Below are 72,089 nucleotides of genomic sequence, written 5' to 3'. Positions count from 1 at the left end.
TTAAGAATCTCACTGCCTAAATATAATCGTAATCAGGGCTCTTTTATTTATTTATTTATTTATTTATTTATTTATTTATTTATTTATTTATTTATTTAATGACTTCTATCCCGCCCTTCCCAACAAGTGGTTCAGGGCGGCTTACAACACAAGAATATAACATAAATAGAAGTTAAAGATAAAACATTTAGATTTAAGTATTAAACCACTGAAGACATTAAAACATTTAAAACATTGGGGCAGCGGACATCCAGTATAGCTACACTCAGTTTCTTGTACCAGCTAGTCATAGGCCAGCCGGAAGAGGGTTGTCTTACAGGCCCTGCGGAACTGGGCTAAGTCCCGCAGGGCCCTCACCTCTTCTGGCAGCTGGTTCCACCAGGAGGGGGACATAATAGAAAAGGCCCGGTCCCTTGTCGATTTTAAGCAGGCTTCCTTTGGCCCGGGGATAACTAGGAGATTTTGTGTTCCTGATCTCAGTACTCTCTGGGGAACATGCGGGGAGAGACGGTCCTTCAGGTAGGCAGGTCCTAGGCCATATAGGGCTTTAAAGGTAATAACCAGCACCTTGTACCGGACTCGGTAAGCTATCGGCAGCCAGTGCAGGTCCCGGAGCCCCGGCCGGATGTGCTCCCTTCTTGGGAGCCCTAACAGCAGCCGGGCCGCGGCATTCTGCACTAGCTGCAGCTTTCGGGTTCGGCACAAGGGCAGCCCCATGTAGAGAGCATTGCAGTAGTCCAACCTCGAGGTGACCGTGGCATGGATGACTGTTGCTAGATCGTCACGTTCCAGGAAGGGGGCCAACTGCCTTGCCCGCCTAAGATGAAAAAATGCGGACTTGGCAGTGGCTGCTATCTGAGCCTCCATCGATAAGGAGGACTCCAATAGTACCCCCAGGCTTTTGACCTTGTCCGCCGCTATCAGCGGCGCACCCTCAAAAGCTGGTAGGGGGATTTCCCTCCCCAGGCCCTGACGACCCAAGCAAAGGACCTCTGTCTTCGCTGGATTTAGCCTCAGCCCGCTCAGTCTGAGCCACCCAGCCACTTCCTGTAATGCCCGGTCTAGATTTTCTGGGGCGGAGGCTGGTCGGCCGTCCATAAGTAGATAGAGCTGGGTGTCATCAGCATACTGGTGACAACCCAGCCCATACCTTCGAGCAATCTGGGCAAGGGGTCGCATATAGATGTTGAATAACATCGGGGAGAGAACCGCCCCCTGAGGCACTCTGCAATCAAGCGTTCGCCTCTGGGATAGCTCACCCCCAATCGCGACCCTTTGTCCCCGACCTTCGAGGAAAGAGGAAAGCCACTGTAAAGCCAACCCCTAAATCACCGAGGCGGTGAGGCGGCAGGTCAGTAACCGATGGTCGACCGTGTCGAACGCAGCCGACAGGTCCAACAACATCAGCACCGCCGAGCCACCCCGATCCAGATGCCGTTGGAGGTCATCCACCAGGGCGACCAACACCGTCTCCATCCCGTGACCCGGGCGGAAGCCGGACTGGAGTGGGTCAAGGATGGAAGCATCCTCCAGGAAAGTCTGTAACTGCACCGCCACTGCCCTCTCAATAAGCTTGCCCAAAAAGGGCAAGTTTGAGACCGGCCGATAATGCGCCAATTGGGCCGGGTCTAAAGTTGGTTTTTTTAAGAGGGGGCGGACCACTGCCTCTTTGAGCGGCGCTGGAAAATGCCCTTCCATCAGGGATCTATTTATGATATCCTGTATAGGATATCTAAGCTCCCTCTGGCAAGATTTAATAAGCCAGGAGGGGCAAGGGTCCAGATTACAAGTTGTTGGGCATGCAGATAAGAGGATCCTGTCAACTTCCTCCAGGCTGAGAGGGCCGAAGCCATCCAGAACACAATCCGAAGACAGGCCCGGAGCCTCGGTTTCGCTAACTGTCTCAAATATGGCTGGGGGGTCGGGGCGGAGTGACACGATCTTGTCCGCAAAGAATTTCGCAAAAGCCTCACAGCCAATCTCCAATTCAATAGAATTTGGTCTGCCTTGTGGCAGTGTCGTAAGGTTCCGAATTATATCAAACAATTGTGCCGGGCGCGAAGTTGCGGACGCAATCTTAGTCGCAAAGTAAGTTTTCTTTGCGGCTTTGATTGCCATCTCATAGGATTTCAAATTCTCTCTATAGGATGTTCGAGTCGCTTCGTCTCGAGTACGCTGCCATTGTCTCTCTAGTCGTCTGAGCCCCCGTTTTTGTTGCCGCAACCCCTGGTTAAACCAGGGTGACGGCTTCAAACGGGGGTGCAGAGGGCACCTAGGTGCGACCTCCTCAATAGCCCTAGAGAGTTCATCATTCCAGGACTCTACTAGGCCATCCAGGGAGTCGCCAGTGGGCCAGACATCCCGTAGAGCCGTTAGGAACCGTTCCGGGTCCATCAGGCTCCGTGGGCGAGCTAAAATGCGCTCTCCGCCTAAATAGGGTTGGGGTGATACATCCACACGAGCCTTAAGGGCATAGTGATCCGACCATGGCACTGCTATAGTAGCAATATCGTCCACTAAAACTCCCGCCACAAAGACCAGGTCTAACATGTGTCCCGCCTGATGAGTGGGCGTTGTAACAACCTGGGAGAGTCCCAGTGTTGCCATGGATGACACTAGGTCCAACGCCTGGCTGGAAGCCGCGTCGTCGGCGTGGACGTTGAAGTCACCCAAGACCAATGGCCTAGGGTACTCCAATGCCCAGCCCGCCGCCGCCTCCACCAGGGATGGTAAGGCGCTGGCCGGTTCGTTAGGTGGTTGGTACACCAGCCAGATCGCCAACCCCTCCCCAATGTCCCACATCAGGCCGGCACATTCAACTCCTGGAATCTCCGGGGCCGGGAGTGCCCTAAAGGAGTAAGCCTCTCGTATGAACAATGCCACTCCTCCCCCCCGCCCGCTAGTCCGGGACTGGTGAAAGACCGAGTATCCCGGGGGGGGTCATCTGGGAGAGAGTCACAGTCTCCCCATCCCCCACCCAGGTCTTGGTCACGCAAGCCAGGTCCACATCCTGCTCAAGCAGGAAATCCCGAAGGATCATGGTCTTATTATTGATGGACCTGGCATTACATAACACCAGTGACGGAGGCGAGTACATTCGTCTGGCTACGCTACCTGTCACCATCGGGATGGGACACAGGCTGGAAGGTGGCCGAGCACCGTTATGTCTCAGCCCCCTTCGCCTATAGATCTGCCTGTTCCCACCATCATACCTTCCCCTCCCCAGGAGTACTGATACCCCATTCATTTTTTGTAGAAACGCACAGGAATGCAGTTCCAGCTGGCTTGGCATAAGGGTGTGGCCTAATATGCAAATATGTTCCTGCTGGAATTTCCCACAAAAAAGCCCTGATCATAATAATAGCATTGGATTGCCCTCTTACTGACAATCTTTGTCTACGTATACAAGTGATACCCCATTCATATGCAGAGCATGAAAGAAGAAACAAGTAAAACAAACAGTAAATTAAAATGCCAAGAAAATATGTCAGGGATGGAGGAAATACTAGCTGATCACAGATTATCCCACTTCCAGGGCTCAATTCATAAATTATATGGGAGGTTCACTTTCCCGCCCACACATCAACAAGAGCTTCTGCGTGTGAGTTCTGATTATTCCCCAAGCCACTGCAGCTCCTTGTGCTGCATACCATACTTCTTGTGCAGGTCCCCTGCTCCTTTTGGGGTGTGCAAGGAAGTGCCAGTGCAATCATAAGTAGGTCTACTGAGAAGAAATTCCCATTTTATTCAGTAAGACTATCTTGCAGGAAAATGGATAGCAGTCTGTACCAGTGAGACATATACAAAACTCAGTTCAACAGACTTCACTCCATCAGCAGTTCTTTGGGTTATGTTTGTATTATGAAATTTTGCAGAATTTCTACTTTGATAGAAAGCTATTTAATTATTTCATTCAAATTAAGCCACTGTTTGTATATGAGAAACACACTTGCACCAATTCCTCACTAGCACTTGCTCCACTCCTGAGCTTCTGCTTTCTCCACCTCAAGTGATCAATTTCCCACCAGTTGCTGCGTGGGTGCATTTTGATTCACAGTTCCCTTCAATTTCCCTTGTGGCTTCCTGCTCTTGTTTTTTTAGAGATCTGGAAGCCACAAGGGAAACTAGAGGAAGCCATGGATCAAAATGGCTTCCTCTAGTACAGAAACTGGTGGAGATCCGATTGAGCTGAGGAAAGCAGAAGCTCAGGGGCGGAGTGACTGCTAGCAAGGAATCAGAAGTAGTAAAACAAGAGAAGACAAACTACACATTTAGGTTTTTAATAAGTTAGGCCTGGGTTACCTGGACCCAACTTGGATTCCCGCAACTTGGATTCCCACACAGCAGCTGCAGGGAATGGCTTTTTAAAAAATACAACACAGCCCATTTGGGCTTGGAGAGCTGCCTGGGGTGGGGAGGAAGAGCTACTTCAAGAGCTACTACAAGTTATTTTCCTACACCGAAACACAACTGGAGTTATTTCCCCAATTTTGTTGCTCTAACCACTCCCTCCCAGTGCTGTTTTGGTAAGGGAAAACAACTTGGGGCGGGGAAGGCAGGAGCTTTTCCTCCCCCCCTTCCCCCAGCATTCAGAGCCTGCTTAAGCTCTTTATTTTTAAAAGCCATTTCTTCAGCTGAGTCCAAGGAACCTTCACTTACATATTCTATGGCTAGAATAATTTTCCTATGGATTTTCCCATGCAGTCTAAAATAAACAAGCAATTAAATATTGGTCTCCAGGCAAAAGACCTGCTTGCAATATCATGTTACCATAATTTAATGAAATTGGCATGAATCCAAACATGCAGTTCCTCTGACAAAACAGGATTTTTATTTGTGAAAGAGGAGGCAGCAATTTCCACCAATTCCCCTTTCCAGTGCAGATCCTTCCTTTGCCCCATGCTGTCCTTGAAGGCCCTCAGGAACAAAATTTCAGGGAGCAAAGTGGGTGCAGCAGAAAGGGGAAGTCTCATTCTGCAAAGATGGTTGGAGACATGCCATAATATTCTTGACTATATTCAAGCATTTTACAACACTTCAACATTTCTATTCAAATATTGCCCACCAATTCAGCATTTCTACACTATCAATGCAAATACAGCATAAGAAGAGGAGTGATTGGGTGGCTGATTCTTGATGAAATCTTTTCAGAATTGCACCTTATGTTCTGATAAGCATCATCCATACCTTAATATTCATCTAGATAATAATGCCCCCCCCCCCAAAAAAGGATGTAAGAGGACTAAGGGCAACATGAAAAATGACCAGGTTCAGAAAAACAAAATAGAGTACACTCACACCGCCCCCCCCCAAAAAAAGATACATTCTGCAAACAGCTGGTGCATCTCTAATGCTCCAGCCTGTAGTGAGTACTTCTTTAATAATGTCTTCCATTCTCCTATGGGGACATCTCAAGGTATATTCTGTATCAGAAGTAGGAAGGCTGTATCCGTAGCAAGGAATAGCTTTTATTTCCATAAATAAATCCACTGGTAGAGAATTGTTTCAGTGACCATTTTTCAATGTGGAACCATACATACTTTACAGAGACAGAACTCACCACAAACCATCCATAATGGTAGACATGTTACAAACCAACTTCCTTCAAAATAAAGGCAGTACCACTTCTAGTTGCATAAAATGTTGTATGTGTCCATACAGGAAGCCTTTGAAATACTAAAATATTAATATATAACATACCTGAATATGAACAATTTTGAGTTTAGTGGTACCTTTAAGATCAACAAAGTTTTATTTATGCACACTTCCACAGACACATTGGAATTTAGGTTAACAGTTCATATATATAGACAGATGTCTCTACATAGGTGAACAGCAGATTACATACAACTTAATAATGATGTTTTGACATAAGCAAAGGTCGAACAGCAATAACAAGCTATGTTCATGGAGCAGGGGGGGGGAGCAGCAAAGCAATAAATTGTCTAAATAGGAGATGGATGTGTAGTTCTTAGTTGGTATGTGTAGTTCTTAGTTGGTATGCTCCATTTGCCTCTGGTCAAGCATGGAATTAATTAACAGCATCCTTCTCTTAGGGGTCAAGGAATACATTCCAATATATTACATTGCATTGTAATCACTATTCCAATGTACTATTCTAAAAAAGAAACTATAATACAGAGGATGTAAAGCCCTTCTTGGTGGAAATACATATGTAAGGATTGAATGAGTAGCATATGTAAAAAGATAAGAAACCAATATCCCTGTTGAGTCCAGGGAGGTGTTTGTTCCAAGTGTCATAATAACTTGTAATTCAGCAGTTTCCCTTTCCGTTTTGTTCCTGAAGTTTTTGAACATGGTTGTGATTTACTTACACTCTTCTTTCTAATGCTTGTCTAGAATCCTGTACCATGTAAGTTCTCTATGTGTGGGTTTGCCTCTTACCCTGTATCCAGATATGTTATTGCAACCACTGGAAATCTTCCTCCTTACCACTCTGGAATGGTTCAGAATTCTCACAATCCAGTGTTTTGTCCCATCTGTGCTTTGGTTTGCTCTAAACTAGGATGCTGGCTGCTGTTGTGAGGTACACTTTGTGTCCCAACCTTTGGCAGAGAGATATTAAAAAGTCCCATTTCTGGACTGGACTGCTGCAGTAATCAGAATATGGTAGACTAAATATGTGTCCAGTTTCAGCTTACTCTGTGTGGGGAGAAATGCCGTAACAGCTCTGATATCTCTATTAGTGAAAGAGTGTTGAGACACACGTTTTTAATTCTAGGATTTTTTTTTAAAAAAACCTTTAGTTTAAGAGAAGAATTAAGGCAATTACAAGTCAATCATATATCCCCCCAACCCCCCCCCCCCCATACTTCATAGGGAGTAAGTCCCAACTCAGTGGGATTTACTGCTGGGTATGAGATACTTAGGATTACACTACAAAGGTGGCACCTTTAAGATCAACAAAGTTGTGGTATAACTTTTCATGTGCAAGCCGACTTCTTCAGCTACTAACACTATTAGGCTGTATCCACACACTAAATAACACACTTTGCAACTGGAATTTTTACTGTGTAAGAATAGCAAAATCCACCTGCATAGAGTTGCTGTGCAAAAACACCTTTAGTGTCTCACTTTAAATTCTGCACGATGTAAGCAGCGCAGTCTCATACACTCCACATATTGTGCTCACTTACAATTTAGGCTCCATACAGTGCCCTCATACTAGCTGGGGAAATCCAATCTCAAGCATCTGCTTATTATTTATATTGCATTGTGTGTGGCACTTTACAAGAAGAAAGGTCTTTGTTCCAAGAAGCCTACAAGCTAAAATCTGACATAAAAGGAACAATAAAGGGAAGTAGGAGAGGTAGCGATCAATAACACAGAATATGCATCCATTCTAGTTGCGCATGCTATGACCACCACCACCACCCCTCCCTTGTTGGGCTTTCACTCTTATCCTTTCACTTCCCTTTACCTTGCAGACCAGATATGAAGCAAAACAAAAAGAAATCCAGTAGCACCTTATAGACATTTATTCCAGCATGAGTTTTCATGAGTCAGAACTCACATCTTCAGGTGCAATGAATACATTTTTTTAAATCCTCATCTTTATCCAGAAAATGACAGCAGGGAAGGAGCTGAGCAAACAGATGCCTGGTGTCATAAATCCGGTGTGATTCTCTGTGTTAGGGACTTGAATGGCTTAGGTTGTTATACATAATGGACAGTGGGGTAAAGAAACTAATTAAAGAAAAAGCAATCTGAAGCATGAAATAATTAACTGTCATTAATAAAGGTTTATGGTAAAATACAACATGTTAAGGGAAGGGCAGGATACAAATCAAACAAACTAAACTAATAAACTATAGTTTGCCAAAGTTTCTTAAAGCTGAGTCCTCTTAGGTTTTTAGAAATTATAATAAGGAATGGAATTCCAGTCTTGATTTAAACTGGGATGACACAAAGTATTTCATTTCTTGATGAGTTCTAATGCAGCGCTTTCACTTTTGTATATTTCCCCTGCAGTTGTTTGGCAAAACAACTTTCAGATCTGAGACAGAACATCCAGAAAGATTAAAATTTTGGGGTACAAAATTGACATGTAGGTCTGTTGCGAGGTATGGTTCCTGGGTTTATGTATTTGTATTTTTGGTATGAAGCTGTTTTAAGTTAGAAGAGCTATGCTAGGGATGCTAGCCTTCAAGTGAGACCTGGAGATTCCTGGAATTACATGTCATTTGCAGACTACAGAGAGCAGTGCCCCTGGAGAAAATTGAGAGTGGACTGTATGGCACTGTACCCCAGTGAGGTTGTTACCATCTCATGACCTATGAAACATAAATTGACTATACATTATTCACCATTAATTAAAATACCAACTATGTAATTATTTATCTTTAAAACACAATGTAATTCCAGCAATGAAAGGACTAAAGGCTCCACCACAGGCAATTTTAAATGATGTGCTATGGCCTTTTTCCAACTGAATGTTTAGAAACATGGGCAACTCACAAAAGAGATTCTTCATACCAAGTTTCATACTGATAGGACACATTATATATAAACATAGAACTTGCGAGGTTTTATTATGCTAAAAATCTACTGTAGAGGCACAGCTGTGATTCTTGTAGTCTACAAATAGTCTAGGGACAAAGCACATGACTCAATATAAGCAGATGGGTTGAGGTTTGCTTGGGTAATGCAGTTGTTGAGACATGATTTAGCAAAATGCTAACCCTTGTTCCTGACAGATTTGCACAGTGGCTGAAAGGATGGGGTGAGGCCAAAACAGATAAGAAGGCTAAATGAATAAATAATACAAAAGTCTGCAAAAAGAACTACAAAAATGACTGTATCCTACTGAGGAGATGGCAGTCCTTCCTATAGCCTGAAACATGTCTGTCATATGATGGTGTCTACACATTCGTGAAAGAAGCAGACTGTGTGGAATAAACTGTGCCAAAAATATCTGGATACTTTCTAACTTCAGTATGAAAGTGTGATATCTTATCTATAGAGTTCAAGTGAGACCCAACACAAGGCTGAGGTGTAAGGCTCCCAGCCACATTCTGTTTTCTATTGCCTGCAGCACTAAACCTCTCTTATGTAAGGAAGAAGATACCTGTATAGTTCAAATCTCAAGTCTTTCATATGTCTCCTGTTAGCTGTCACAGAAATTTCATATTTTGCTACAAGGGCCTTTTCACACTCTTTTAAAACCTCCAAATGAAATCTGTTTCATTCAGGAGACATACAATTGTGAGGGAGAACAGAATGGGGATGAACACGAAATGTCTATCCAACATTAATAGTCACTGTCAAACCAAGTGCTCCTTCACAGGCCCTCTACAACTTACGGACGGTGAGAGTCTTATTTTGATTGACTATATGCCAGAATAACAAAAATAGCAGTGAGCACAATGTTTTTGTTACTGTCAAGAAGACAGGATTAAGGAAATGAGAAAGCCAACGAATAAGGCAGAGTCCAAAAAAACAGATATTTGTCCTGAATCTCAATCAAAAGACTAAAAGGAACAAATAACATAAATAATTACCAAGCTAATACAACATTGCCTAGGCAACATGAGTTGCTTTCTTTCCCAGTTTCACTAACACATCCCAAGGAAACACCAGATTGCCTCAGTCATATGCTGAAAAGGACAATTAAGCCTCCCATCTCATACTAAATTTCTGATATAGATATTTTCAGATCAAAATCACTCCGTTCCAGGATGCCAGTCCCTACATGTGGACCAGAAATGGTTGGGTGTCATTGGTCTTTCTCTTGCCTACTCTCAAAGCCAACCTGGGCTGAGGATCCTCTAGTGTCAGAATAGCAGACATGCAGGCCCAAGGGAAAGGCTGACTTTTCTCTTTGCACCCCACTTGCCTCTGTGTCACTGTGCTGGGAAGTAGTACAGCTGGCCTATCTTTTCTCTATAATGATAAGAGGTGGAAGATGAACCCCGACTCAACCTGTCAACTGGCTATCCTGAAACAGTGGCAGATATGAGGAAAATGTTGCAACATACCTACTGTGTTCCTCTTCAGCTTTCTGGCTGGTACTGGAAGCTAGGGGAGGAATGAAAATACAATCTGGGTACAGTCAGTGGTGTTTTTTTAAAAGTGCCAGTGCTCATATATAAGGTTGAGCTGATTTCTACCAATTCCCCCCTCACTCAGCAGATCCCCAACAGGCTGTTCCTGATGGTTCACTCTCTCTTTCTCTGTTTAAATGGGGTGGGCCAATGCACAAGGATCAGGATTTGGGAGAGCTCTCCACCCCAAAAAAGGCTGGTATTCAGTGCATGTGAGGACCATCACAAATACAGTCTTGTCTAGATATATTCCAGAAGTTGTATTTTGGAGTGCATCCTCATCAGCTCAGAAAGCTAGCTGGTTTATTTTTGCAATTCATAATATTCCTCTAATCTTCTCCACAAGGATTTATACATGGTGTGTTGATCAGTCTAAAGGATAAAGAAAGCTTGGCTGGCTCCCAGAGCGAACTGAAAGCAAAGGCAGCAGCTGGTGGAGAAAGGGAAACTCTGCCTCCCTGAATTCCATTGCCTTCCCTGTTCTGGAGCTTCTTTTGCCAGGTTTTTAAAAACAATTATTTATAAAAGATTCTGGCCACAGTTCCAAGGTCTCTATGTAATTTCTTCATACTCTTCCTGACCAGCAGTTCCCAACAATATTTAATCTGGCAGCTTGCTCAAATGAGCCCTGAAGAGTTTTCATGAAAAATGATTGTAGAAGTCCTGATAGTACATATAAAGACTTCCATCTTTGGATCATGACCTCTGCTTTTATGCTGGTAACTGATATTCAGCTCATTCTTTTATTCTACTCAGAAAACCACTAGGCTGACATGCCAAAATGGTTGCTTACATGCATCACTTTGTATCTAAATACATCCCATAGGGATGCATATCCATTCAACTTTATGTTTTATGCTTTCTTTTTATGTGGCTTATGGTTCCCAAGCTGCAAACATTAAAACAAACTTTCAAACTACATATTATAGAAACAATTAAACCACATATGCAGTTTTAAAAAACATACATGGAAGGAGAATCAGGCAGGGAGGGAATTCAAGATGAAACAGATAAATCCCCATCCACCGGTGTAAAAGAATGATTGAGGGGGACAGAATGATCTCCCTGGAGAGGGAATCTCATCATTTTGGTGCCATGACTGAGAAGGCTTTTTCTCAGGTTGCCATTCATCTAGCCTCAGATGGTCAGAGCACCCAAAAGAAGGGCCTTTGAGGGTGACTGAATTGGTTCAGTAACTTCTCATGGGAGTAGATAATCCTTAAATTATGTTGGTTTCAAACTGAATAAGCCTTTGAAGGCCAATACCAGTACTTTGAACTGGGCCTGGATTCAGCTTACTGGAAGTCAGTGTAAGGGAGAACAAGTCAGTGTAAGGGAGAACATGTGGTGATTAACATGTGGAATTCACTGCCACAGGAGGTGGTGGCGGCCACAAGTATAGCCACCTTCAAGAGGGGTTTAGATAAAAATATGGAGCACAGGTCCATCAGTGGCTATTAGCCACAGTGTATGTGTGTATATAACATTTTTTGCCACTGTGTGACACAGAGTGTTGGACTTGATGGGCCGTTGGCCTGATCCAACATGGCTTCTCTTATGTTCTTATGTTCTTATGACTGGAGATTACCATATTATGATCCACTTAAGTCAGCATTCTAAACCAACTGTAGCTTCCAGACTGTCTTCAAGGGCAACCCCACATACAGTACATTGCAGTAGTCAAATCTAGCTATTACCAGGGCATGTACAACAGTGGAAAGATCTTCTTTAACAAAGAAAAGCTGCTTGCTGCTGTTGAGGCACCTGTGGTCACCACTGCCACCTGCTTATCTAACAGAAGGCCCAGGTCCAGCAGCACCCCCAAATTATGAACAAGAGACACATAAAACCCTGGAGAAATCCTTCAGCCCACAAGTAGTTCCTCCATATCTGTCAGTATTTCATTTCAGTTTATGAGTCCTCATCTGTCTCAAAACTGCCTCCAGACATCAGTTCTTGGTCTCCACAGGCCTTCTGGGATCTGCTAGAAGTATGAGATAGAGATGTGTATCATCTGCAAGCAGTTTTATGTAGGGGGACAAAATGGAACCTTGCAGGACCTTGTAGGCCAGGGGCTGAACAACAGACTCTCAGCACCATCATCTGAAATGTACCTTTCAGGACAGAAAACACTGCAGGATGGTGCTTCCCATTCATAACTGAGAGGCGATCCAGAAGGATACTATGAATGATGGTATTAAAAGCCCAGGGGCAGATTTACTATGAAACTAATGAAGCTTAAGCTTCAGGGCCCCTAATCCTGGACAGGGCCTGAAGCAACTTTTTTTTTAAATGAGTGAATTTTTCAACAAAATTGATAGTTTTTAAAAGTTTTTGTTTTAAAAATAAGAATTTTTAAAAGTGAAAGAATCATAAGCCAGTAAGTTGAAGTACCTTTAGACTATGCTCCAATACCCGTTTCATATGGCCTCAAAATGTCCTTGTTGGATGTTGCCCTACTGTTGCTGGTTGAGAAGGGCCCCCCATAACAGTTCAAGCTTCAGGGTCACAAAAATGTACGTGGAAAGGTAGAAAAGGTATCTTCACTTTCCAGCTTTAGTCTCTGTGACTAAGCTGTGAGTGACTGTGATTCTTATATGGATATACCCTGAGGAATCATATAGACATATATAAGGGATTCTCCTTAGAGCCATTTGCAAAGTTGACTGTATTACACTATACAATGGGAACACAGTGCTAGCAGGAATTGGTACCCAACCATTTTTGGACAGAGTTGGGTCACCACTTTTTACTGGTAGGGTTGCCAATCCCTAGGTGGTGACAGGGATCCCCCGGTTTGGAGGCTCTCCCCCTGCTTCAGGGTCATCAGAAAGCGGGGGAGGGGGAAGGAGGGACATGTGTGCTGGGCACTCCATTTTCCCTATGGAGACTGATTCCCATAGGGTATAATGGAGAATTGATCTGAGAGTATCTGGGCCTCAAAGGGGGATGTTTTTTTGAGGTAGAGTCACCAAATTTAGAGCATAGCATCCAGTATCTCTCCTCAAAGTATTCTCCAAGTTTCAAAAAGATTAGACCAGGGGGTCCAATTTTATGAGCCCCCAAAGAAGGTGTCCCTAGCCTTCATTATTTCCAGGGGAGGGAAGGCATTTAAAAGGTGTGCAGTCCCTTTAAATGCGATAGCCAGAATTCCTTTTGGAGTTCAATTATGCTTGTAGCAACCTTTCTCCTGGCTCCACCTCAATGTATCCTGCCCCCCCCCCACAAAGTCCCCAGATATTTCTTGAATTGGACCTGGCAACCTTATTTACTGGACAGATGTTCTGGGCCTTTAGCAGCTGCATAGCAGGCAGTTATCAAGCTTTTGCCAGCAAAAAATTGCAGTTACAGAAAAAAACCTCACTGCTTGATTTGTGCCTGTAAAGGAGACCCTAGAGCCTCTGTTCATTAAAGATAGCAACTCAGTGACAAAACTATGAAGCCAGACTCTCTCCCAGCCTATGTATATATCTATGGGCAGCCCAGCACAAGCATTTAAGGGCACACCACCTGCCCATCCCAAGAGGTCCTTCTTTATTTAACCAGACTGACTAAGAAGATTTAATGAGTCTACTGGGGTATATCATAAGCCCTATGGATGGGTTTGGAGAGTTAGTCATTCTCTGTGGACTGTCTCAGCATGAACAACACAACCTGGAACAGATTCACTGTAGTCAGTTTTAACGGTGATGTTAAAAGTAGAAATAATTTCTGGCCACTCAGAATCAAATACTTCCCAGAAGTGTGATCATCTCCTGAGTGACAGCATTATTTGTTGGCAGCAATTTGCTTTTTAAATACATATGTCATAAAAATTCAGGCTTTTTTTAGTACAGGCAGGGTCATGAGCCAGCAAAGGGGGGAAGCAGAGGCATCTTTATATTCTCAGCCCCAGACTGTCATCTTTGCAGTTTACAAATGGTATAGAAAGAAAGCTGGATTTGACAACAGTTTGAACTTCAGCCCGCAGCTGGAGAGTGAGTCAAACTTTGTAGCTGGGAACAAAGGCTTACAGATCAGGCGGACGCTCATATTCATAACTGGAACTTATTAATATGGATGCTGGGTCATAAAAATATTATCAAGATTATGCAAACTATTCCAGAAAAAATAAGGCCTCTCAACCTATGCCTGATTTTAGAATTAATCAAAAGGGTTGTAAAATGGCTAGGAAGTTTTTCAATGTCAGGTCATGATTGGTAATCTCAGAAATTTTCAAGAAAATATTTGCAGAGTCAAATAAATATTCAGTTGTGTATCAAAGTTTTCTCCCATCTGTAGAGGAGAAATCTAGATTAGTCACACATACCAAAAATATATGAAAGTACTCTGGAGAAGCATCAAACGCCTGCCAATGAACTGAAGTGACAGATTGGGTTCCAGCATTCTATTACTGCACTTACTGTATAGTGCAATCCTATGCAGAGTTACTCCAGTCTAAACTGAAACAACAGACTTAGAGTGGAGTAACTCTGTAAATCATTTTACTGTTCATGTCTTTAAAAATCAAGTAAGAGAATCAGGTATAGGAAAATAAAATACATTAATCTTTTGGCCTAATTTCCATTGGCCACTGGCCACTTATGAGCAAATTGGGGAATCATGTGATTGAATGTTGCTCCATAGAAAAGTTTATTTCATGGCAGAATACTGATACATAATGGTGAGGCTAGAGTAAAATCTTGCTCCCTGAAAGCTAGTTACATGTGAAAGCCTTTCGCCTAGCATCTATGTCTCTGTGGAACATTAGAACAGGAGAATTTAGAACTGTGGTACCTTCTGTCCCTTTTACTTGGAGCCCAAATCTAAGACTCTTTTGGACATTTTAACAAGCCTGAACATGTGTTCAGTTGACATAGATTTGTGTGTCCCTTACTGGGTATCATTGGATGCATTCATACTACATTAAATAATGTGTTTTGCAACTGGATTTTTGCTATTCTTACACAATAAATATCCAGTTACAAAATGCATTATTTAGTGTAGTGTGCATACACCCATTGTATGCCCTGGCTGCGAAGAAGATCTGGGCTAGAGTCATGTTTAAAGCTTAACCCACTATAGCACTTTTAAAAAGCCATTTTAATCACTTTGACTGTAATCTCTGTTAATTCCTATATTTTATGTTCCATCTATATCTATATCTTTTGATTGTAACAGCCTGTAGCTAAGTATATGACCAATTTCACACTAGGCTTGTTCCAAGTGGAGAGCCCTTTTGCTTCCAGCGCTTCTCTCCATTTTCGCACAAGCTGACCCGGAGCTGCGAGTTGACGTGCTGCTTTTCCACAGCAAGTGAGATCCTCTTAGAAGTGGTTTCTGCTTGCCACAGAAAAGCAGCGTGCTAACTCGCAGCTCCGAGGCAGCTTGTTCAAAAACTGAGAAAAGCGCTGGGGGCAAAAGGGCTCTCCACCCGAAACAACCCCTAGTGTGAAATCGGTCTCTGTCTCAATCAGATTCACAGTGTAATCCAAAATAGGGGTACATCCTTCTCACCCAATGAAATGAGGGTATAACTCCATTTAGGATTGTCACTTCCAAGTAACTGCACAGAGGATTAGCCTGCATAAGGAAAATTGGAATTGAAAACATGGGGACATGTTTTTTTTAGAGTTACAATCTGGAAACTCACCTGGAAAATAAAATAACTTTATCCTGATACGTCATTACAAGATTTGTGTGCAGTTTAAAGTTTTGATTTTGCTCATTTTACATATATGTGTGCCTAGACTGAACAAAACACTTTTTTAAAATTCCATATGCAATTCAGTCAAGAAAGATGGAATGTTTGGGTTTTGAAAATTTCAGAATAGAGATATTGCACTATTTACATCTGAAGCCATAAGAATCCTTCAAACTTTCTAAAAACTGCCAAATGCTTTGCCAGAATTTGTAGCCAGGATCCAGTTAATTTCCATTAACCCGTTTCATTGGTTTCACATGGGGACCAATCAATGCACTGGGAAAACTATAATGATGCCAACTTAACCAGTCCACATACAGAACCCTACACATAAAGCACAATCATGCTTCTGGGAATGAACCACATCATATCGTCCACTGTAGGCTACATCTGGCACAGTTCTCAAGAGGCATTTAGAGTGCAGTGGCATCCTGGCAAAAAGCTTGAGTCCCACTGGAGTCCATTGACTCAAGATAGACAATGCTAATAACTCTGCATAGACAATCCATTTATATTGGTGGCCGTGTGAGGAAACAACATTTTTGCAAATAAAAGAAAAGGAATCATCTGGAAAGAATATAACCTACAATAGTGTGAGGGTCTATATTATCATCTGTTAAATGCTGGAGAACATCAGATTCCATCCTGACTTGCTTTATTGTATTCACAAACATGATTTCTGTGAGCTTAAATTTTTGCTGTATAGGAACTGAAGTTCTTCATTACATTAAGAAGAATTATGGCCTCATTGTATTTAACACCTCAATCCTATTTTCTTAGAAGTAAGTTCCGTAAAGACTCCCTCCAATTATATGACTTTCTGTAAAGTAGAAGCCTGAAGACAGATACGCTTTAAGATCTTTGTGTTAATCTTAAAAACAAATCATGTAACTGCTAACATTGCAAATGCAACTGCCTTGCAATCTGGCTGGTCCTGTGGGACAGTCTGGTTTTTGCAAAACCACAAGTTCCAGCTGGAAATGAGCAACTTGTAAAATTCCATAGTATCTCAAGAGGCAACCTTGGCTGTCGTTCTTTCCCATAAGATCCTGGGAAACTTAATTCAACACTGCTCACAGTACAGACAGGTAAAAAAAAAAAAGGACACAAAACACGCACCAGTTGTTATGAAGTTTAAAATGTAAATGGTTACTAGTTCTAGAGAGGAATGTGTGCAGCACATCCTGCTAAAGTAAATACACAATTATAGAAAAATATTATTTGGATCTGATATTATAAGATAATTGCTGGAAACTGATGACCCCTGTAGTTAGGTCCTGCCTGATCACAAGCTGGTCCACTGAGCTACATAACCCAGCACATGTGACATGGCAAAGTCACATCCTCTTTACTGAAGTCTTACATGTTATATGTTTGCCAGTTAGTGTACACCAAGGTAGATTAGATACTTAAAACATTGAGGTTTCAATCGTATATAAACCAAATATACCTTTGATATAGGCTTCCCAATCCCCAGGTCCCAGCGGGGGATCCCCCGTTTTTACAGGCTTCTCCCTGCCCCCAGCCAGCTGGCCGGCGGGGGAAGCCCCACCCCCCACAATCACGTAGTTTTAGAGCTCCTGCAAGTCCATTTTTAAAATATGGGCCTTTAAGGCTGAGCAGGAAGCAGGAAACAGGAAGGGCTTCGGAGAACAGCCCCTCCCTTTGTTTTGCTTTCGTTTTCAGATCAAGTAAAGTTCTGCAGGAACAAGACCCAGTAAGTATTTGTGTGTGTGAGAGAGAGGAGGCAGGGAATTCCCTGGTTTGGGGGCCCTCCCCCTGCTTTAGAAAGCGTGGGGGGAGCGAAATGTCTACTGGGCACTCTATTATTCCCTATGGAGAACAATTCCCATAAGGAATAATGGGGAATTGATCCGTGGGTATTGGGGGCTCTGGGGGGGCTAAGTTTTGAGGTAGAGGCATCAAATTATTAGTATAGCATCTAGTGCCTCTCCCCAAAATAACCCCAAGTTTCAAAACGATTGGACCAGGGGGTCCAATTCTATGAGCCCCAAAAGATGGTGCCCCTATCCTTCATTATTTCCTATGGAAGAATGGCATTTAAAAAGGTGTGCTGTCCCTTTAAACGTGATGGCCAGAACTCTCTTGGAGTTCAATTATGCTTGTCACACCCTTGTTCCTGGCTCCACCCCCAAAGTCTCCTGGCTCCGCCCCCAAAGTCCCCAGATATTTCTTGAATTGGACTTGGCAGCCCTTCTTTGATATTCTAGTGCACTTAAATAGTTCATTAAAACTAAATAGGCCTTTAGGTCATACAGGTCATACACATAATATACAATGCAGAATACTCTTAGTAGCACACTTTGCAGTACACATTACATACAATGTAGTATACTCTTAGCAGCGCTGACTGGAACCAATAAAATGGGACCAGATGCATTTTGGCCATGAAGGCCTTCTTCAGTGGTCCCAGTTTAATACCACATATACACTATATGAAAGATTCTGTATGTATCATAGGAAGCCATATTGTGGAGGCATTCCAAAATATATACTGTGGCTCAGAAATACTCTGTATTTCTCTGTATCATATCTGGCTCCAGATTTTTATAGTCACACTAAAGGCAATGAATACAGCAATTCCTTTACCCACAAGGTGGATATGTGTCCTGCAACTGTTTTGAGAGCAGTGACTCACAAGAGTTCACATCTTTCCACAAATTGTGTTAGTTGTTAAGGTGCTACTGAACTCCTGCTCTTTTCTACTGCTACAGACAGTCTAACGTGGCTACCCAGCTTGATCTATCTCTGCTCTCATTTAAGTACAGTACTGAAAACAGATCAGAAAATGCTTTTGATTGAGATGCAAGTGGTATCAGTAAGTGAGAATCCAACGGCATTGTTTAGAGACGGAGTGTGGTCAGCTGTTATATTGACTCAGGCTACAAGAGGAAAGGACACCAGTAGAACAAAGGAGTAGAAGCTGCATGAACTGGAAGCGCTAGGAGCTGGAAGACTATGGCCAAAGAGGGGGGGGGGGCATGGAACATGTTTTCATAACATTGGCAAAACACCATGATGTTTCTATTTCCCAACAATTTTGGCTGAGAAAGTTGCTTTTTCCGTATCTCATGGTAGGTTCAGCCAATTCACACCTCCCTGCATTAAAACATAGCAATAAAAGAATAATAATAGGACTGTCCAAATCACACCTCCTTTCCGAAGTACTCCTGTGGTTGTAGCTATACCTGCAGCTCTTTGCATAGGAACTCTGCTGTGCCTGCCATGAGTATTCAAGGCCTATGGCACATTCTTCTTCAGTTTATGAGATGGCCGTTTGTACAAATGAGGGCTGTTATATCTGACATTTGATACTTGTTTTCAGAATTTGTGGGATCTTTAGCTATTATTGGACTCCCACTTGTGTGTGTTTTGTGGAATATCATAAAAACCACCAATGGAAGATTTAATACAAGACAAAACACAAGTAACTAGATATACTGCCAAAAAACAACAAGGATTGTACTGTAAATATTCACTGGGAAAAAATCTAAATTTATGTAACTAACCATTTCTATTTTCCTTGTATTATTTGTCTTGTCCTGCCAGCCAAGGACACTGTGTACCTGTTCCATTCCACAGTTTTTCTCAGAGATTTAGTTCCATGAGGGTGCTTGATATGCCTGCTGTTTTTCTTTTAAAAAAATCTATTTCTAAAAAGAAGACTTACTGCTGCAGGTTTTATTTCAATAGTCTAACGTTTTGTCCTGCATTTCTTTTTAATCTGAAAGATTATGAGAATGAAACCAGCACATCATCAAAAAACAGTATACACAAATCATTTTAAAAATACCGTAACCTACCGTAATTGTAATAAGAATCATAAAGATTTGTCTACTGGGTTGGATCTAAAGTTTATATTCCCCTAATGGTGGAGTCTTCCTCAACCCAAGGATTCTTCAACCAGCTCAAGAAGAACTTTCACTGACATGAAATACCTCTTCAGCTGGAACTAATTTGCATATTATGCCACACCCCTGATGTCAAAACAGCCAGAGGTGTGTTCCTGTGTGTTTCTGCAGATCCCCTGATTTGGAGGCCCTCCCCCCACTTCAAGATTATCAGAAAATGGGAGGGAGGGAAATGTCTGCTGGGCACTCCATTATTCTCCCCTATGGAGAATCAATTGGTAGGTATCTAGAGTTCGGGGGGGGGGAGCTAGTTTTTTGGGGTAGAGGCACCAAATTTTCAGCACAGCATCTGGTGTCTCTCCTCAACCTCCCCCCCTCCAGATTTCAAAAAGATTGGACTAGAGGGTCTAATTATATGAGCCCCCAAAGAAGGTGCCCTTTCTCCTGACTCCACCCCTAATGTCCCCAGATATTTCCTTAGTTGGACCTGGCAACCCTACTCATAGCAGCTATGAGAAATAAATGTTTCCTGGCACATTTGAGATGACTTCCTTTCTGTTTCTTCTTGTATATAACTCACCAATAGCTGGCAACTCATCAGTAGCAAGCACATGGACAAATTAGTGGTTAGAGAAATTGTGTTTCCTGCATAGGAAAGGCTAATGGAAAAACATGCATGAAGGTATTGCATCAGAATGCAAAATCCATTTTATATGATTCAGAAAGCACAATCAACATGTTAATATTGGCCCTTTGAACTGGATTCATATTTCTGTTGGGCCATGTATTGCCACTATAGAGACCTGATTATACATCATTAGAATCACCAAGAGTCAAACACAGCTTAAAAGTTAGCAACAACAGAGGCTCACACCAGTCTATGAACACTGATCCAAGCTTCTGAGCAATGAATAAACAGATAAGAATAGCCTAACCATTGATCAAGAAGTAAGGAGAGTTATAGTTCTGTGGTACATGTTAGGCTTCTAATAGCAGTCCAATAATAACATGTTTTCTACATGTCTCTTTATATGTATAGCGATCATCCTCCAGCTCTCTTCTCTCTTTTGTTGTCACTCAAAAGTGCTCTGCACAGCCATTACTGGTTGTTTTGAACAAAGTACTATCTCAGCTAGTTACTCATATGTGAACGTGAACAACAGTAATATTCTGCTCTGGGCTGCTGTTAGAATGAAATGGGAAATATCTGCTAAACAGTTGACAAATTGCACATGTTGTAGGAATGAGTCATAAAAGGAATCATTAAGTAAAACCAATCAGTTTTTATATTCTCTTCCTGCATGAGAACCAAGGAAAAATGCCTGATTCCCATGTGTGTTATTGAAACTAATATTAAAAAATTAACATTTTAAACAAAACTTATGCCCAATTAATTGGCTATACTTTTAAAAATTGAATAAAAGGTCTAAATGTTATGACCTTGATTTATACATAATTAGGCTTATATTATTTGACTGATGATTGTAATAAGATCTCACCTGGGACTAAAATACTATTTTGACTTCTTCAGTCAGATCTTTATTACTATCCTAAACAAGTAGAAAGATGTGCCCTCAAGAATCAGTTGGAAGATCTTGGATTTGACTGCTGTATAATCAGCCATGAAATAGATACCACTTTTTCCATAAAAGGTATTGTGACAATCTATTCATATATGTTCTTTTCTTATACTTGGATGATTTCATATCACCAAATAAACAGTCACAAAAATGTTATTTTGGAAAAGCAGGAAGAGTAAAGATTGAAAATTCTTTTTTCTGACTGAGAAATTCTGTATCTTTCAACAAATTACACAGAACTGCTCAAAGAAACTGGGAGTACGGGTAAAAAGTAATCTTTGCAGTTGTGTGATTTTAAGCAGTGAAAGTTGATTTCTTCAAGTTTATGCATTACTTTGGGGTGAGAAACTGTCAGGCCCTATGCAGACATGTGCACTGCTCTGTTTCCAATACCATAGCTCAGTATTTCAAAGCCAGCTCACTAACTAAGCAAGATGGCCATTGGTCTTTCAACCTGGCATCAACATCTAGTGCTCAATCTGCTGCAAGACAACTGCTTCAGTCCAGTAATGCCAACATCATAGCCTCATAGGGAACAGCAGTGCTTTAAAGAAACAGATATTCTGCCTAAAAGAATATAAGAAACTAAAGGTGATGAAGAAGAAATAAGCTACTATGGTATACTAAAAAAGGGAGAAGCAGCTTTCTCCAAAATGTTCTTCATGGCACATCATGAGAGAGGCACATAAATAAAGAAAAATAAAGCCATCATTGACACCATATGTGCTTTCATGAAACAATCCAAAGAAAGCAAACATATAAGTGCCTTTTCTACAACTGCCTCATATGTGGTATAAATAAACCCTAAACTTCTATCTTTTCACAGACCATTTTTATCCTCTTCCCATTCCGAGTGTGCATATAACAAACCTTTTGTTTGTTTGTTCTTCTGAAGTTTTGCAAAACATTGTTACAAGCAAATCAACTTCAGTTTCATTAAAGAAGTTTTTCTTTACCTATTTTTTAAAAAATGAGGAGAAAAACAAGAAGTTTACCTTTTTAAATCCTTTCAAAGCTGAAAGAAACCCTCAGATAATGATTCCTAATGTTGTATTTTGTTTTAAATAGTGAATTAAGCCTCACTTCCCATATCTCTTTTTATTGCTATGGTTTTCTTTTCTCATCATAAGAAATTAAAAGTTTATGATAAAGGTTTGTATACTGCACAGGTTCACATACTGCACAACATACTGTCACCCAAACAAGAGATATCTGATTAATGTCAAATATTTATAATTTGGGGAAAATAGCCTTGTGAATTTCTCAGAAATGCATAAGGAGGATTATGAAAAAAGTTACAGCTTGACAATGACTATTATTAGGACATGTTCTATAACAGTCTGCTGGCATGAACAGATGGAAAAAGTCAAAAGCTCTAAATCGATATGGGCTGGTTTTCTTCAAATAAACAAACATTTGAAAAAGAGGAAATATCTTGTTCCTAACCAGTCATTCAAATTAGATTTTTTAAAACTGATCTTTCAAAGGGTTTTTTTTTGCAGAAGGTAATTCTTTATTCAGAATTCCAAAATTACAATGAATATAACACTAAAAGTTAAATACATAATATTCACTTGAGATTCATGCTTATAATACAAGTAATCTTTTAACAGATGAAAGTTTAATGCAAGCTATCATAGGAACATAAGAAGAGCCCTACTGGATCAGACTAACAGTCCATCTAGTTCAGCATCCTGTCTCACACTGTAGCCAACCTGTTCCTCTGGAAATCCAACAACAGGACATAGAGGCTGAGGCCTCCTGGCACTGGGATTCAACATCTGAATGTGGAGGTTCCCCTCAGTCACCATGCCTAGTAGCCATTGATACTTATCTTCCATGAATCTATCTACTTCCCCTTAAAACCTATTTATTCCTGTAGCCGCGAGAACTACATCCTTTGGCAGCAAATTCCACATTTTAATCACTCTCTGTGTAAAGCAGCATTTCATTTCATCCATCCTGAACCTACAGCCTATCAGTTTAATTGAATTCCCTTGAATTTTAATATTTTGGGAGGGGGAGAAACATTTCTCTTTGTCAGTTCTCTCCATCCCATTAACAATTTTATAAACCTCTATTGTGTCCCCCCTTAAGTAATTTCTTTTGTAAACTGAAAAGTCCAGCCCTTCCTCATAGGAAAGGTGCTCCAACCCCCTAATCATCTTGGTGGCACTCTTCTATACTCTTTCCAGCTCTACAATGTCCTTCTGGAGATATGGTGACCAGACTGTACACAGTGTTCCAAATGAGGCTGCACCATAGATATATACAGAGGCAATACAATGTTGGTTGTTTTAGTCACAGTCCCTTTCCTAATAATCTTTAACATGTAGTTTGCCTTTTTCACTGCTGCAGCACACTGAGTTGACACTTTCATTGAGCTGTCCACCACAACTCAAAGATCTTTTCCCCTCTCAGTTTCAGCAAGTTCAGATCCCATTAGCCTATACTTGAAGTTGGAGATTTTTTTTTTGTCCCAATGTGCGTCACCTTACGCTTACCAAAACTGAACTTCATTTGCCATGTTGCCACCCACTCAGTTTGTGGAGGTCCTCTTGGAACTCTTCACAGTCAGCCTTGATTTTCACTATCCATTACACTACTCATCCCTAGTTCCAGATCATGTGTAAATGAATTAAATAGTACCAGTCCCAATACTGATCTTTGTGGGACCCCAATTCTTCCCTCCATCGTGAGAATTGTCCATTGATTTCTACTCTTGCTTCCTGTCATTTAACCAGATTTTAATTCATAAGAGAACCAGTCCTCTTATCCTATTACTACTAAGTCTTTGGTGAGGTAGCTTGTCAAAAGCCTTTTGAAAATAATTTTTACCAGCTCACAGTTGTCTACATGCTTGTTCACTTTCTCAAAGGACTCCAAAAGCTTGATGAGGAAGGACTTCCCTTTCCAGAAGCCATGCTAATTTTTTCCTCAGAAAACTTTGTCTCTCTGTGTGCCTAACAATTCTATCTTTGATTATAGTTTCTACCAATTTGTCTGGGACAGACATTAAGCTGACTGGCCTGTAATTTCCTGGTTCCCCTCTGGGCATGGGAGGCCCTGGCTAGTTCTGACCTCAGGCAACCCAAGGACCTTGTTTGGTCCTTTTGGGACTTATGGCAACTTGGCAGGTGGGGTGTTCACCCAATTTTAAAGCATGTTTATTCCATGCCACTGCCTTGGTTGCATTCTTTGGAGCATTCTGTATTAGTGAATTGGTGGTGCAATCACAAAGTGACACATCTGGCCAGACACTGTTTCCCCAGGATGTTCACCTGGCTGGTGGCATGGCATATCTGACTTTGCAGCACTCTAAGACTGACCAAGGTGGCAACAGTTGTCTCCTTGGGTGCCTGTTCGGAGATGGAATTGTGTCCAGTTTCTGCTCTGACTATTTGGCCGTTGAGGTTCAGGGGGGAGGTTGCTATTTTGCAATCAGGATCCAAGCCCCTTAACCAAGCATCAATTTCGGGTGGTTATGTCCAATGACCTTGGTCAACTGGGTTTGTCAAGGGTATGGTTTTGTGCCCATTTTTTTTGTATTGGGGCTGCTTCCATAGCAGCAGCTATAGGCTACCCAGTTTGTGTTATTCAATGGCTGAATAGATGGCGTTCTTCAGTTCACAAATCTTATGTTTGCTGTGCCCTGAAGTGATTATTCACTTATGGGTTCTCTGGGTTAAGTTGTTTTGTGTTTCTGTTCCATGGTTCACTATTTTCTCTTTTCAGCTCCAGTAGTCCACCACAAGAGACAGAGAGTTCTTATCTGCGGACATAGCTTTGTCTTATGGGCTGCTCACCATGCAAAGTGGGCGCCGATCGGCTTGCAACTGGGTCACAGTCAGCAGACAGTTGTCTAGTGGCAAGGCTGACCTGGTTTACAATGGCCAGGCCTTTTGCCACTATTGTTTGAGGGCTGGAAGGGTCCTCCACCCAACATTTTGGTTATCCACCTAGGTGGTAATGATCTGGGCATGATCGAAGGGAAAGCCTTGATCTTGCAGGCCCTGGCTTATTTTGGGGTTATTAAGAGTCGGTGGCCTGAGACTTTAATTGTGTGGTCAGCTATAGTGCCACAGTTGGTTTGACATGGTGTTAGCAACCCAAGGGGTATAGATAGGACTTGCAGCAAAGCAAACTGGGAGTGGAAGAAGGCTCTGGAAGGGGGTTTGGATTGTTTTATTTAACACACTCTGGAATATAGGCTGACTGCATTGACTTCTACAGAATTGATGATATACACCTTTCAGAAGTAGGTGTTGACATTTTTCTTGAGGAGTTATGGCAAGGATTTAGGCCTCCTGGTGGGTGCAAGGGCCTAAGCAGAGGCTTGTCCCTGGTGGTGGCAGGATTTTAGTGGGCATGCAATACAATTTGGGGAATAGGAGTCTATTGAGTACAGCCCTTGGCTTGTACACCTCTGGACAAGGAAAGCAGACTGCTTTTTGGGATTGCCTTGGTTGGATCTTCTACTTCAGTTGTGCAGCCTTGGGAATGGAATTGCAGGGCAATTCCCTCTGCTGTGCTGGCTGGGTTTGAGCATACTTGGATGGCTCCTGCCTGGGGTGGAGGTGGGGCTTGCCAATAAAATGGCAAGGGAGGGGTTGGCTGACCTTGCTCATATCACAGCTTAGTTTGCCTTGCTGTTTTTGAACTATTGTTAAGAGTTAAATAAAGAGTTAAGAGTTGTTAAGAGTTAAATAATATTTAAGAGTAAATAAAGAGTAAATGTTTAAGAATAAATAATATTTAAGAGTAAAATAATATTGTTAAGTTAAATAAAGTGGCCCATTAATAAACCCAACACTTGTGTCCTTCTCTTTCTTCTGACTGGGGTGGGGGGCAATGCTTCTTTAGCTGTTTTTACCTAAAGTTTCTGCTTACATTGCAGCAGCTGAAGTGAGAGGGAGATTTCATCGCTTATGGGCTGTAGGCCACAGGCCACATGTGCTTCAGCTGTTTGATTAAAGAACTGATTAAATTCATAAAGCAGTTCCAAAATGACTTTCACAAGGCTTGTGGTTAGCCTGTCCTCTGAGACAGCACAACATAACAATATGAATCCAAAAAGTATGAAAATCTTTTCCTTTGAACTCACACTGGATGTATTAACTGGCTGAAGGATAAAATGTAAAGCAGGGATGACTCAAATAACCAGTTCTGCACACTACCATACTATTTTCATGTCACTTGCACTACAGACTATAGCTAATAGCTGTGAACTTCTGCATGTTCACACAGGCTGTCTGGATAATATGAACCTTTGCATTGTCCCAGGGTATTAAAAATGGTATGCAGATTAAATGAATGGACTGTCTGCTTTTTTATTTTTCTGGCTTGAACACAAACTAGGGATTATGCCTTCTTCCCAGAATTACTAAAATGTTCTTTATGTTTTTTTTATTTAAAATATTTCTATTTCCATCTTTTCACCTAAATAGGGTCCCCAAGGCAGTGAATATCAAAATATTAAGACACCTCAACTTTAAAATTGCATTTAAAGTAAACACACATAACATCATACTAGGGAGGAGAGACAATAACAACTATCAGAGGTTTGCTGAACAAAACAAAACTTGCTGGTGTAAGATAATGGTAGAGAGGCAGACTATTACTGCAAAAGTGCAAACCTCCACATTAACATTCTTAAATAATCAAAGTTTGTAAAACTTTCTGCACAACTTTTGGCTTCCCCAGGAGTAGATCCGAATTTAGTTCTGTTACCCCACATTTTCTGAATCCACTTTTTCCATGATTTCCCACCCCCACTTTGGATCTGAACCTACAGTTTTCCAGTGAGGAATTCCCAGATTCAAATTTTCTTTCCACCACGCTTCTGTATCATCAGTGTCACAGGTTCACCCCATCTCCTGTCTTCCCGCCCCTTCAGGTTGTCCCCTGAGCAATCCACTAATTTTTTTAAATGTAATTTTAATTGTTATCATATTATTTTTTTTTGTAATAATATAGCAATGTTATAACATTGGGAGAAAATCAGCAGTGAGGTTTCATGTAACCATCTCTGTGCAATTGCCCGTCCACAAAATTCTTTTGCTTTCCTGATTTAATGTATGCTTTTTGTGGGTAGGTTATATCACCTTGCACGTGTGATGTTTCTTCATTTCCTCCTTTCTCTTCCCCCATAGCTCTTCCCCCATATTCTATGGATTTGATAATTGTGGAAATGTGCAGATTTTCCATTTAGAATAGAGAATCACAACATCGCAGAGCCTTTCCAATGCTGGCTAGAATTCAAACTTCCACCAGTAGTGAACACTACTGTGTGTGGGCTGGGAATGGAAGGAGCAAAGAGCCCTGGTTAATGGACATGAGCAGCCATTTTAACTTGGCATCTTGTTGTTACTCCGCTTTTTTGCAAGCAATCTATGATGGCTTCTGATTCCAGGGCTAGTGGTGGAAGGGGGGTGTCCTGGCGTGAAAGATAAATGCGAGATCTTCTTTCACTCTGGGGTGAAGAAAAGGTGCAGGAGGGACTTGGCTCCTGCCACAGGAACATAGAGGTCCGAGAAGATTTCAAAACAGATGCAATATCTGGGGCACAGATGATTGGCGACAAGAGTGCAGGATGAAGACAAAGGCTATGAGACTGGAGTACAAGTGGGTAGCTCCTCATAACAGCTGTTTGGGGAATGCTCTAGCAATTTGCCCATATTTTAAGCACCTGGATCACATATTGTGTGAAGATGAAAGCATCTTCCCAAGCATGTGACCACAAACCTGAAGGTAAGGTCTGTATCCAGTGACCAGTGGAACCAACAGCTGGGTTGGAGGAGCTATTCTCACATGACCTGCTGACCATAAATCCAGAGCACATTTGATGCTCCACACCTGTGGATTTGGCAAATAACGGGGGGGGGGGGGGAATGCCTGATTTGTTGGGAACAGTAGGTTCCAATTGTATTGCATGGGTTGTGTGTGTGGTTGGCTGTTGAGGCGAGGTGACAGAGGCAAGTAGTGCCTCCAAGGATCTTTCCTCTGGATCTGGGGGAGGAATCTCAGGAAGCTGAAATGTATCAAAGTAGGAGGGGTTTTTTTCTTTTTCTTTGAGTTTTAGCTTGAAGGTAGACCTACTGCTTCTACAAACTGTTATTAACACTGCAATTCATTCTGCAAGACCTGAGGCAGGTAATGGAGGAGCTGGAGGAATCATCTTCTCTTCTTCCTCTAGCTGTTCCACATCAGCCTCCTCAGGAAGTTCTTCCTGGGCCTCTGGTGCTGCTGCTGCCTGTTGTTGTGAACAGCTGGCAGTTATATTTGTACAAGGAGAAAAAGAGAAGAATTTTTAAAAGTTGTTGACATGGCATGTTACACAGATCATAATTTACTAGGATCAATATTGGGTACAGCGGCTATGACAGATCTTTGGGGTTGGAGTTTACAGCACATTCACCACTGCAGATCCTAATGCTTGACTGAAGGCCAAGTTTGAGGAGAACATCTGGTTGTGGGTCATGTATATTGTGGTTCTTGTGTGGTTCATTGACATCTGGGTTGCAAACTGCTCTTTTGGGGTAGATGGGGGGAGCCAGTTTGGTGTAGTGGTTAAGTGTGCAGACTTATCTGGGAGAACTAGGTTTGATTCCTCACTCCTCCATTTGCACCTGCTGGAATGGCCTTGGGTCAGTCATAGCTCTCATTGAGGTTGTCCTTGAAAGGGCAGCTGCTGTAAGAGTTCTCTCAGCCCCATCCACCTCACAGGGTGTCTGTTGTGGGGGAAGAAGATAAAGGAGATTCTAAGCCACTCTGAGACTCTGATTCAGAGAGAAGGACAGGGTATAAATCTGCATTCTTCTTCTTCCTCCTCTTCTTCTTCTAAATAACCATAAAAAAACTATATATAACTACTCCCTATAGTAGTTATTGATGGCAACTCCATTAATTTTTTTTTTTGGGGGGGGGGGCTTGTATACAAACATTGTGTGAGATTTTATGACATTACACGACTTCTGTATATTAATAGATTGCATTTTAATATATCCCTTTGTTTTTTAAACTGTTATACATTGCCTTGGGCCTGCTCTATGGGAAGGGTGGTATAGAAGTGATGATGATGATGATGTCCATTGATGTAGGAAGATAAACACCAAAGAACTAGAGTACCATAGGAAAAAATAAGGATTAAAATGAAGGTTCCTCATGGCAAGGAGGGTTTTTAAAGCTTAAATGGACCCAAACATTCTCCTGTGTTTCTATTATTAAGCCTCAATGATCTCTACCATTGTTTGGATATTGCACACAGCTCGCCTTATGGACTGGATGCAGATGGAACAAACATTTGTCTCTCATTCTGGCTGCAAAAGATTTTTGGTTACCCTCTTTGCAAAAGCCCAAACAACTTCAAAATAATTGTTTTTAGTTGCCACTCTCAAAATTTGGGATAGTAAAAAGAAGCAACTTGCTCTTGAAATTTCACCACTAATGACTTTCACCAATCAGCCCTGGTTTATTGTAACCTGGCTTGTAACCCGGAGCTTTTGATGATTAGCTTTCAGTTGGACTCTTTCACATGGATCCTTTTGGACCATGTGAAGAAGGGCAAGATCTGGGATAAAGCTTATTTTGATAGATTACTTGGAAAGTCTGTCCCCTGGTTTCAATATCTGCAACTGAAGAGTTTGATAGAATTCCTAACCTCTTGTTTGAGAGGCTACAATCTGAATTCAAGAAACTTCTTGTGAGCTATGCTGACTCAATGAAAGGTTTGCTATCAAAAATATATAAGATCATACTGACAACGGATTGTACTCATATTTTAAAATATAAAAAAGAGTAGAAAGACAATCAATTTGCATCATTCTCGTTGACACCATTTGGGATTCCCCTATAAATACCTTCAAGGTTTTTAATAAAAAGGTAAAGGTAGTCCCCTGTGCAAGCACCACTCGTTTCTGACTCTGGGGTGACATTGCTTTCACAACGTTTCCACGGCAGACTTTTTATGGGATGGTTTGCCATTGCCTTCCCCAGTCATCTACACTTTCCCCCCAGCAAGCTCATTTTACCGACCTCAGAAAGATGGAAGGCTGAGTCAACCTCGAGCCGGCTACCTGAACCCAGCTTCTGCCAGGATCGAACTCAGATCGTGAGCAGGGAGCTCAGACTGCAGTACTGCAGCTTTACCACTCTGTGCCACAGGGCTGTTAGGTTTTTAATATCCATATGTAATTTTTAAAAATTACTTCTATGTGGTACTACACCCCAAAAAATTACATCAGATGAATCGTCAACTAAGTTCCCTTTGCTGAAAAAACTGGTTTCACAGGCACTTTCCCTTCCTGCTGGAGGGAATGTCCAGTTATTCAACAATTCTGGCAGGATGCTATGGCTCAGATCTGTACAATTACATCACAATCACTCCCAGTTAGTCAGGACTGCCTCCTCTTAAACCTTTGGGATGCCGCTGCTTAAGAAGACACAAGGATTTGGTCTCAATTCTCCTTGCTGCAGCCAGATTAACAATTGCAGTTTGGAAATCTCCCACGCCTCCAACTCGAGTTATCTAGTATGACAAGTTTTGGGGGAAATTTGTGGATCAAGCACATTCTAGTATAGATAAGGCCTATAACAAGTTTGTTCCAGTGCTAAATTTTATGTCAGAACAAGACCTCTTTCCTTCTAATTTGACTTATCACACTTGGCTACACTTTTAAAACACCCTTTAATTGAACTTTCTGTTGAGACTTCTCTTGTAGATCAGGGCTACTTCCACTCTTATTGTTGACAAAACCTGTTATTTATTTAGTTATTATTCTACACATTTGTATTATTTTCAGTCTCCAACTGATGGTACTGTTAGGAAAGTACTTTTATACTTTAATGTCTGCTGATTTTATCTCCCTTGATGGCTATGGATCTTATGCTTATTGTGTTACGTTGCATTACATTGTTACTTCTCTCATATTTTTATGACATTTAACTTTAATAAAATTGATTTGAAAATAAAAAGGGTAATTAATACACAGAATTCACTGCTGCAAGAAGTAGTGGTGGCTACAAGCATAGGCAGCTTCAAGAGGGGACTGGATAAACATATGGAGCAGAGGTCTAACAGTGACTATTAGCCACAAGGTATAGATGGAATGCTATGTCTGGAGCACTGATGCTTTGCATTCTTGGTGTTTTGGGGGAAACTGTGGCTGATTCCGCATTTGGTGTTTGCCTCTCTTTCACTCCGAGGTTGTTCCATGCGGGTGTGATTTCCCAATTCCGCACTAGAGGATTTCTCCCGGATTCAATTCCCAATCTGTTCCGCGTGTTCTGATTCCACATTACTGCTGCTCCTGGAGTTTCCCCCACAATCGTAGCAATTTTCCCCTCCCTCATACGTTTCCCTTTTTTTTAACACGCATGCGTGTTCACGTTACAACGTAATCATCTTTGTTTGCATTACAGCATAATGACAGATGCATAATACTGGCAAAGTCATGTGTTTTCCTTTCGCCCTGCCATTGGCAGGTTATTTAAGCCCTGGGAAATCTGTCAGCGATCCACCATTTTTATCCACACACACTGAATGCTAAGCACACAGTTTTCCATTAAAAGCTATAACAAATTATAAACAGATGCATGAAGGTGGCGGGGGGAGATTTATGCAGAGGGGTTAAGGGAGAAAGTTTCCCCAACCTATCAAAAATATAAACCTATAAGCATAATCAAATTTCCATTCCCGTTTGAGGCCATATGGGGGGGATTGATAAAGGTGGCAATCACACATCTTTAAAGTAGTTTGTGTAACATCGCTATTTATTTAGTTGCGTTGTAACGATCTTAATTGAAAAAAAAAAATTAAAATAGTCAAGAGTGATTTTTATCAGAGGGGGGAAGAAAGTAATCACAATGTAATGACACATTATCAAAATCACGTGGAATACCATAAAGAATGGGGGGCGGGTGGAAGCAAGGAATATATTCAGTAAAAGAAAATCACGTTACATCATTATATATTTTTTGCGTTATAAAGTGAAACGTGAGTTGTTTAAAAAAAATTACTCTATTTCAGGAAAATATTGGATAATTTTCAAAGGGAGTAAAATTAAGGAAGTATGATGAAATAACTGGGCGGAATCATGGGTGTGGAGTTATGTGGGTGTGTTCTACTGATGCGAGACATTTGACAGCGCATTGGCGTGAGTTCCGCACATAAATTTCAAGCCCCAGAGCCGCATCAAAAATAAACTTCTCGCATTTTGCCGATCTCCTAAATTCGGGGTGACACCGCTTCAGAGGCAGATCAAACTGCCGCCCCGGGTCAAGATGTGCAGAAACCAACATCTGCCCCGGGGGAAACACAGCGCCGGAGCCAGAGCAAAGGCTAATGCGGAATCAGCCTGTGAGAGGGCTTCTGGAGTTCCTCCTGATGGCATCTGGGTTTTAGCCACTGTGTGGCACAGAGTGTTGGACTGGATGGGCAACTTCTGTTACATTCTTATGAGACTGGGAGGAAATAGCTGACAATAACACATATATTAAATATTTAAAGTGTGAAACAAAAAATTAAGTTATATATTTTAAGTGAAAAAATCGGACTTGTATGAAATTCTTAAGAATTAGTTGATAATAATGAGAGCCAGTTTGGTGTAGTGGTTAAGTGTGTGGACTCTTATCTGGGAGAACTGGATTTGATTCCCCACTCCTCTACTGCAGCTGCTGGAATGGCCTTGAGTCAGCAATAGCTTTCACAGAGCTGTCCTTGAAAGGGCAGCTTCTGGGAAAGCTCTCTCAGCCCCACCTATCTCACAGGGTGTCTGTTGGGGGGGGGGGGAGATAAAGGAAATTGTAAGCTACCCTGACACTCTGAGATTCAGAGCAAAGGGCGGGATATAAATCCAATCTCATCATCATCCTCCATTCTTCATAAATGTATATCAACAGAGAATACATAACACGTATTTCATAAAGCAGATTCTAAACAGGCCAATATAAGCTAAATTCCTCCACTCTTTTATGTCCCTCGCATGGACCACATGGTGGTGGTATTTGGTCTCTTCATCTTATGAGATACTGAGGGCAAAACTATTTTCAAAAAGTGAACAGTTAGAAAAAAGATCTGTTCTTTTCAAGCCTGCCTTCATTCTATTTACTCTACACATCAGGCAAGGGGCTATTCTTGATATGTGCATGTTGTATTCTGGACACACCCTGAATATGTTAACGGCTGTTTAGATGCAGCTCTTTGTATGCATGCAGGGCATGCAGCTGTTGAAAGGGGATGTTGCCAGGCCTTGTCACAATCCTGATGTTTTGGAAATAAATCTAATTTTATTTAGCTTATTTTATGAACTTTAATTGAATTAGTCCATTACTTGTTGTGCTCGTCACCTCATTAACTTAAGGTTTCAAAGTGGCAGGATAATGAATATGACCAGCATAAATATGCATGAGCTATAAAGGATTGAATTTATACATTGTGTCTTACTTTCTTAAATGGAAACATGTGGGAAAACATTTTCACGTTCTTTATAAACAACAGTCATCTTGCTTAATCCATCACTAAATAAGGATAAACTCAAATAGGTCATATATAATGTGGAAAACTGATGTCCTTGTTTTCATTGGTCAGGTACTATAACTGTAACAAATTAAATTATAAAGATTCTGAAGACTATCCTAATTTTTTTCCTGAAGGTAAAATTCAGCTATTTCTCCTGAGAGAAACAGTCCCTTCCCTCAAGCCATTAATTAAAAATCCATCTTGGAGCCTCTGCTTTGTAGCAAATAACAAATCTGGAAACAGTAAGGCAAGGAAGATATATGCCAGCCTCTGTGTGAGAGCTGTTTGTGATGACTGAAAAATATGTTGTTGATTTACAGGCCTCTTCCCAGCAGCATTTTTAAATTTATCAGCAATTTTTTTTTTGCCTGAGCTTAAAACTAAGTCCAAACAGTTTGACCAGTTTAAGGCCCATGAAAACAGTACAACAATTCTACAGTTACTGGCAGTTTTTATGCCTTACCAGATAGTTAGGAGGTGCCATGAAGAAAATTCCTCTTTAAGTATGTCCCGCTGTGTGAATTCATGCACAGGGCAATATATTTACTTACAACCAGCTTTCCTCTCTGATGGGGACCCAGAGCAGCTTACATGGATCTCTTCTCCATTTTGTTCTTACAATGATACTGTGAGGTAGGATAGGCTGAGAGATGGAGTGACTGGTCCAAAGTCACCCAGTGACTTCCCATGGCACAATATGGATTCAGACCTGGGTCTCCCAGATCCTCATTTGACACTCTAACAACTATATCATGCCAGTTCTCACTCCACACTTATTTATGTTGCCATCAGTGGGAAAGTTAACCAAATACTTAGCCCATTTTATTAATTAATTAAAGCTTATTCCATTAAATCAAATAACACAAATGTACTTAGATAATTTTAGATGGATCATGCTTATAGAGCTTATTGTGGGTTAAAATACTTTTGCTTGATTTCTTCTCTCTAAATTAACAAAAGCATTGGCCCTGTCCTTCACTGGGAGTCTCAGAGTAGCTCATAATCTTCTTCCCTTCCTCTCCCCACGACAGATACCTTATGAGGTAGGTGGAGCTGAGAGAGCACTTCAAGAACTGCTCTTGAGATAATAGCTTTGAGAGAATTGTGACTGAGCCCAGGTCACCCAGTAGCTGCATGTGGAGGTCTGGGGAATCAAATCTGGTTCTCCAGATTAGAGTCCACTGCTTTTAACCACTACACCAAACCAGCTCTCTGGATCTGAAGTAAAGTGATGACTAAGAAAGATGGAAACATTGACCGATTTTGCACTCAGCTTACCCCACGGTCACGTTCCTCTTCTCTGTGCGGCATCCGTTGGATTTCCCACTATCTGTGCTGGATTTACAGGAAGCATCGCAGCTTTCACGCAGCAAATGGAAACCACTAAAAACCAGTTTCCGTTTGCTGAAAGCTGCAACACTTCCTGTAACTCCGGTGCAGAAAGTGGGAAATCCAATGGACGCTGTGCAGAGAAGAGGAACGTGACTGCAAAGTAAGCTGAGCGTGAAATCGGTCTCAGTGAAAAAGGCAAATGTCATGCAGGAATTATTATGAAAGAGTTGAAAACAAAATGGCCAATATTCCAGTGCTTTTGTATAGATCCTTTCCTATGAGCAAAGGTTACAGAGTTGGGGCTCTTTATAAAGAAAAGACAACTAAGGTGTAACATGAGAAAGGTTTATAAAGGGTGCAATCACACTCAGAATTTGCCCCAGCAGTCCCTTGGCTTTGAAAAGGCTGCTCCAGGAAGAGATGCACTGAGGCAATCACACTGCACCCATGGAAGGCACTGGCTGCACACATGTTTAGAGGAGCATTCACACTGCTCCTGTACATGTGGGGCACATGCATGGTGCACCCTGGCCATTCAGACAGCTAGGAAATGCACCATGCATGCAATTTGCTACTGGGAAGCGGCTGGTAGCTATTTGTTCCAGTCGCAGCCTATTCTAAAAGGTAAGGTGGGACATAGGGAGCAGATGTGCACGTGAATGTGCACATTAGATCTGGGGGTTGGGGGTGGCTATGGCAGATCAAATCTGCTGTGTGGTCGCACCATGATGTAGAGTAATTAAAGGGATTTTTTTCTTCCCTTCTCATAATACAATAGCTTGAGAGCAGCCAATGAAGTTGATGGGCAATAGGTATGGGCCAGCCAGACAAATAAGTAATTAACTGTGGAATTCACTGCCAGTGGATGTAGCGAAGGCTAATATCATAGCTGTCCTTAAAAGGGGATTAGATATATTTAGGGAGCATATGACTTTAAATTAATTCTTGCAAATATTTTTCAAAGAAGGTATTTTACAGTAGAGGAAATCGGAGTCAGAGTAATAATAATAAGTTTTTATTTATACCCCGCCCTCCCCGCCGAGGCAGGCTCAGGGCGGCTGTCCATCCTGAAACTTTCAAAGTGGATCTGAATTTATGGCCCCAGTATGGAGCTGCCCTCAAACTGCTCCACACCAAGCATTTCCAGACAAAGATGTAATATTGCCTACTTGTAGCATTTCCATGCCAATGACTAACAAGGACCTTAAGAATTTATCTTTTTGTAAAATAAGACTGATTCACATAAGAAGCTCCTTATAAAATGGAACGGCCTCTACATGGAACTTCCGCCTCACAGGGATCTCTATGAAGAAGTTGTAATGGTTTAAGCAGTCCACAATGTTGCAGCTTTATTTAAACTACTTCATGGGTAAATTTGGTAGTAAGCTAATCCAACCAGTCCCTGCAGTGTTAGCAGTCCCATAGGGGCTGTTCAGCCTGGACCCAGCCAGAGACTGAAGCAATGAAACGTGCTGCTGTGTAGCCAGGTCCAAACCAAACAGCTAGTTCTGTAGTGACTTGGATTACATTGGTTCAGGCTGCCAGAGTCCATCTGAGACAGTAGCTCTCCAGGAACTTTCTCAATGCCTTGTGTAACAATTAGGCCAATAAAGCAACCCAGGATTTGTTTATATTCTGAAAAACATATCTCATTTAAATCTAAATTGGGTGGGCTTTCAAGTAAGTGTGTTTAAGGTTCACAACACTTGTTTAATCAAACTGAGAAACTTGTGTCCCCAAATATTTTCATACCTCCCAGGATTATGAGCATAGGTTAAACCACATTTCAAGAGTGCCACTGGACAGGTGTTTGTGCTATTTCTTTGCACTCTGCTTAGACCTGTGGTCATTTACTGAAAGCACTGAGGCGAAGCTGACATAAAACAGTGTCTGTCATCCAAAAGAAAACAACTTTATGTTGTGATGCATGGCAACGTTGGAAGCTAGAAAGACAGGCCAAACAGAGAGGCCAAAAAACATTCTCCCTTTTTAAAGAAAACATTTCTCAGAGTTCTTCAGGTTAACCAAAGAATGCAAAGGATTCTATCCAACGACTATTGCAAAGAATGACTCAATGAACATGGCTACTCAGGTGGGGCAGTCTGTTGCAGAAAAAAATAAGCAGGAGTCTTGGGGCACCTAAATACTGCTAGGGCTGCCAACCTCTAGGGGGCACCTGGAGATCTCTTGCTATTACAATTGATTCCCAGACAACCAAGATCAGTTCCCTTGGAGACAACGGCTGCTTTGAAAGGGGGACAATATGGCATTGTATTCTGTGTATGTCCCTCCCCTCCTCAAACCCCACCCTCCCCAGACTCCACCCTCCAAATCTCCAGGTATTCCCAACTAAGAGCTGGCAACCCTATCATAATTCCAAAATGCATGTTCATAGACTATAGCCATCATCTTCATGCATATCTGAAGAAGCAGGTCTAAGTCTACAAAAGTTCATACTAAAGTAAAATTGTGTTAGTCTTTAAGGTGCAACAACACTCCTGTTTATTTCAGCTATCCCAATCATCACAAAAGATTTGCTGTATAGATGGAAACGACCCTTCCATTTCTGAAGTAAAGAAAAGCGTGCAGGCCTGTTTGAGGAGCAACTAGTTCCCCTCAGTGACAGCACTCTCACCACTTGCTCTCCCCACATTAGTTTACTGATGGCAGCTATATTTGCTGTTTGGTGACCAGTATTTAAACATTTTATAGAACTGATGGTTTTCTGTTGCTTTTTTGGGGGGGTGGGGGATATTTTAAACTGCTTTGTGTCTGTACTGAGGGGAGAACCAATTGTGACCTAGAAGCCCTTTGCAGGCTCATTGAATTCACTGAGAGGAGTCTTTTCCTGTTTAATTTGTTAGCAAGCCATTCATTTGTTCCATGGATGATTGCTGATCACTTTCAGATTTGGAAACAATCTCATTATTAATGAAACCAAGTGTCTGGAATATAGTTACTACAAAGTATTTTTGTAGCCTGAGGGTTATTTGTTTCAACTCTGCAGGCTGCAAGCCTCCACTATCTGGTATCTCTTATTTACATATGTCATTGAAGAAGAAGGGTTTGAAGTACTTGTGAAAGGACAAGCACTAATTGAATCTAATGGGGGTATTTTTAAAAATGCTATTATGGTCTCAGAACATTTGTCATGTCTTGTCTACATTTCTGCAAGAACACCCCACTCAAGTGAAGGTGATACATCCAGAAGTTGGCTCCCTTGATATGTTCTCTGCCAATCAGAAGCGGCGTACATGGAGCTACATCACTGTGTCCAGAGCCCCTAGCCACTAAGTACCCATTGCTACATTCTGAAGGAGGCATGCAGCTGAAGTTAGAGGGTTGGTACTGTCAATTTCGACAGTACTAATTCCTTGTTCAGAGGATAAAGAATTTCAGCCCCTTATAAAAATGTGAAGGACTGGCAGAGTTAATAGCGCTAACACACTGATCAACTGGTACGTTTATACCAGACAGATGCATGCAACTTACTTGGGATTGCATTTTGGTCTAGACTAGAGAATGCATGCCAAAAAATATAAACTTGCTTAATAGTACAGTCCTAAACAGAGTTGCAGTAGTCTAAGTCCATTAGTCAGCAAATTTAGAAGTGTGAACTCTACTAAGGATTGTACTAAAGTTACAGTGACACCAGTGAGAGGGTTAAAATGCCTCACTGATCCTGCTGACTTGAAAAGGTGTTGTGTATTTGCTGAGTTCACTGTTAGTAGGCTTGAACTTGAAGCATGCTTCCATTACTTCAGGATCCTGATGCCTACATTTCTTAGATCTGGCCAATTGGGATGTGAGGCATTTCTCCCAGAAAATGCAAATGAAGCATCCTGGAGAGGCTAATAGGGAGGATTGCCACCAACCTAAGGGGGCATGTTTAACTCAGCCCAAGTGTATATATTGCTTTGTGTTGCCTGTTTGTGTTGTGACTGTTTCTTCATGAATAATCCGTTGCTGCTTACTTGACTGAACTCACTTTACAGTTTTGCTTGGCTTCACAGTTTTGCTTTGGCATAATTTCATTGGGCTTAGTGAGTTGCCCTCTTAGAACCTGAGTTCATTTTTGGTAAAATAATGGGAAAATTAATGATCTTCCATACTTTGGAAGTGACTAACATACAAATATAAATGTACTTTAAAATGCAGAGAATAATTAATAAAGAATACTTTATTCACAAAGCAGCACTGTATAAAAGAGTATACATGAGCGAAGTTACACAGCTGCCTTACACTAAATCAGACCATTGATCCATCAGGGTCAGTAGTGCCTCCTCAAACTGGTTGTGCTCCTCAGTGTCTCAGGGTGGTGATCTTTTACATCATCTCCCACATTATCCTTCTATCTGGAGACGCTAGGGACTGAAAGTGGGAGTCTGCATGTAAAGCAGATGCTCTACCACTGAGCACCCACCGCTCCCCAAATGTTGAAGCAACATTGTCATTCAGCAATTCTGACCCACAACTACAAAAAACATTGTTTGTGGCCTAAATGTACCTTTGGACAAAGAATTACAAAGGTACAAGAGAGTGTGGTGTAGTGATCAGTGTGTTAGGACCATGGAAATCTCCTCTTGGTCATGAAGTTCCCTGAGTTATCCTGAGCCTGTTGCATTGTGCTTTTTAAAGTCTTAGCTACTGCACAGGGTTGTTGTGAGAATAAAATGGAAGCAAGAGTGCTATGCTGAGTTCCTTAGAAGAAGGGTGAGTTACAAATACAAGAGATAAAAGCAGTCAGAATCTAAAAGTCGATCAGTTTACCTTTTAACACTCTAGGGCTTTTCCCCAGAGTTCCTGAATTTATGGGTCACTTCATAGTGATGGTTTTCCTAAATGTACATAAATAATCCTGGGGAAGGGGGGCGGGGGGGGGGGAGAGTTTATCCCTGTTAATCACACCTACTTGTTCCTCCTTACATCAGTTTGGGACAGACTCCTCACTTCTGAGGCCAGATTCTGGGTAGCTTGTGTAAAGTAACAGTCCCCCAGTCCTCTCCTTCCTATTCTTCTCTCTGGGGGCTCATTCCAGTGGGCTGAAAGAGTCTGCCCAGCATCATCTGTCTTCCCGACGTGAGTGGGTTACACTGCCCCCCTCCCACCCGGTTCCTTACCCAGGGAGGAAATGGTTAAGGCGCTTCGCATGCTCCTTTTTTCTGCCCGGCGGGAGCCGAGAGGCCGCCTTGGAGTGTTCACATTGGCCGGGGCTTCGCTCGGGCTGGAGGTTTCAGTCTTTGCAGTTGGGGGAGGGGAGGGGATGAGCCCGCGGAGGTGGGGAGTTTGAATTCCGCCCAGCCAGACCGAGACTGGAGGATTTGCTCAGACTTCTGGTTTTTTCCCCCTAGGAAAGCCAGCCAGCCAGCCGGCCGCTGACGAACTCCCTTCAAACTCGCGGCGCGTCTTCCCCACAGCGTCCCATGCTCCGAAGGGGAAGCGGCGCGGTGGGAGGCCTTTCACGGTACAGCCCGCACCGTTCTCTTTTGCGGGGCACGGGGGGGGGGGGCGGAGGGAGGCGCGTGCCTGGCTCGGGCACTTTGTTTGGTCTGGTGCGCCGGCGGAGGGCGGGAAGGGGAGGCGAGGCGGCGGTGGGATCTTTCCAGCGGGCAGCAGGAGCCGAGGATGCCGCCTTCTCTGGCTCGCGAGGGGCACAGAAAGCGCGCTGGACTTAGCGGGGCACCGCTCCAAGAGCCAAGGCCGCCCTCCCTTCTCGGGGCTCTTCGGTTCTGGGAAGCCGGACAGCCCCGCCCCCCCCAAGGCAAACTGAGCGCTCTTCGCTTTGTCTGCAGCGGCTGCTCCCATATACAGGAGACCCTCCCCCCCCCTTTCAGTGAAAAGCAGCCGCCGGGGTCTGTGGTGGGGAGCGGGGCAGGGAGCGGCAGAACCCCCTCCCCTTTTCCAGGATGCTTTCCCACTGCGGGGGGGGGGGGAGGAATCGAAGAGCGAGCGGGTTCAGTCTGGAGGCAGCAGACAAGAGCCGAAATTGATCTAGGAGCGGGCTTAGTAAAGCCCAGTTTAGCATGAAGGAGCCCTGACAATTTACAAAGAGAGTCGCCGCAACTTAAGACTGTTCTTTTGTAGGCCTCATAGCAAGAGAACTTCAACTTCATATACAGCAAACTAATCCTAAACGCTGAGATTTAAACCAGTTTTACATTTTTGTCGTAAAAATCCCCCTCCCCCCAATCCCACTTGACTGTATTCCAGAACTAACATAACTAGAGATTAGTCTGGCTGAGATCAATTATAAATAGTTGGTCTCAATCCGGGAAAATTTACTTTGCATTTTAAGTAATGGAACAGAACTTGGTTATAACTAATTTAAATGTTGTTGGTTTCAGGGCTGTTGATTTTGCTGCTCAATTCTTTGCATGCTTTCTTAGAAATAAATCCTGTTGTATTGAATGAGACTTGTTCCCTTGTACACAAGGTTGCAACCATGCAATCTGAGCCTATGCATATGTACTCAGAAGTACGTCCTACTTATGTGCATTTGATTGTAGTTAATTTTTGTCTGAATTGTGACCAGTTTTTTTGGGCTCAGATTGCTAGCCTCATTGAACTCAGGAATTCTGTTTATAATGCAAGAAAAGTTATAGTTAATTTAGATCCACTCAAAATTGCTTGGAAGTTACTTACCCAGATCATAGTCTGAGCATAGAAATTTGAGAAAATCTCATCTATGTGAAGTGTTGGTCTTAATAGAAACCTGACATTTTCCTACCCTGTTCAAACACACCCACTATCCCTTGACCAATGTTCCCTCTAAGCTGAGTTAGTGTGAGCTAGCTCACAGATTTTTAACCTCCAGCTCACACATTTCTGTCTTAGCTCAGGAAAGATGACCCCAGAGCACACTAATTTATGCAGTAGCTCACAACTTCATTGACAGTAGCTGACATCTTTAATGTCAGTAGGTCACAAATTAGAATTTTTGTTCATAAGACTGTACAGTTTAGAGGGAACATTGCCCTTGACCCACAGGAGCCAAGGTAGAAGAAGCCACAGTGTTGTCATTGGGCCCTATGGATATTGTTGTCTGAAGTCAAATAAGTTGGTGTGTGGTTTGCAGAAAAGGTGTGTAGCTTGCAGGGGGTTACAGAAGGGGAAAACATGACAAAAGGCAGGAAGAGAAGGAATTAAACAAAAGTATGGGCTCCATAACTTGTTTGGAAGAGAGTACTTTGGTAGCTCTGGATCATGTTAAAATGTCTACATCTTTTAGAGTCAGGTAATTTCACCTTCTTTATGCCCTACTTTCTATAATGACAAACAATCTAGATGTACTGAGACATGCTGCTTAAAGCCTTATTAGGGCAAGATTCTGAAAACTTATTACTTGTTAGATATTTTTACACACTTTTCTCTCCAATAGGGATCCTACACCGTTTACATTATTATCCCCTTCTCCATTTTATTGTCACAACAACTATAGGTTTTTTTAGTTATGTTAGGCTTAGAACTGGCCACAAGCACCCATCAAGATTCCATGGTAGAGCAAGAATTCAGACTTGGGTCTCCCACTATCAAGTCCAGCACTTTAACCAGTGCAGCACACTGCCTCAAAACAGTTTAGATTCTTGTTATCTAAAGCACTTAACTATTTTTTTTCAAAAGAAGCTAACATATACGGAAAAAAACTGCTGAATCTTTAACACTTTCCATTCCTAAAGTGTGTACATGTGTGCCCAGTGTCCTGGTATCCCCAAATGCATACTCACAGAGGGATTTTTGAGCTGATTTTTGAGTTTGTGGGGACTTGGGAATTGGATGGTTTTCCTGTTGATTCCAAGCAGCTGCCAAGCAGGAATATGGCAGTGATTTCCACTTCGAGAGGGCAAAACTTCTGTGCTGGACTATATACTTCGCAGGCACAAGGTCCAGGGTTCAATCCCAGGCATCTCCTGTTAGAGGCTCTTGGGTATGAAAGATTTAAGAGATATATCACAGGCTTTGCAGAAACTCTCACTCAGAGAGAAACTATGTATTATGCAGTCCTGTGATTGAATCTCCCAATTACTTTTTGTTTTTACTATAAGCAGCAATAGCATGGGAGTGCTGCCACTTTTGACAGATTAGTAGCACTGGAGGAAGGGGCATTTCACTATTTCCACTTACACCATTTTCTCATTTTAAACTTGCAATGGTGGAGAAAATGCAGATCTCTACTACTAACCCTGCAAGAGAAAAAGCACAAGAAGAAGATTTAGAATGGGGAAAATATCAGGAGGGTGGGTAAGACCAATACTATGTCTATCCATAACATTACTGATCCAAACAAATCAGAACCTCACATGACTTTAAAGGAGAGAATAAAATTGTCAAGCAAGGGATTTTCTCTGTAATGTGTCTCCTAAACTAATTGAAATCCATGAGGTTAATAGTGCCTGTTTTCAGTGAAGGATTGTGACCATTATATAGTTAGATTGTGGACTTCATGGTCTTGGGGGGGGGGGGTTTCTTCCTTTACATGGACAATATCATATTTAAATGTAGAGTTACAACCTGCTTTGGGGGAGTCCCTGCTAAGCTAATTAATTGGGACCTGGAATTGTTCGCCAAAATCTAGCCCTGATGGCGCCATTACCGTATTTAGGACTGAAGTGCTAGTCTTACTGACTTTAGCTGAGCTAAATTATACTTAAGTTGTTTTCACTAAGTACCAGACTACATGTTGTGTATACCTGCATGCATTTTTTCTCATTTTCTTGTTTATAAATTGAAATTAGCATCCAGGGACTTCAAGTTTCAATGGAGGAATGGTTTCCTACTCAGAATCACCCCCACCACCTTTTCTGTTTCATGGGGTGCCAGGAAAGGAGAGAGAGTTGCCAGCATATGTGAGATGTTGTTGGCTTGTTAAATCAATCGATGATTATCCATGCTGAGATGAAAACTGGAATAATTATAGTTCCTTCACACCAAATATATCCTGTGATAGATAATATCGGCTGGTGCTATCCATTGCAGTGGTTTTAATAGATTCAAACACACCTTACTGTTGTGGGTGGTGGCTGCCTCACAATGTCGCCAGAGCTAAACAAACTTCATTGAAATCAAGGACACATGACTCCCAATCCTATGCATGTTCAGTTTTGAAGTAGGTTCCACTAAATTCCATGAGACAACCCCAAGGCAGTACATATATGATTGCAGCTGGGCTGGATTGTGTCCTGAGTTTCCCATCAATTCATTGGCCAACATTATTTATTGTGTGTATTCTGCCTTTCTTCTCCAGAACTCAGTGTCACTACTGATCATGATCCATTTATTGTTGTTACCATTGATCATGCCCTGGGTAAGGCAGGGAAGTCCAGGGACTATCGCCTATAATGGACTGAAGAAAGATGATGCATAAAATAGGAACTGAGTCACTGGATGAATCTAATCTGGATTTTTTGCTTTGAGTCTTTTTGGCATGTAATAGCTGTTCTCTAAGGTGACTAACTCTTACTTCTGAAGAAAATGGTCTTCGACATTTCTAAGGTTTTTTAAAAGTTGCCATTGTTTTAAAGAACAATAGCACTGCTGATCTTCCATGCTCAGAAGGTTTTCACCTCAGTGTGTAGTCCATGTATTTTATGTGTATAATTTTTGTCTTTATATGACGCTAAGCACGCTTCATTGAAAATATTTTACTGAAATCAGTGCCATTTGCTTCCAAATAGTTTGCTTAGCTGTGGATGGATTTAGGGCTAGGGGTTGGAAATATATTTCTGTTACTGATTATAAGCAGACTTTCATGGGAGTGTTGCGTTGATTTTACTGGAACATATTTCTAAATGTTCTACCCTTGAGTTTGTAGCATTGCATTGTGATTACACATCAAGGTTCGAATCACAGTTTCTATGGAATTAATGGAGATTTTAAATGTGTGTATATGTCTATGTATGTATCTATAGATCATTTAATGAATAAAAAATAATAATGCTACAATTTAAAAACAAAGTTAGAGTCCAGTGGCACATTTAAGACCAACAAAGTTTTATTCAATATATGAGCATTCATGTGCATGCACACTCCTTGAGATATAATGAAGTAGAAGAAAATGGTTCAAACTTGCTTATACCTTGAATAAAACTTTGTTGGTCTTAAGGGTGACTCTGGAATCTAACTTTGTTCTCTTGCTTCAGACCAAAACGGCTACCCATTTGGATCTAATTACAATTGTAATTTTATGATTTCTTGAAATCAGTGTCTGAAATATACAAGTAAATCTGTCTAAAATCAAAATATAATTGGTATTCATGAATAAACATACGAAAACTACTTTTAAAAAATGAATTACTGTGCTGATGTTCCATTGTAAATATTTTCATGGTTTCCCTTTGTAGGTGAAATAAATACAACAGACACTATTTAAAGTATTGACTTCTGGTGTTGAAGATTTGAGGATGGAAGCCTTTCCTTTTGGAATTATTTTGGCACTTTTAATACCAGGATTGGTCTTCAGTGATGATCTCAACAGACAATATGCAAATCTGACTGACTCTGGAAACTATTTCACAACTTACTCTGGAATAGAACCTAGATTAGCTTTTGCTACCAGTGAACCCAGTCAGCGGATACAGCAAAACAAAACTATTCTTTGTGAACAGCGTACAAAATTTAATATTGTTTTCAAATATATCAACACAGTACTATCCTGTGCCATTTTTATCATTGGCATGGTTGGAAACGTAACTCTGTTAAGGATTATCTACCAGAACAAATGTATGAGGAACGGCCCCAATGCGCTAATAGCTAGCTTGGCATTAGGAGACCTCATCTATATAATCATCGATATCCCGATTACAACATATAAGGTAAAAAAACCCCCGCAGTGTTTCATTTTATCTTCAGTTCTTTTACAAAATGACAAATGGGTGCTGGGATATAGCTTTGTGATTTTCATCTGTATCAATAAACCGCCCTAAATGCTGAACTCAGAGCTGATTAACATAAATGTGTATGCTATTCTATGTCACATCTCTTAATACATTACAGCTTGAATGTTCCCAATTGAACAAGCAATTTTCCTGCTTTGAAAAAAACCATTCTTTTTAAAGTGACATGAATCTTGGTCCATAGCAATGGATCAGAGAGCCAGTTTAGTGTAGTGGTTAAGAGCATGGGCTCTAATCTGGGAGAATCAGGTTTGATTCCCTACTCCTTCACATGCAGCTGCTGGTGTGACCTTGAGTGCTCTCTCAAGAGCAGTTCTGAAAAGAACTCTCTCAACTGCACCTACCTCACAGCATGTCTGTTGTGGGGAGGGGAAGGGAAAGGAGATTGTAAACTGCTTTAAGACTCCAAATTAAGGGCAGGGTATAAATTCAATCTTTCCTCCTCCGACAGTTGTACACATACAGATGCCAGGTGTAAACTGATGTTCCAGTTATCAAATTATTAATTGTTATGCAAGTTTTGTAGTGTGGAAAGATGTGGATTACTAGACATGTAACAAGGGTAGAATCCATGGCAAAGTTGTTAAGATTATAAAAGATGTGTAATTTTGGGTTATTGTTCCATATTCAGACATTGGCCCAAGAAAGTGTCTGATACACCTGAATCAGATGAAAAAAATATGAGTTGGCATCAATAGCATATTTAATATGTCCATACTCTAAATTTCTGGGTGATTTTTCCTATTGTGTTATTGTGTTTCCTATTGTGTTGAAAAGCATTGGACTGAATATTGCCAGTGCAATCCTGAAAAGAGTTACTCTAAATCCACTGACTTCAAAGGGTGTAATTCTGCTTAGGTTTGCACTGTGCATCAATTACCATAGTGCAGCGGAAGCCATCCAGTTTTACCTTCTGACATTGACTGTTTCAGAAGGTGCAATCACTGTAAAGTGTCTTTAGTCACAAGCTCTGAAACTCACAAATAGACATCTTGAGCTTACTGTTCTTATCACAGATTTGATCCCCTATTTTACATAAAGGTTAAGGTAGTCCCCCTGTGCAAGCACCAGTTGTTTCTGACTCTGGGCTGATGTCACATCATGATGTTTTCATGGCAGACTTTTTACAGGGTGATTTGCCATTGTCTTCCCCAGTCATCTACACTTTACCCCCAGCAAGCTGAGTTCTCATTTTACTGACCTCAGAAGGATGGAAGGCTGAGTCAACTTTGAGCTGGCTATCTGAACCCAGCTTCCGCCAGGATTGAACTCAGGTCATGAGCAGAGAGCTCAGACTGCAGTACTGCAGCTTTACTACACTGTGCCACGGTGCTCTTATATATTTCACATACTACAGTAGATGTCAAAGCAGAAATAAATAAACTTCTGCGTCTTTGCCCTTTTTTAGTAGTTCTGGTACATGGTAGTCAAAGGCTATCAAGTTATTCCATAATTGTGGAGGGATTAGAATTCTAGTATCCTGGGAACCGCTGCTACTCTCATATTGCTGGACTTCTACTGCATTTAGAAAATTGGGGGGCAAACCCTCCAAAAGAGGTCTCCATCCTTCTTTTATTCAATCCAGTCCCACCCTTGCGCTTAATAAGCATAGCATGACACATTTAGGTCTGTGTGTTCAAACTGTCATGCTTTGTTTGCATTCTATAATCAAGGGGTGGCCAAACTTGCTAAACGTAAGAGCCACATAGAACACCAGATGTTCAAGAGCTGCAAGACATGAACATCAGATGTTTGAGAGAAGGAAGGAAGGAAAATAGATGGGGGAAGAGGAGGGAGAGGTGAGAATAAAGCAACTTTAACTTTAAGTGCATTCTCCATGCTGCCTGACAGGGCAGTGGGGGCTTTGAGAGCCATTCAATAAGTGAGAAAGAGCCACATGTAGCTCCTGAGCCACAGTTTGGCCACTCCTGCTATAATCCGCCAACACCTTTAATTTACTTATTTACATGTTAACTATATAATATGTTTGCCGCAAGTGTTGCATAATATTCTTCTTCCAGTTAATAAATATAGGCATGCCAAAGAAAAGACAGCAGAATAGTGCATTAATCCGTTGGATTTGTTTCATGGCTTCTTTTTCAGAGACTTGGCCAAAGAACTATAGTTCCACATGAGGCTAATCAAGTGGCACCATCTTTGTTTTACAAGAACACTTTTTAAAAAGTCAGAAGTGATGTGATGGAAACTCTAATTTATGATGTGTTTATGGTCTAGATTCTGAATGTATTTAATAGGGCTTGGGCCAGGCTTAGTCATTTTGGCTTAGTGAACAAGCTATTAAATTCAAGGCCCACTCTCTATTCCCTACCGCCTTATTAGATCTTGAACTGGAATTACAGCTGATCTCCAGACTACAGAGATCAGCTCCCTTGAAGAAGATAGATGCTTTGGAGGGTGGACTCTATAGCATTGTACTCTACTGAGGTCCCTGGACTCCCCAGACTCCATCCCTAAATGTCCAAGAGTTTCCCATCCCTAAATTTTCAGGAGTTTCCCAACCTCGATCTGGTAATCCTACTCTGCAAGCCCCCACCAGGGGCCAGGAAGGTCCAAGCAACCTTGATGACGCCTCTCTGTATCTGAGATTGTAAGCACATGAGCCTTGATCTTTTTATGTGTAAAAGATGGTACAACTAACTAGTGGCCTCAGGTTCAGTTCACATATGCTTGTACATTGCATAGTTTATCTGTACTTCATTATTGTATGCTTGATTACTGGTAGCTGAATGCATCAGTCAGCGCCACTGAAAAGCACTGTGTTTTTCAGGGTTAAAACTCTCTCTTGTCCCATTCACACATACAAGTTATTTCAATGTGGCTTTCATTAAGTGCGGAATGTGAATGTATAAATCAACCTTTAATAATTGCTGTTTATAGGAAACAGATTGCAGTTTGTTATGAAGTACAAACAGATGTCCAACAAAAGAAAGAATTATATGAGTCTGAATCTATGACATATATCTGGTCTTCTATTGGTCTTGTGTATTTGACTGCTTGAGTAATGTCTTTTGAAACTCAGAAAACAGCAAAATGTATAGAAGGGGAAAATCATAGGAAGGATATGTTAATTTAGATAGTTTATAGCAAATATATTTTTAAAAATGAAATACTACTTTTCAATTACGGCCAGTTCAAGCACAAAATCACAAAGTGTGACTGACTTATTTCGGCCATGTCATGTGGAAGAAATCACTAGAAAAAGCAATTATGCTTGGATGAGTTAGCCGCAAAAGGGAAGCAGTCTGCCAAAGAAACATGGTGGCTTGACACCATAAAAATCCACACCAGCCTGAGCATGGAATAACTCAAATCAGAAAACATGGAGAGAGCTGGCCCATGGAATCCCCAGGAGTCGAACACAACTGAATGGTTAACAACAACAACAATAAGCACTCCATGCATTGTCCTTGAAACTCTTGCTTATATCATTCCCCTCACACAGGAAGAAGATACACGAAATGAAAGGGGAAAGAGCAACTCAGTGGGATCCAGGCAGTGGTGGTGCTTGCTTTCTGGGATTATAACTGATCTCCAGAATATAGAGATTAGCTCCACTGGATAAAGTGCTTGCATTGGAGGGTATTATACCCTACTGAAGCCCTTTCTCTTGCCAAACCTCACCCTCCCCGGGCTCTCAAATCTCCTGGGATTTTCGAACCTGATATTGGCAACCCTGTTTACTCACAGACTCAACCAGCTCTTAGGTCAGGCACACACAGTGCTCATTCTAGAAGAAGCCAGGTTGATTGTCTGCCACATGTGCAGCCACTGCCTTCCCATCATTTCTGCCCTCTTTTTCAAATGTGAGTTGCTGGTCCACTCTTGCCTTTTCAGGAGGCAAGAGACATAAGATGTGCCTACACAACACAGAAGGAAGTTCTGCTTCGTCTTGTTCAGCTCTACTAAAAGGAGTAAAAATGACAGAGATAGGGAACTTCTTGGGGGTCTTTATCGTATCCCCAGAATCCTGGGAGAATTGCCTGGTCAGAACTAAATTACTGCTCTAACAACTCCCCAGTTTTATTAGCAACTGTCCATGTGCCTTACCAGTTAAGCATACTGGGCAAACCCATTGCACCACTAATACAGCAATGCTCTGAGAAATAATGCATTTTGCCATGGAACAAGTCCATTTTAATCTATTGGAACAGTTTGCAGAATTCTCTTGTGGTATTATCTTAAAACTGTTCTTCCTCACAATTCTTTTCTCTTACCCTAATAGATCAATTTATAGATTGCTGGTTTTTTGCTCAGCCTTTTTCAAACATGGATTCAGTTTAACAGATTGAAGTTCTTGCATTGTATAAGTTTTAGCTTTGTTTTGAATAAGATCTGTGTTACATCTCGGACAAACTTTGTGCCACGTGGATTCCTCTGCAGTCCAGAGGAGCTACTTTTATTGTATGGAACCACTTCTCAATCACTCGTCACTTTTTCTGCCTGTCCATGTGTAAGATGGAGAATGTGTGTATGTGCACGCATAAATGTTCAGGTCTTAATTTTTCAGCTCTTGGTAATATTTATAAGATGAAACTCAAAAGGAATCTTAGAGGGATTTGGAGGAATCTCCTCAGCTTCTTTTTGGAATATATCACATGGAGTAAGATCCAGTTTGGGTTGGATCCTTCTACATGTAATTTATTCTCAAAAAGAAAGTGAGATTTTCGAAGTCAGGGAAATATTAGGAGGGGCAGAGATTAAATCTTCCCCCTGTGTCCTTTCTGGATTGCAGCTGGTCTTCTGGGCCACTTTTAACACTGGGAGGAAGGGGGAAAGACAGGCACTCATATCGCATCTGGGCTAAAAGTCTCAGGAGAGGGAGAGCATGGCCACGCCTAGTGAGGAAACAGTGTGGGGCAAAGCTCTTTCCTCTTGCCAGTACTGATTTTTATTGGTTTAGTGGGCATGCACCTGCTGATGTGACTTTTGAGTCAGTCACAAGTTCTCACAGTGCTGTTCCTCTCAAGAGCAATTTCTGTTAGAACTCTCTCAGCCCCACCTACCTCACAGCATGTCTGTTGTGGGAAGAAGGGAAAGAAGATTGTAAATCATTCTGAGACTCCTTCAGGTAGAGAAGGAAAAGGAAAGGAAAGGTCCCCCTTGCAACCACCTGTTGTTTCCGACTCTGGGGTGACATACTGGCCTCAGAAGGATGGAAGGCTGAGTCAACCTTGGGCCGGCTACCTGAATCCAGCTTCCGCCAGAATCGAACTCAGGTCGTGAGCAGAGAGTTCAGACTGCAGTACTGCTGCTTTGCCACTCTGCGCCATGGGGCTGCTGTCAGGTAGAGAAGAGCAGGGTATAAATCCAATATCTTCTTCATCCACCAATGCTTTCCAGTCGCTTTGAAGCTAAATTACACATGGGGTATCTGATCATAGGTTGTGTGTGTGTGTATAAACAAAGTATTAAAAAGAAAATATTTCTTCCCAATGCCCCTTCATTACATTAAATTTTGAGGGGGATAGGGTTGCCAGCCTCCATGTGGGGCCTGGAGATCTCCTGATTGTACAACTGAACTCCAGCTGGCAGAGATCAGCTCCCCCTGGAGAAAATGTGTTTGAAGGGGTTTTGAAGGGTAGATTCCATGGCACTGTACCATGCTGAGGCCCCTCCCCTCCCTAAACCCCGCCCTCTCCAGGAATTTTCCAACACACACCTGGTAACCCTAGAGGGGGACTTTGGGAGGTGGATGATATTTATTTCTGATGGAGTACACTTATATCCATCCATTTCAAACTTCATAACTAGTCTGTTTTTAGCTGCATTTGATTTTTTAACTTCGTTCTTACAATCTGAAAAAATACTGAAAACAGTATGCAAAAACAGTTATTGGAATGTCAGTGTACTGTGCTATTTTGTTGAAGGAGAGCAGCGCAGCTTGAAAGGAAGAGAACCTGGGCAGAACTGTGTGCCCAATTTAAAAACCACACAATCATGCAGCTTATACAATAAAAAATAATACGAGAGGCATGAAATGTTAAAAAATGCTTTGCCTACTTTGTAGTAGAATAAGGCAAAACTTCAAATAACTTTGAATAACTATGAGTCTTGTGGCATCTTAAAGACAAATTAATTTATTCAGGGCTTATTTGAATAACTATGAGTCTTGTGGCATCTTAAAGACAAATTAATTTATTCAGGGCTTTTTCTACAAAAAGCAGGATCTCATTTACATATTAGGTCCCACCCCTGACATCACCATTGTTTCACATAGGGCTTTTTTGTAGGAAAAGCCCAGCAGGAGCTCATTTACATATTAGGCCACACCCCCTGACACCAAGCCAGCTCGAACTGTGTTTTTGTGCGTTCCTACTAAAAAAAAAGCCCTGAGGCATAAGACTCAAGGCTGTTGCACATTAGTGCATCTCCCTCTCTGGAGAGTGTTTTTATCCATTTGGCATCTCTTTCTAAGTTCATGCAGGGCTTTTTTTGTAGCAGGAACTCCTTTGCATTTTAGACCATACCCCCTGGTGTAGCCAATCCTCCTGGAGTTTACAGTAGACCCTGTAAGCTCTTGGGGGATTGTCTACTTCAGGGGTGTGTGGCATAATATGTGAAGGAATTCCTGCTGCAAAAAAAGCCCTGTTCACAGTGTTCTGCCCAGTGCTATTCAGCTTCAAAAAAGATATCTAAGGGGGAAACATGATAGTGATTTTTAAAATTATGCATGGGGTGGAGAAGGTGGATAGAGGGTTTTCTCCCTCTTGTGAAACTAAAACTTGGGCACCCAGTGAAGTTGATGGGCAATAGATTCAGGATGAACAAAAGGAAATACTTCTATACTCAGCAAGTGATTAATTGGTGTAATACACTGCCAGTGGATGTAGTGATGGCCACAGTCATATATCTTTAAGAGGGGATCAGAGGGATTCATGGGGGATAGGTCCATTAGTGGCTACTTGCCATGGTGACTAAAGGCAAGCAGAGATATAATGGACTTTTCCCTATTGAACTCAATGACACTTACTTCAACTGACAGTATTTTGAAAGCGAATTTATGAAGTGGGTACATACAGTCCTTAGGAATGCTTAAAGTAGTTCCCCTGACTATGATCTGAGATGTTGACATCAGAGAACCAAACATCATTGTGAATTATCTTTTTTGGGTTCTCACAGTGTACTTTTTTTTTAAAAAATGGTGTGCTTTATAGATTGTAGAAAACATTTTTTATGCCGTAGTAAGTACATGAATGACGCTTGAAAGGACTATAAGTAACAAGCAGAATATAGACTTACTAGTGACATTTAAAAATCATATAAATGGAATGTTCTGAGCCCTTCTGCCTTGTTTATTACTACTCCAGTGTTAGGATGAAAAACCATGTTTATAAAAGAAGAAGTCTTCAAGAATGTGTGGCTGTATGGTCAGTTTTCCTGAATTCCAGAAGCAGAACCTTGAAATAGAAAAAGTTTCTGATTCCAACATAAGAATGTGTGGTCAGAATTCTGCTGTGCCAGGCATTATTTAGATTGTCTGGAAAGATCTGGCTATAAAACAGTTGTGTGGCTTTAGTGTACTTATCAGAAACCCAATCTTGTTTGTGAAGTTTTAGAATTAAAGACTTGACCCCAGAGGACTGTATGTTTGGCCACTGTCGCCCTGTTCCACCTCCTCATGTCTTTCTTGTATTCCATCTGGCCTCTCACCTAATTTGGAAGCCTTGTGTAAATTCTTATCTTCCTATGGAAAGTATGTATGCTGGGACCTAGGATGTCTGTGACTATGCAGGTTGTGGGCCTGCTACAGGGATTTGATCATTAATCTGATTTCTCTCAAACCTGCTGTAATATAATACCCAGTTCTAATCCAATACAAATTTCATATCATGATTACAAGTCAAAGTCAAATGTCACCACTGTACAAGTGGAAAAGAAATCGGGATACTAGAATATGGTTCCAGTCAGCTCTCCTGCTGGCAAAAAGGGTCTTATCCAATGAAAATGTCTGTGCTGGGGATTATGGAACCTGAAATTGCAAAAATCATGTGAGGTGGGAGCCATACTAAAAAAGGGGAATTGGGTGAGTTTGAGTGAAAAGAACCTGTCTGGATCCAGTTTAGAGTTGCCAAGTCCAATTCAAGAAATATCTGGAGGCTTTGGGGGTGGAGCAAGGAACAGGGTTGTGACAAGCATAATTGAACTCCAAAGGAAGTTCTGACCATCACATTTAAAGGGACTGCACACCTTTTAAATACCTTTCCTCCAATGGAAATAATGAAGGATCGGGGCACCTTCTTTTGGGGCTCATAGAATTGGACCTCCTGGCCAATCTTTTTGAAATTTGGAGGTCTTTTGAGGAGAGCTATTGTTTGCTATGCTGCAAATTTGGTGCCTCTACCTCAAAAAACAACCCCCCTAGAAACCCAAATACTTGCAGATCAATTTTTGATTATACTCTGCTTTCTGATTTCCCACCCTGCTTTCTGATTACTCTGAAGTGGGGGAGAGGGCCTCCAAACTGGGGGATCTACTGCCCCAACTTGGGGACTGGCAACCCGGTTTCTGGAAGCTGGCTGCCTGCTTCTCAGATGGAATGAGCCCAAGCAGCCACTGCTGAGCTGGCTGCCCAAGGCCTGGATGGGGCAATTGTGAGTGGCAGCTGCTGTGAGTTCTGGACAGGATGTGTGGGAGTAGTGGGAGGCTGTTCTTTTTTTTCTTTCCTTCCTTCCCTTGGTGAGCTGTGGACAGTCAGGGCCCCACCTAGGGCAGCTGCCTCTGTTGCCCATTGTCCAAGACTACTCCTGGGTGTAGCCAAAGATTTATGGTTGCACAAGGGTTGAAATAAAATCCACACTGGGGTTTGAGCAGAGAGGTGCCATTTCCTGACTAATCTCAGAATTGCTGCATATTGTTAAGGCACAGAACTGCCATTTGCCTTATGCCATAGCACTGGTGCTTAAGATCATGTAGTAAAGTAGTTTTTAAAATCACACTCAGAAGCAGCCACCTTGGAAGATAACTTATGTGTCATATTCTGACATCATCCCACAAAGAAGTACTCTGGCACATGGGGTGATGCATCAGCTTGCCATAGGTTGAGTCATGGCTTCACAGAACGCAAATATGGGTAATTCCTTTATCTTCACTGAAACATTCTGTGTTTAGACATGCCACTGGGAAAGAGAGTTTGATCTGGATGATGTTTAATTGATTGGGATGTAACCTGAAAACAAATTTGGCTATGTTCTGCATTTAACATTTCTACTTTTCTTTCTTCCATCCTTTAGCTTCATGCTGAAAGCTGGCCCTTTCCAAACACGACTTTTGGGTATTTTCTTTGCAAATTTGTTCCTTTTATACAAAAGGCATCTGTAGGAATCACAGTCCTTAATCTCTGTGCCTTAAGCGTAGACAGGTAAGAATTTATTATATTCTGTGAATACTTTTCCCCCCTGGAACAAGAATAGTGAATACAAAAAGGACACTGATTTGCTTTAAAGTAAGACAGATAATACAAGTTTTTATGCATGTGTTCAGAAAGCTATATAACTGGCAACTAATTAAAAAAAAACCTTTTGCATAATGTAATACCTTTATTCTGTATTGTTTTAATCTATATTGATTGGTTTCTCGGTGGACTGTGGACAAAAACACTACGTTGAACATTTTGGATGTTTGTTTTTTCTTCTATGTTTTCTGGGATTAAAAAAGGGTATTGTAGGTATAGTTAATTCACTTTCTAAGTTCAAAGGCACAGTGCCTGCCTGTCGTTTCTGGGACAGCAGGCAAAGAAGTTCTTTTCAGTTATTTAGCGATAAACTGTTCTGCTTTCCAAATGCTTCTGGATTAAGGAAATGATTCAGACTGAGTAACAGCCTGACATACCTCCCAGGCCTGCAAGCAATTGGAGACTGCTTTAGATGGGCAGAAGATATTTCTTCGTCAGAATGGAATGGGATAGGCAGACCCATCCATTTGTGGAGGAGAGGCCCATTTGCTAAATGAATGGCTACTCAGAAGTTGCCAAAATAATTTTATAAGGCTGTAGAGTACATCAGTCAAACCCGTTCATTTTTATAGAAGGAAAATTTATTGGAAAACAGTATAGTCTTGGGTCATAGTGGTGTCAAGTTGCTCCCACACTATTGTTATAACTGTAAATGGTACACAAGTCTCAATCTAAGCAGTATATGATTATGAAGATGATGCATGGTTTTTTTTCGCTCTTGAGGCACAGCTTTTGTATCCCAGACAGTGGGAACAGAGGTGCCACATTTCATGAACGTGAGATCTGACTTATTATTGCCCATATTGATTACTGTCTTGTAGATTCTACAAAAGTATGAGCTAGTCCTCTTTAAATTAGTCAGTTGCTAAGGGAGATTAAAAGCTCTTCTAGACGCAGTTTAACCCCAGCTTTTTATATAATGAAATAATTGTACTAAACCTTTCTCTCCTTCAATCATGTCTTCAGTGATGCGGAGACTGTATCAGCACATCATCATATCAGAGAGACCCAAGCTTGATGTGACAGTGATCCACAGGCCTGACCTTTTAGAGGTGAACATTTTAGAGGTGAACTCAGGCAATTTAAAAATGCTATGAGACATCAACACTGATGGGACAAGCAGTGTAGCGTGACCAGGCAATTTTGTTGCTCCTTGCACCTATTCAAGTGCCAAAATAGTCCTTTTTTGGCACTTGAAAAGGTGGTGGTGGGGAAAGAGATTGGCTAGTCTTGCTGCTCTGTGGTCTCAGTCAGGATTGGAATCGCATGCCATTTTTAAATTTCTTTCACCTCTAAAATGGTAGTAGCATCCATGGATTGGACCCATGAACACCATAACATCTAGTTTGGCCCAGAGGTTGACTCAACAGAGACCTAGGGGAACTGCAGCTTAGTTTGGAAGTCTGTCCTTACTGACCTTATATGTTGTTGTATTTCTGTTGGTGTGTTTGATGTTCACAAAGAAATTAATGCTAAGAAAAAAAGCAGGCATTTTAGTTTAGAAAGAATGACTGAGCCAAGATAAGTAGCACCCTGTATAGATTTATTTTCTGAACAATGGGAAAACTCACCAATTTTATGACTCCTTAAGAACCTGAAAACAATAATATGGTTAAAATACCATCAGAGGAGATCAGAGGCCAGTGAATGCATTACAGTTTTTTAAAACTTGTAAACTGACAATATTTGTATGTATAAATATTCCTTTCTGGCCATGTTTATCACACAGATACATGGGACAGAAGATCAATATTAGCTGAAGGTTGCAGCTAAGTACATGGAGTTGCAACTGATGTTTGTTGCTGCGTAGCGTTTGAACAGGTCCTGATTCATGTGGTGTTTTTCATTCTGTTGTCTTGGTTGTCATGGTTGGCCACTATATATCCTGAATGAGCACTATTGGATGCATTCAGACAACGCTATCATCAGTCATCTGAGTCTAGGCATTATTGCAGTCTGATGGTCAAGTACAATTCATATGTTGTGAAGAATCTTGAAATGTGCATATCATGTTAACCTGTCCTCAAACGCTCTAACTTCTGGTAATGTATGGAGGCTTGGGATTTCATGTTTCTGTGCTTATGCAGGTACCGAGCAGTTGCTTCTTGGAGTCGTGTTCAGGGAATTGGCGTCCCCTTGATCACTGCTATTGAAATCATTGTCATTTGGATCCTTTCCTTTTTCCTGGCTATCCCAGAAGCACTTAGCTTTACTACCGTGTCTTTTGAGTACAGAGGAAAATTCTATGTTGCCTGCATGCTGAAGCCTACTAACACATTTTTGGAGGTATGTATCAAAATACAGCAATAGTCATTATTTTTTCTTTAGCAGAGGGCCTGTTGGGAGGGGGGTGGAATTAAGTGGAAGGTCATTGAGTTGGAAAAGAAATGGAAATCCATTTGGGGAATGGAATGTGGTAATGAGTCAGTTCAACATCTAGGATGCCCATTTATCAGTGAATGCGGGAGGGAATGCTGTGAAGGCTCAACACATTTAGAAAAAAATCCAAATTGTTTTCTGTTTATAAAACTACCAGCATTTAGAAAAAAATCCAGACTGTTTTCTTTATGTTTTATAAAACATTTTTGAAAGCTCTGTAAATGATAAAGCTATACATATGGACCCATTTCTGATTAAGTTTGGACAATAGGAGTGTGCTGTGGATGCCGGCATCCCAACTTGCCCCCATGTATACACTTAATTCCTTCTTGAACTTCTTGTCTCACAGTAACTATAGTTTGCTATGATATCTAAACTGAATAAATATCCTTACTGCTTATCATAGTTAGCTTCTAAACCAGAATTAGAAACACATTTCAAATTCTGGTTTCTCTTTATAATTTGGAGGCAAACTGTGGTTAATAGTAACTATAGTTTTTCCCCGAGCTTTTCTTGTATCAGGGCTCTTATTATAGGGCCTACTGTAAGCTCTTGGAGTTAGGGTTGCCAAGTCCAATTCAAGAAATATCTGGGGACTTTGGGGCTGGAGCCAGGAGCAAGGTTGTGACAAGCATAATTGAACTCCAAAGGGAGTTCTGGCCATCACATTTAAAGGGACCACACATCTTTTAAATGCCTTCTCTCCATTGGAAATAACGAAGGATAGGGGCATCTTCTTTGGGGACTCATAGAATTGGACCTCCTGGGCCAATCCTTTTGAAACTTGGAGGGTGTTTTGGGTGGAGACACTGGATACTATGTGGCAAATTTAGTGCCTCTACCTCAAACAATAGGCCCCGCTAGAGCCCAAGATACTAGCAGATCAATTCTCCATTAGACCCTATGGGAATCGGTCTCCATAGGAAATAATGCAGTGCCCAGCAGACATCCCACCCCCGCATTCTGATGACCCCGAAGCGGGGGAGGGCCTCCAAACTGGGGGATCCCCTGCCCCAACCTGGGGATTGGCAACCCTACTTGGAGTATTGGTTACATTGCAGTGTGTGGCCTAATATACAAAGGCGTTCCTGCTACAAAAAAGCTCTGGTTTTTCCAGTTCTGCATCATGGCAAACTGTAGTTACTGTAAACCAAGAGAGTCCACTACTGCAAGGGGAGAAAAGAGTGCATGACATGTCCCCAAAGGATAACGTATGAACTAGATCACTGTTGTGAGCAGGAATTGACTTTTTACATATTTCAGAATGCTGGGAACATAGAGATTTCAGCAGCATATGTGTGCTCTATTCCCTGAAGTCTTAGAAACAGTGCTTTAGGGTGTAGGGGCTTCCAGGCTCAGCATGCGCTAGAAACTTACTGTGCCTTTCTTAGTGATGGGCCAAGCTCCCCTCACTCTATTCCAGTTTTCACTCACTTGATGCGTAAGTGTTCAAAAAACCCAAACTTCTTCATGGTTTTACTTATATAGAAAAGTTAACAAAAAGCTACTGTAAACTCTCCCAACTCCTCCTCCGCAATCTTTGCATCTCTCAATTCATTCCGCTAAATGTACCTGATGGTACATTGATGTTATAGTCTGATCTGCACTTTCTTCAAAAGTAGGGGAAGACTGGGAGGACAAAATGGTCATGGATGACCCATCTCCCACCACACATCCCCAGTGGAGGGCCTGGCAGTGATTGCCATGTGGCTTGCCCATAGAATTGCCAGTTTTGGCTTGGGAAAATCCCAGATATTGAGGGTAGTGCCTGGGAAGGATCAAGTATGTGGAGGGAGATAGTTCAGTAGGGATATTTATTCTACAAGAAAAACTGAAACCCAACAGAATATGCCCTCTGTAGCCACCTCAGGATTTCGATTACTCCTAGACTCTGTTGTCTGCTCTTTGAAGTTGCAGTTTTCTTCTAGGCATTGATCTCTGTACTCTGTCATTCCTGGAGAACTCCAGACTCCACCTTGAGGTTGGTAACTACCAGGACTTTTCTGGTGGCTATATTTGCCAATCCATCCCTATTCATATCCTCCAAGAGCCATATTCTGGATGGAAGGTACGCCTGGGAAAAGTAGCTCTCCAGGGTTCCCCTTATTAGACTCAGCTAGTCGGTGGGCCATGTTCCCTCTAAGCTTCAGAGTCTCATGAGCAAAAACTCTACTTTGTGAGCTACTGGCATTAAAGTGGTAAGCTACTGCATAAATTAGTGTGCTCTGGGGTCATCCTGCCTGAGCTAAGACAAAAATGTGTGAGCTGGAGGCTAAAAATCCGTGCGCTAGCTCATGCTAACTTAGCTTAGAGGGAACACTGGTGGTGGGCTACATTTCCAGGGGTTTCTTTGAACTTAACATACTGCTGTTGTGGCATTTGGAAGGAAGGAAGAGAGAAACTAGGATTTTGCTGCAGTATCGTCATCAGGTGATTTTAGGGAAGAGAAGGGGCTGATGAGGGATCTAGGAGGAAATCATGGGAGAATGAAGGACTGGCTAGCCACAGATAAAGCACAGGACTAAATTCTTAAAAGACTGGCTTATCTTGCCTCTGGGTAAGTAGGAAGAGCTCACATTTTGAGCTCTCCATTCAAACACTGTCAGCAACACTAGTAATATTTTTTTTTATTTACAAATATACATGGAGAGTGTAATGGAGGCAAATGCATTCCTATAGACAGACAGCACCACCACGAACGCTGCATTAAGTCCCCAGAGAGAACTTTGCACCCCTCAAGATGCTTCAGTTTCATCCACCACACAGCTTTCTCTTTTAACTTCATTTAATTCTCACCAATTCAAAGCTGCAACTGCTTTTCTTTCCCAAGCTGCAGTCCCCAGAGTCTGTTTTTGGTTAACAAAGCCAATGTCAGCTAAAAAGCACATGGCACTGCCTTTGGGCCTGCTCATTAATTGTATGAGGAAATCACCTTTCCCATTTTGCTCTAAGAGGGGGGGAAAGACCCTTCTGTCTTCCCAGAAGCAGTTGAAGTATACTTTCACTCAAGAAACCCTTTTCCACCAAGAATTTCCGTTTTTTGGTAATACCCAGATATAAAATGTTATTTTTGTGTAAATAAAAAAAGGATTTTGAAGGGGAGGGGTCATGATAATTTCCAGTAAGTTCATGAGGCATAAAAGGGGAAAGCCTCTTCAGACTTAACTCTTGTGTTTACTACAATAACTGTTATAATAAATCATACTACTCAAATTGTTAGATTAATCCCTGTTTCACTTGTCTTAGAAGCCTTTCATTATTATTTCAAAAAAGCTATTCTTTCAAATATTTGTGCTAGAATGTAAATTCCCAAAGGCCAAGTACTTTAGGGAACATGCTAAAAGGCACGTTTCCTGTGGAAAACTAGTACCATGTGGCTTTGCGTGGCTAACAAAAGGATGTTTATGTCACCTCAAATTACAAAATGAGGTTGATGTGACTTAACAATCACAATTAATCATTTGCAGATATCTTGTTTTAGGTTTTATAACTCTAAAATGGCACTGTGTCAGACAGTAATTGAAATAGTGATCAGGTAGATATTTCTATTTAATCAAGCTTTATTGAAGTTATTTGTCTTTAGCACAAGGTTTGGTTTCAGGGGAAGATGCTAGTTTGTGCTCTTTTATCTGTATGAGGTATACCCTTTTTGTTGAGGCAGTGTAAATCTGCTTCCCCTACCGTGTCAGTTTGCTTCAGACTTCTCTGTCTTTTCTTCTACACTGTCGCTTGTTGATAGTCCTTTCCACTCTGCATTTTTCTTACCTATATAAAGGCAAGTATGGTGTTTTTAGAGGCAAACTTTTATGTCCTGAAGTGGACTGATTGCAATGATGCAGACTATCCTGTGGATTTCCTGGGGGACAGCCACCACATCACAGGAATTTTTTCTCCATCACAATACAGTTTCTCACCCACTACATTGCGATGTCCCAGTGGATAATTAAAAGGAGAAAATTGGATTCTTACATTGTGGTGCCCAAAACTAAACACAGTACTCTAGGTGAGGTCGAACTAGAGCAAAGTGATATTATCACTTCATTTGAGCTGGACACTATACTTCTGTTGATACAGCCCAAAATCACATTTGCATTTTTAGCTACTGCATCACACTGCTAACTCATTCCCTTGCTGCCGACCCTCTGCTAACTATTGTAAGCTGTCTTGAGTTCTACAAGGTAGAAAAGCAGTCAATAAATGTTTTAAATAAATAATAAATAAAAGAACTTTCACTATTCTTTCACAAATATTTCCCTTTATTTCAATGACACCATTTGTGTAAGAGAGACGTGGCAATGAGAAAAGTTTACGTTCCTGCCCCATGCTACAGGATCTGAAGTGCTTTTATCCTGTTGTCTTTCACACAGAGATAACCCATGCCTATAATTATAAAAGGGCTAAAATGGTTTGATTAAGAATAAATCGATGTATAAATCGATAGTGCGGTCTCATTTGGAATACTGTGTACAATTCTGGTCACCGCACCTCAAAAAGGATATTATAGCATTGGAAAAAGTCCAGAAAAGGACAACTAGAATGATTAAAGGTTTGGAACACTTTCGCTATGAAGAAAGGTTAAAATGCTTGCGGCTCTTTAGCTTGGAGAAATGTTGACTGAGGGGTGACATGATAAAGGTTTACAAGATTATGCATGAGATGGAGAAAGTAAAGAAAGAAGTACTTTTCTCCCTTTCTCACAATACAAAAACTCGTGGGCATTCAATGAAATTGCTGAGCAGTAGGGTTAGAACGGATAAAAGGAAGTACTTCTTCACCCAAAGGGTGATTAACATGTAGAATTCACTGCCACAGGAGGTGGTGGCGGCTACAAGCATAGCCAGCTTCAAGAGGGGTTTGGATAAAAATATGGAGCAGAGGTCCATCAGTGGCTATTAGCCACAGCATATTATTGGAACTGTCTGGGGCAGTGATGCTCTGTATTCTTGGTGCTTGGGGGGGAGGGGCAAAGTGGAAGGGCTTCTAGCCCCACTTGTGAACCTCCTGGGGGTTTTTTTGGCCACTGTGTGACAGAGAGTGTTGGACTGGATGGGCCATTGACCTGATCCAACATGGCTTCTCTTATGTTCTTAAGAATAAAACAATGTATACTAAAGCTTTAATCTCATGTTCTGAAACCAGTTTTGCCACTGAAATACATGTAAACAGGATTTCTTACTACCAATTTTTTTGAACAGTAGTGAAAGAGCAACGTGTAATCCTCAGCTGCTAGCATCAGGATGTTCTGGTGTGGGAACAACTGTGATGACATCTGCTAAGAATAAACAACCAAGGGGAAAAGATTATGAGAAAGAAGAATTCCTTCCCAGTGACCAAGAACTGAGAGCTAGGAGGGAACTCTTTCACTTATCATCCTTACATGAGTTGAAAATTGATCTTTAGAAATGGAGAAGAAATATGCTACCATCCTCCAGGCTGCAAATATGGTTACAGGCAGAGGAATAAAATCGTCATGTTGATCACCAGTAGCTCTTCACATGACCTAAGAAAAAGAATGCGATATTAGAGGCAACTACTGCTTCCTGTTACACAGTAAACATACCACGTGAATGGTTACATTCCAGTGGAAGGGTTAAAGCAACTACTGTATCAAAAGTCACTAAAGCAGCAAATTAGATTCCACATCTCCAGACAACATTACAAGTGGCCTCCTGCAAAGCAGTTAATCTTTCTACAGATATGATGACACTTAAGATGCATTCTTCATTTAGTCCTTTTGGAATCAAAACCATTTGACATAGCTTTACAAGGTAACAGATCAGAGGTTTATTGGGGCAGGTTATTAAGACTTCTGTCACCTTGTGATTTTTTTAATAGCCACATATAATATTAGTAGCCACTTGAATCACAGCAATTTGTGTGTGATGAGAGTTGTCATATCTACTGTTAACCGCAGTACCTGGACGAAGGGCCACAACTCCTTTGCCAAAAAAACTGTAAGCTGTTCCAGTGTGTATCAGATTTCTTTTCACTAATTCCTTGTCTTCATAAGATACAAAAGGCATCCTGTAAACGTACTAAGGTCCTCCTCCTGGGGATTCCCCCCCCCCCCCACCTTTAAATCTCTTAGATTACTCCCATCTCTTTTCCTTTCTATTGCTCCTCAGTTTCACTTAGTTATTTGAAGCCAGGCCTGTCTTTCCCTGACCTACTCAAATATCTGCCTGCCTGATTTATGCCCTCAGCCTCCCTGTCTCACCTTATCTCTTCGCATCATTTTCTTGGGGGAATGACCAGGCAGCTGTTCTTTATCATGGCATAGGAGCTTGCTCACAAATAAATCTGCTAGTTGGAATGATGCCCAGTTTGCCTTAAAGGGATTCTACTAGAAGAAACTGATGTAGTGGTTTGAGCGTTGGAGTGGGATCTGAAACTCACTGGTCAGATGGGATTTACCAAGGAAGAGCAGAATGTGTGCCTCAGAAACTCCATCACAAGTTGCCTTAGAGGTGGATAGTTGGAAATACTGCCAAACACTGACAGGCCAGTAAATAAACATAGCTTTGACTTCTTTTTTAGCCTTAATGGTGGTGTGATGAGGAAGTGTGGTGCAAGAGGTAATCCTCAATTAATCCCAGAATCAATAAATAGAGTTGCCAATCCCTGGTTGGAGGCCCTCACTCCCAGTTCAGGGTTATCAGAACTCCATTAATATCCTATGGAGACCAATTCCCATAGAGTATAATGGAGAATTGATCCATGGGTATCTGAGGCTATGGGGGGCTATTTTTTGAGGTAGAGGCACCAATGTTTCAGCATAGCATCTGGTGCCTCCCTTCGAAACACCACCCAAGTTTCAAAAAGATTGGACCAGGGGGTCCAATTCTTTGAGTGCCAAAAGAAGGTACCCGTATCCTTCATTATTCCAAATGGAGGGAAGACATTTAAAAAGCATGCAGTCCCTTTAAATGTGATTGCCAGAACTCCCTTCAGAGTTCAGTCATGCTTGTCACACCCTTGCTGCTGACTCCATCCCCAATATGCCCAGATATTTCTTGAGTCAAACCTGGCAACCTTAACATGCTACCATTGGGAGGACAGTGGCAATGGAATGAATGAGGATTTTCCCATCAAAATATTTTAGTGCCTGCTTCTGCCACCTGGTGGCATACCTAGCCTATTTGGTGTCCAGGGCTGATAAATTTAAAAACTCTCTCTCTCTCTCTGCTGTCAAGTCACAGCTGACTTATAGTGTAGGGCTTTCAAGGCAGGAGATGTTCAGAGGTGGCTTGCTATTACCTGCCTCCATGTCAGCCCTGCTTGGCTTCTGAGCTCTGATGAGATCAGGCTCGGCTGGACCTATCCAGATTTAAGTACCCACAGATGTGTCTGTGTTGAGAATTAGATGTGTTATGTTGGCATTTATATCGCACGCTTAAGTGTGAGTACATGCAGGAATGCTGCCAGGTTGGCACATAGGGATCTCACAGGGATTTTCTTCTGCAACAGATTTTGCAGAGTGGACAAGTGCAGTAGATCTGGGAACTTTGTAGCAGACATTGACGTGGAATTCATTCTCTGGGATCACTGATTCCAAGGACCTAGAAGATTTGCATTGTGGTGCTGAGTCAAACCGATTGCCATTTTCTCCTCTCAGAAAAAGTTCTGTTGGGTGCAGTGTGGTCAGAAGGAAATTGGTGCCTGACTTACAGGGCACTATGGTGTATGTAGTTTCAAGAGTAAGAACTATTTTTAGTTAATTAAAGTGTTTATATGCCCACCTATCTTTGGTGTATATCAGAGCTCATCTCAGGATATTGTCTTTTCCTATGTATTGTGAGGTTCCTTTCCTGGGAGTTTTTTAAAAAAATATTTTCATTGGGGAGGACATTCATATTGTGATTCTAAATGCCAAGGTCTGACCCACTGGCTCCATGCTGGGATGCATATGTCAGATTGGGACTCTTCGTTTACTGTCAGATTAGTGCATGCAGTATTTCATATCCATTTTTCACAGTAGTCCTTACTGCAATCATGTAAAGTAAGCCGGTATTGATATCTCATATTGCATATATAGGAAAGGAAGTTGTGAATGAGTGTCTTGACTAATTGCACCTTGTAGCTTATGTGAGATTTTAATTTGCAACCTCCTGGCTCCCAGGTCAGCCTTTTAGCACTGTGCTGCATGCTGAAAGCTGTGATAATACAGAATAGAAAAATTCTGTTAGTTCTAATATTTAAACTCTTGAAGATTTAATGGCATAGAATGATATGAAGCATATTGTATAGGTGAAGCACATTGTATGGGTGAATTCCAATTTTGTCTCACATTGGGATTTAAGAGTATACATGTATGTATTTTTGACCATCAAGTCATTGCTGACTTATGGTGACCCCATAAGGTTTTCAAGGCAAGAGATGCCATTTGCCATTACCTGTGTCACAGCTCTGATATTCCTTGGAGGTCTCCCATCCAAATATTAGCTAGGACTGACCCTGCTTAGCTTCTGAGATCTGATGACATTGGGCTATAAATATATGAAATTAATTTTAAAATCTTCATGCATTTCTAACACAACTCGAAGAGATGGGTCTATAAATAATGACAAACTAATTTTATTTATTATTTTTGGAGAAAATGGCATTTCACTTAATGATTGTTACCTTTTATTCCTCTCTGAAGTTTTACATCAAAGCAAAGGACTGGTGGCTCTTTGGTTTCTATTTTTGTGTGCCACTTGGATGCACTGCAATCTTTTACTCCTTAATGACCTGTGAAATGCTGAATAGGAAGAACAGAAATTTGAGAATAGCTCTCAACGAACATCTGAAGCAGGTAAGGCTCTCAGCAAACATCTGAAGCAGTTTCCTAAAATACTCAATTTCTGTCTTCCAGGCATTACCTTGAAAACTTTCCAATATAGGTTTTAATAAAATAACTAAAGCAATAGAAAGTAAAGTTAAAGGTGAGTATTAACTCAAAAATCGATTCCGCAGTTGCTGTTGCTCCACCCCTGGGTTTCTGTTTTTGTCAGATTAAGTGATCGATTTCCCACCAGTTGCTGCATGGGTGCAATTTGACCCACAACTTCCTCCAGTCCTTCCTGCACCTTCCCAGTCTTGTTTTTTAGAGATCAGGAAGGCACAGGGAGAATTGGAGAAAGCCACAGGTCAAAATGCACCCGGACAGCAACTGGTGGGGAATCAATTGCTTGATCTGATGAAAACTGAAGCCCAGGGGAAGAGCAACAGTGGCTGCAGAATCAGTAAAAGATATTAAATCAAACTCAGATCAGGAGAATAATTTATAGCGCAAGCAGATAATGCAGACATAGTGTTTTAGATATTAGATGAGGTCGAGGGTTGGATCCAACCAGTTTTTCCACTGGTGAAAAAAAGAGAGGCACCTGTTTATAGCCAATCTGTGAGCCTGCATGGACAAAAGCCACATAAAGGAGGCTATAATAAAGCAGGGAATTGGCTAAGATTGAGCAAAGGAGCTGTCTAGGTCTAAATCTTTATGCCATTTTAAAACTCACATGATAGCTTTTCTCACCCTGATCTCTGGGGACTCCAGTACAAGGATTGGCCAGAGATATATTCTTACCTTTTTGTTTCTAAAAATGTGTTACTTGGTCCCTTCTACTTTACCCAAGTCCAAATAATAATACGTTTCCCATTGTGATGTAGCTATGAGTGTTAACAGCACGAAATATCTCTTTAAGAATTGTTGCATGAACAAGCATCACTTTTCAGGTTCACTTACATGATATATTTCAGCTAGAAAGTTATGTTTTCTGAACAGGGGTTTGGAAATCAAGGTGATATGCATCTGTTGAAACGCATTGACCATTCCAAACCACTACCAAAGCGCTTAAGAAACCCATAGCATTGAGGCAGCCCAGCATCCTGACCGTTTGAGTGGATGAAAGGCAAAATCCCAAATAAAACTTCAAGTGAATTCTAGTGGATTTTGTTTTAATAACTAGGCAAGATCAGGGACTGGCTATCTGGATTTACTTGTGGCCTAAAAAGCCAGTTTCCCCCATACATTTCTTCCTCTGCCACTGTTTTCAACTGAGCAACATTTGACTTGGCTCAAATTCTTGAATGTGCTTTAATCTTTCAGCGACGAGAAGTTGCCAAGACAGTTTTCTGCTTAGTTGTGATTTTTGCCCTTTGCTGGTTTCCTCTCCACTTGAGCCGGCTTCTGAAGAAACTGATGGATAAAGAAATGAACCCCAACAGATGTGAATTTCTCTGGTATGATTTTATTTTTGGTCTTATACAATTTGGGAAGGGCTTGAGGCAGCAATACAAGAAACTACTACACATCAGCGTATACTAAACAGGGAGTGGGCAGGGGGGTTTATGTAGAAAAGGCCCAGAAAGCCACACCCCCTGACATCACTATTGTTTCACACAGGCCAGCAGGAATTCATTTGCATATAAGGCCACACCTCTTGACACTAACCCAGCTGGAACTGCATTCCTGTGCATTCCTGCTCAGAAAAAGCCCTGGGAGTGGATCTTTTAAAACTACTGCTGCTGATTAAATAGATTTGCATGAAAGACACTAGCTGGGGCATCACTGGATTTGGTCCCCAAAACCATATCAGCTTGGCTCTACTTTCTTATTGCTTCTAGCTGAGTAACTGAACTGATTCCTCCTGTTTTCTTGCCCTGCTGATCTGACAATAAGATTTTGGGCCAGTCTTGAAGTGAGGAATCATCTTTAACCTTTAACAGAGGCATCATTTTAGAAGTTTCTTTACGGTGGAGAGCTATCAGTGTAGATGAATATTTGGAAAAAGTTTGGAAGACATCCCAAGCTATCAAGCTTCATGATCTCTCAAAACATCCACACTTTCGCATGCACTAAATAATGCACTTTCAATCCACTTTCAATGCACTTTGCAACTGGATTTTACCGGCAATATCCACTTGCAAACGGTTACTGAAATGGATTGAAACTGCGCTATCTGGCATGTGTGAAAGCAGAGTATATAAAGGAGTTCTTTCTGCATGAGTGGCTTCTGTAGAGGTAGGTTAATGTTAAATGATCCAGCAATATGAGTGAGATCCAGTCATATGGCTCCTGAACATGGAGTTTGGCCCTTCTTAATAAATATTCAGTCACAGCTGGACCTTTAATTCATTTTGTCTTCATTTAATTACTAGGTTCTTTTGCTCTTAACTTTTACATTAAATCTCATCCACTGTTGATTCAGTTGCACAAGAACAAGTATAACTGATCAAAACCAACCATTGGTTAGTCTTGTTCTTTGTGCTTTGAAATGCTACTAATATAATCTCTTTATATGACAACCAAGGAGTGAACTGCCTTGCTTTTTAGCGCTCCACAGCATTAGAGTCTCTTTCTTTCTGAATGTGAGGGTGCACCCCTTGGATTATTTTAAGAATTAACAGTCATGTCCTCCATAATAACATTTTGAAACCCATAAAGCTGTTAAATTTCAAGTGTTTCACAGTGATGTGCTATAAGTCAGCTCCACATGGTGTGCTTTCTTATTTTTAGAACATTCTGTTTGTTTTCCAGGTGCCCCTTAGCTATACCTGTGCTGTCTGTAACTGACAGGCACTTCTGTTCCACATTTTACCTGTGTAATAAATTAACTTTAAGCTTGATGCAGCTGATTCCTTTAATATTCTATATGATTGGAAGAAATAATAATAGGTGGCTGGGGGGCAGGAAGAGTCAAATTTTAATTGGTTGCTTTATTTCTTTTCAACTCTAGCTTTTTGTTGGCATTTGATTATATCAGCATGAATCTAGCGGCCATAAATTCCTGCATAAATCCTATAGCACTGTATTTTGTCAGCAAAAAGTTCAAAAACTGTTTCCAGGTAAGGACTTGTGATGATTTCAATAAGATGCTTGAAAATAAAGCTGTAAAATAGTATTGTAAAGAAGAAAAAGTGAAAGAGTGTCTTGGAGTATTATTTTTTTCTGCCAGCTGATCTGTTAACATATCTCCACATTTTAGTTGGCCAGCCATAATTATCTTCAATGCTGTAAACATTAAACCGTCTTCTGAAGTAAATATTCAATGACATTTGACTGCAATTGAGCTAACTATGCTATTAAACTCCCTTTTAGCTGTGAGAAAAGAAGGGCATGAAAGGAAATTTCATTAAACAAGGAGGGACATGTTATAGGATTTTATTTAGCACTGTGAGAAACAGATGCAGTAGTAAATGGAAAAAAGAAATGTGAGGCATGCTTTGAACCGAAGAGATCTGTGTCCTAAGAAATCTGTGATTACTACAGTCTGCTAGAGGATTTAATAATGAGTTTCCTGAGTAATCTGTAGCTTTACCTTCAGTTCTGTAATCAAGCAAAATGAGATAAGAATCTGAGATTTTTCATTCCATACTATAAATCAGGATAAGTTGCATTTTATTTCAAAAACTAGAACTACAACTTTGGGCATGTTCAGTCTGGAAAAACAGGAGCTTTAGGGGGGGATATGATTACTCTTTTAAGTATCTGAAGGGCTGTCATTTAGACAAGTGTACAGCGATGTTTCATTTGGTAATGGAGGATAGGACTCATAATAATGGATTTAAATTACAGGTGAGAAGATATTGGTGGAATATTAGGAAAAACCTCTTGACAAAAAGGGCAGTTCAATGGTGGAATTAGTTGCCAAGGGATGTTGTGGGTTCACCCTCTTTGGAGGTGTTTAATTGGAGATTGGACAATCATTTGTCCAGGATACTTTAGGGCATTCTGCATGGTGTAGATAGGTTGGATTGTATGATCATTAGGCCCCATTAGTTCTACAATTCTATGATTTCAGTGGCCTAATTTCACAGGATTACCCTATTAGCCTGGACATATTTATATTAAACTAAATATGTTCATTGAGTTAGGACTCATGATTCAGGCCCCCAACTTGGTTCCACTCCTTCTGATATCAATAAAATATGCTTAAATCTGATATTGTCGTGTTCTGTTGTACTCACTGACTCTGGAGAGTTCTGTTCTCCAATGAAGACAGGAAACGATCCTTCATGATTAATATTATTTGGAAAAATTTCTCTTGCCAGTCATGCCTCTGCTGTTTGTGCTACCAGAATGGATGCCAAACAACATCTGTTTTGATGAATGGAACAAGTGTTCAATGGAAGAACAATGAATTGAACAATCACAACACAGAACGGAGCATCCACAAGGACAGCTTAAATTGAGGCTTAACAGAAACTGCGTTACACAGTCTGAGGAGATGCAATGAAACTTTTTGACCAAGATATTTTCTGAAACTCAAAATATTTCAAACAGAAATATTTGATTTTTTTGGCGCTTAATTCCAAAGATGGCCAAATAGACTGACCATACCTTGGTGGAGTTCTGTACAGATTTCCAAATGCAAGTTAATGACTTCTTGGTGATAATAAGAAGAATCCATACAGTTGTCCGCTGAGTGTTTGCCAACTGCAGATGGAACTATTTAATACATATGGTGTTTATGGTGTCTTTTTAGAAATTTGATGGTAAGTCAGTATTTGTAATGGTGAGTTTTCAAAAATTAAGACTTTTCATTGCTTAGTGGTGCCATCGATACCTTTGTTGTTCTTTTGGCAGGAAATATATAGGTAAATATATTCACAATTAGAAGCATGTTCAGTGTGGATTTTGAAAAGCTTTCCATATATATTTGTGCCACATTATAGTTATGAATATTGCAAATGAGGCATTAGCTTTTACAGCACTTTGCTAGACACTGGTATGATTTATAGGAATGGACCTGAACTAGCAGCAGCATGAGGTTCCTATATTATAAACAGATGTCCCAAACATATCATCATATAATGAAGAAGAAGAAGATATTGGATTTATATCCCGCCCTATACTCTGAATCTCAGAGTGGTCACATCTCCTTTACCTCCCCCCCCAAAAACAGACACCCTGTGCGGTAGGTGGGGCTGAGAGAGCTTTTACAGCAGCTGCCTTTTCAAGGATTATTCCTGACCCAAGGCCATTCCAGCAGGTGCAAGTGGAGGAGTGGGGAATCAAACCCAGTTCTCCCAGATAAGAGTCAACACACTTAACCACTACACCAAACTGACTCTGAAGAAGAGGTTGGATTTATACCCCACCCTTCACTTGTAGTCTCAGAGTGGCTTACTATCTCCTTTCCCTTTCCCTCCTCACAGCAGTCACCATGTGAGGTAGGTGGGGCTGAGAGAGCTCTAACAGAAACTGCTCTTGAGAGGAACAACTCTGAGAGAACTTGTGACTGACTGAAGGTCACATCAGCAGGTGCATATGGAGAGTGGGGAATCAGACCCAGTTCTCCCAAATAAGAGTCTGTGCAC

The 72,089-nt window shown here is 41.4% G+C and overlaps 1 protein-coding gene across 1 annotated transcript; it reads left to right on the top strand.

Annotated features, from left to right (window-relative positions):
* The first annotated feature begins 44,130 nt into the window (after positions 1 to 44,130).
* EDNRA (endothelin receptor type A) lies at positions 44,131 to 71,039 on the top strand. Its single transcript, XM_060246671.1, has 8 exons — positions 44,131 to 44,151; positions 45,386 to 45,856; positions 55,189 to 55,316; positions 57,497 to 57,695; positions 66,430 to 66,582; positions 67,876 to 68,009; positions 69,506 to 69,614; positions 70,821 to 71,039. The coding sequence occupies exons 2-8, from the start codon at positions 45,446 to 45,448 to the stop codon at positions 70,959 to 70,961; spliced, it is 1,275 nt and encodes a 424-aa protein (XP_060102654.1). The 5' UTR covers positions 44,131 to 44,151; positions 45,386 to 45,445; the 3' UTR covers positions 70,962 to 71,039.
* Positions 71,040 to 72,089: the final 1,050 nt, after the last annotated feature.

This window comes from Heteronotia binoei, chromosome 9 (assembly GCF_032191835.1).
Source record: "Heteronotia binoei isolate CCM8104 ecotype False Entrance Well chromosome 9, APGP_CSIRO_Hbin_v1, whole genome shotgun sequence".
NCBI classification, from domain to species: Eukaryota; Metazoa; Chordata; class Lepidosauria; order Squamata; family Gekkonidae; genus Heteronotia; species Heteronotia binoei.
This window is presented reverse-complemented; position numbering and strand designations above follow the sequence as displayed.

What these genes read in the sequence shown, in the direction of transcription:
- EDNRA (XM_060246671.1), top strand. Translation starts at nt 45,446, where the DNA reads ATGGAAGCCTTTCCTTTTGGAATTATTTTGGCACTTTTAATACCAGGA. An exon ending in TCCCGATTACAACATATAAG is followed by an intron (nt 45,857 to 55,188) that starts GTAAAAAAACCC and finishes TCCATCCTTTAG; the next exon opens with CTTCATGCTGAAAGCTGGCC. An exon ending in TCAACGAACATCTGAAGCAG is followed by an intron (nt 66,583 to 67,875) that starts GTAAGGCTCTCA and finishes TTAATCTTTCAG; the next exon opens with CGACGAGAAGTTGCCAAGAC.